At 44.7% G+C, this 72,089-nt stretch overlaps 1 pseudogene; it reads left to right on the forward strand.

Annotated features, from left to right (window-relative positions):
• Nucleotides 1-6,412: 6,412 nt before the first annotated feature.
• LOC144691323 (NACHT, LRR and PYD domains-containing protein 3-like) lies at nucleotides 6,413-38,387 on the forward strand (annotated as a pseudogene).
• The last annotated feature ends 33,702 nt before the right edge of the window (nucleotides 38,388-72,089 follow it).

Below are 72,089 nucleotides of genomic sequence, written 5' to 3' on the forward strand. Positions count from 1 at the left end.
CAGGAAGGAAGCACTGATTCATCAGCTGATGGAGGGCAGTACGTTGAATTCAGCAGGAGGTTTCCATGCCCATGTTTGACCAGGAGACCTCATGGTGTCTGGAGATGATGTTGAGGAATCCCAGGGCAACTCCCTGTTGACTGTGTATACCACCGTACTACCACCTCTGTTGGGCCTGTCCTTCCAATAGGGCTGGGCAAGGCACACCCAGGGATGTTGATGGTGTCTGGGACATTATCTGTAAGATGTGATTCCGTGAGGATGACTGTGTAAGGGCTGTTGCTTGACCAGCCTGTGAGACAGCTCTCCCAATTTTGTCACTAGCCGCAGTCTGCTGGTAAGGAGAACTTTGCAGGATTGTGAGGGCTGTGTTTGCCGTTTTCATTTCCGGTGCCTAGATCGATGCCAGGTGGACGGTCCAGTTTCGATCCTTTTTTTGGGATTTGGAGCAGTTTGGTTCGGCTAAATGGCTTGCTAGAGGGTATTTAACAGTCAACCACATTGCTGTGGGTCTGGAGTCACATGTAGGCCAGACCAGGTAAGGACGGCAGATTTCCTGCCCTAAAGGTTATTAGTGAACCAAATGGGCTTTCACAACATTCGTCAATGGTTCCGTGCTCAATAAACTTTTAACTCCAGATTTGGATTCAAACTACAGCATCTGCCACCTGGGTCTCTGCATTACAAGTGTAGCGGGAATCTCACTATGCCGTTGTGTTGGCATTGCAGGTGGAATATGCAAGAAACTGTTTTACTGGTGCTCGGTTATAGGCACCATGTCTTGTGGTTGTCACCCAGCTTTGTTGCACCATAGTTAAATGAATCTTCGAGCTTCGGGGTATGAATCTGTAGGACACTGCAGATAACATCTGCATAGATTAACTCTCAGAACCAGGTTGGAGGTAAAAACAGAAAATGCTGGAAAAACTCAGCAGGTCTGTCATTAACTTTGGAGAGAGAAACAGAGTTAACATTTCCAGTCCATATGACTTTTTCAGAGCTAAAGATAAGTGGAAATGTGATGGATTTTATACTATTTAAGAGGGGGCGGAGCAGTTCGAGCAAAATAGAAGGTTAGGGTTAGGTGGGAGCTCAGGAGAGGTGGACGAGGATGTCATGGACAGAAAACAAAGGGAGTGTCAATGGTGGTGGTAAGAGCTAAAGAAGGTGCTGATCATGGCAGAAAGGTAATAGAAGAACAAGGCATAGCGCTGTGTAAAAGCACAACATATACAGAAAACAGTGACAGATGGTCCCTCTGGGGGGGAGGGATGGTGGTGGAAAATGGATAAAAAAAGAATATAAAGATTAAAAATAAATAAAAGTAAAGAAGTATTTTTTTTAAATGAGTAAAAAGGGGGTAACGATGGGGGAGAGAGAGAGAGAGACAGAGTTACACAGAAACAGGCCCTTCATGTCCGTGCCAGCCTTCAAGCACCTATCTATTCTAATCCCATTTTCCAGCACTTGTCCTGGAGCCCTGTCTGCTATGGTGTTTCAAGTGCTTATCTAAACACTACTTAAATGGTGTGAGGGTTCCTGTCTCTACCACCCCCTCAGGCAGTGCGTTCCAGATTCCAACCACCCTCTGGGTGAAAAAAAATTCCTCAAATCCGCTCTAAACCTCCTGCACCTCACGTTAAATTGAAGTCCCCTCGTTATTGACAACTCTGCTAAGGGGAAAAGTTTCTTCCTATCTACTATATCTACGCCCCTCATAATTTTGTATACCTCTATCAGGACCCCCCTCAACCTTCTCTGCTCTAAGGAAAACAGCGCTAGCTTTTCCAGTCTCTCTCCAAAGCTGAAATGCTGCAGTCCAGGCAACACCCTGGTGAATCTTGTCTGCACCCTCTCCAGTGCAATCACATCCTTCCTATGGCAACCAGAAGTGCACACAGTAATCCAGCTGTGGTCTAACTAGCGTTTTATCACAGCTCCAACATTACCAACCTCTTCTTATATTCTATCGCTCGGCTAATAACGGCAAGTATCCCATATGCCTTCTAATCCCCCTTATCGACCTGTGCTGTTGCCTTCAGGGATCTTTGGACATGTACACCAAGGTCCCTCTGATCCTCTGTACTTCCTAGGCTCCTACCATTCATTGTGTATTCCTTTGCCATGTTAGTCCTCCCAAAATGCATCACCTCACACTTCTCATGATTAAATTCCATTTGCCACTGCTCTGGCCATCTTACCAGCCCATCTATATCTCATTATTACAGGGCATTCCTCCTCACTATGTACAACACCATCAATGTTCGTGTCATCTTCAAACTTACTGATCATACTTCCTATATTCACGTCTAAATCATTAATGTACAGAACAAACAGCAAAGGTCCCACAACTGATCCCTGCAGTACATCACTCGTTACAGGATTCCAACTGCAAAAACAACCTTTGACCCTGACACTCTGCCTCCTGGCACTAAGCCAATGTCGGATCCAATTTGCCAAATTGCCCTGGATCCAATGGACTCTTACTTTCTTGCCCATTCTCCCATCTGGAGCCTTGTCAAAAACCTTACTTAAGTCCACGTTGACTACATCAACTTCACTACCCTCATCTACACAACTAGTCACCTCCTCGAAAAATTCAAACAAATTTTTTAGACATGATCTCCCCCTGACAAAGCCATACTGACTATCCCAGATTAATCCCTGCCCCTGCGAGTGGAAATTAATCCTGTGCCTCATAATTTTTTCCCAATAGTTTCCCTACCACTGATGTTAGACTCACTGCCCTGTCATTACCTGGTTTATCCATACTATGCTTCTTGAATAATGGTGCCAAATTCGGTGTCCTCTAGTCCCCTGGAGCCTCTCTTGTAGCCAGAGAGGATTTGAAAATTAGTGCCAAAGCCCCTGCAATCTCCTGCCTTGCCTCACAAAGCAGCCTTGGGTACATCTCACCTGGGCCTGGGAATGTATCTATTTTTAAGCTCGCTAAAACCACTAATACCTTTTTCTTCAATGTTAATTTCTTCAAGCATATCACAGTGCCCTTCCCTGATTTCTACACCTACATTGTCCTTCTCCATAGTGAACAAGGCTGAAAAGTAATCGTTCAAAACCTCACTCTCTGGCTCCACGCAAATTGCCACTTTGGCCCCAAGTGGGCGCTATTCTTCCTCTGGTTATCCTCTTGCCCTTAATATATTTATAAAACGCCTTTGGATTTTCCTTTATCTTGCCCGCCCGTGTTTTATCATGTCCCTGCTTTGCTCTGCTAATTATTTAATTACTCCTGCGCCCCACCCCACACCCACCCACACTTTCTTTACTCCTCGAGGGCTTCTGTTGTTTTCAGCCCTCTGTATCTGACATAAGCCACCTTTATAACCTTATTCAATGTGCTATATCCCTTTGACATGCAGGTTTCTTGGACTTGTTGGTCCTACCCTTCACCTTCAGGGAACATGTTGGCCCTGAACTCTCACTATTGCCTTTTTGAATGAATCCCACTGCTCTGATGTAGACTTTCATACAAGTAGCTGCTCCCACTCCACTTTGGCCGGATCCTGACTTATTGTATTGAAATTGGCCTTCACCCAGTTCAGTAACTTTCTTTCCAGCCCAACTTTGTCCTTTTCCATAACTACCTCAAATTTTAGAGTTGTGGTCACTGTCGCTGAAATGCTCCCCCACTGACACTTCTCCCACTTGCCCGGCTTCATTCCCTAATATTAGAGCCAGGACTACCCCTTCTCTTGTAGGACTTTCTACATGCTGGCTCAAAAAATTCTCCTGGATGCACTGTAAGAATTCCACCATTCACATCATGACCAGCCCAGTTAATACTGGGGAATTTGAAATCCCCTACTATTATTACCCTATTACTTTTAAACTTCACTGAGATTTCCCTACATATCTGCTCCTCTCTCTCCCCCTGAATGTTTGGAGGCCGAAAGTACACTCCCAGCAAAGAGATTGCCCCCCTTTTTGTTTTTTAAGTTCTACCCATATGGCTTCATTTGAGGAATCTTCTATGATACCATTCCACTTTACTGCAGCAATTGACCCTTGATCAATAGGGTAATGGTACCTCCTCTTTTACACCCTGCCATCACACATGAAGATTCTATCCACTGTAATATTTAGCTGCCATCCCTGTCCTCCCCTCAACCATCTCTCTCTGATAGCACAAACATTACATTCCTATGTGTTAATCAATGTCCTCAATTAATCGGCCTTACTGGTAAAACTCCTTGGGTTAAAGTAAACGCAATCCAGCTTTGTGCCTTAACAGGTCTATATTTGTTCTCCCTTCCAGATTGATTCGTTTCCCTTCTATATTTGGCTGTGCATCACCCCCTACTGTACCTCCGCTCTGCATCCCATCCCCCTGCCAAATCAGTTTAAAGCTGCGCCCCCCAATCCCAACCAGCAGCACTAGCAAACCCCCCCCAGAAGGATGTTTGTCCTGTTCCAGTTCATGAACAACTCTCCGACTTGTACAGGCCCCAACTTCGCCAGAAACAGACCTAATAATTCCGGAAACTAAAGCTCTCCCTCCTCACCATCTCTTCAGCCACGCATTCATCCTTTCTATCTCCTATTCCTATACTCACTAGCACAAAGTTCATGGTCTGAAGTTGTTGTGCTTAATGTTCACTTCAAAAGACCGTAAATTACCCAATCAAAAGATGAGGTGCCGTTCCTCCGGTTTGCCTTGGGCTTCACTGGAGCATTGCAGGAGCCATGGACGGACATGTGGGCATGGGAGCAAGGTGGTGTGTTGAATTGGCAAGCAAGAGGAAGGTTTGGGTCATGCTTGCAGACTGAGTGAAGGTGTTCTGCAAATCGATCCCCCAGTCTGCGTTTAGTCTCCCCAATATAGAGGAGACTGCTTCGGGATCAGCGAATACAGTCGGCAAAATTGAAGGAGGTGCAAGTGAAGCGCCCTTTCTCCTGAAAGGAGTGTTTGGGGCCTTGGATCATGAGAACGGAAGCAGTAAATGACGAGGTGTTGCACCATCTGCAATTGCATGGGAAGGTGCCATTGAAAGGCGACGAGGATTTGGAGGGTTATGGAGGAGTGGATCAGAGTGTCACGGAGGGAATGCTCCCTACGGAATGCTGACAGGGGGTGAGGAAAATATGTGTGTTGTGGTGACCCCATTGTCTGCTTTCCCAGCCACAAATTCCATCTTCTCACCACTTGATTGGATTTCTCCCCCTGGTCAATGACTAAAGCTTAGCCAGGCTATCTGGGATTTCAGTGTCCAGCTTCAAACTGAACTCAGTTTGCTGCAAACCTGACAGCACAAAAATGTACTACTTCTCTCCACATAACACTGCAAGTCTCTACCCCTATCTCAACACTTCTCCTCAACCTTCACCCATGGATTTGGAACAGTTGAGTGTAGAGGGAACCAAGGTAACCTTGCAAACTCTGGAATGTTAAGCTACTCAGATTCTGCTGCCTTTACACTGAACCACTCCAGGTCCCAGATATTACTTGTGTGCTCACAAACCTATAATATCTCCCAGTACTCAGATGCCTTCAATTTAAAATTCCCATTCTTCTGTTTAAATAACTCAATGACCTTGACCCTTTCGATCCTTGTAAGCTGCTCGAGTCCTGAAACCTCCCATTGGAATTCTCCATTGCTCTGACTCTGGCCTTATGAGCAGCCTCTCCTTCACACCACCACAGTGTTCAGTTATCTTGGGTCCCACTCACTCTCAAAACCTATCCACTTCCCACTCCTTACCAAGTTTTCATACTCGTAGCAAAGTTGCAAAAATATCAAGCTTCTGAACTTTCAGTTACTGAGGGGGAAATTGATCGGATTGATTGGATTTTTCACCATTATTATTGGTCGATTCTCCTGACAGATAAATCAACAGTACTGGTTTGGTTCAGTCAATGGTGATTTCTCTGCCAGTTTTCATTTTAAGATTCCCATTCTTCTGTGAAAATAACTTAATGACCAGAATTGTCTCTTCCCCTCCACCAGAGATCTGATTTGCTGCTAATTTCTTGCTGAGTAAATGAGAAACTGTAACAGCAAGAAGTCAGTGTGAGGAAACAAGTGGATCATATTGTCAATCAATAATTTGACAAAGAAAACTCATCACACTGATCACATTAAAATACTGCAGATTGTCAATGATTCCTCACTACCCCCAAAATGTATTTCAGACTTCTGGCTTAGTTTATTCACATTTATTTGCTGTTAATGACTGAAATGAAATGAAGGTGATTTTTAGTGAATGTTCATTATGTATCAGTTCTCAGCCCATTGACTGTTTATTGGGCTCAAAACAATTGGAAATGCCATCACTGAGCAGATCCTTTCCATCTCATTCTCAGTGTTTATCTTTCACTCTGATCCTCAATATATTCATTATTATTCTTTGCAGAAAGTCACCGACCTCACGATAAGGGAAACCGGGTGGAGAGTTCCAAGCTTCTCCTAAGTCTGGTGATGGAGAAAGGCTCTCGGGCCCGAAGGGTGATGTGGGAATCCTTTGTGAAAGTGCATCATGGGGTCCCAAAGTTGGATAAAATAATAAAAGAAATACAGGAACTTGGTACGGTAAAATCACGCAGTGAGTTCAATTTCAGATTCAAACATTGCAGATTTTGCTATAACATTACACAGATCTGCTTCCATGACAGTTAATTGCTTTCAACTGGTTCTGATCCATTTGATTACATGAACATTGGAAGAGGCTTATCTGAAGTACCCAGTCACCTGAAAGGTAAGAGATGAAATGGACATTTAAAACCATTTCACTTTTTTTTATTCATTCACGGGATGTGGGCTTCGCTGGCAGGGCCAGCATTTATTGCCCATCCCTAGTTGCCGTTGAGATGGTGGTGGTGACCTGCCTTCTTGAGGCACTGCAGTCCATGTGGTGTAGGTACGCCCACAGTGCTGTTTGAAGGGAGTTCCAGGATTTTGACCCAGCGACAGTGAAGGTATGGCGATATATTTCCAAGTCAGGGTGGTGAGCGACTTGGAAGGCAACCTCCAGGTGCTGGTGTTCCCATCTATCTGCTGCCCTGGTCCTCATAGGTGGTAGTGGTCGTGGGTTTGGAAGATGCTGTCTAAGGAGACTTGGTGAGTTTCTGCAGTGCACCTTGTAGATGGTACACACTGCTGCTACTGTGCGTCAGTGGTGGAGGGAGTGAATGTTTGTGGATGTGGTACCAATCAAGCAGACTGCTTTGTCCTGGACGGTGTCCAGCTTCTGGACTGTTGTGGGAGCTGCACTCATCCAGGCAAGTGGGGAGTATTCCATCACACTCCTGACTTGTGCCTTGCAGATGGTGGACAGCTTTGGGGAGTCAGGAGGTGAGTTACTTATTGCACGATTCTTTGCCTCTGACCTGCTCTTGTAGCCACAGTATTTTTGTGGCTAGTCCAGTTCAGTTCCTGGTCAATGGTAACCCCCGAGGATGTTGGTAGTGGGGGGATTCAATGACGGTAACACCATTGAACATCAAGGGGCGATGGTTGGATTCTCTCTAGTAGGAGCTGGTCATTGCCTGACACTTGTATGGCGTGAATGTTACTTGCTACTTATTAGCCATGCCCTCCTGCACTCTTCATTGAACCCCTGGCTGTATGGTATTTGTAGAGTGGGGGATACGCTGGGCCATGAGGTTACAGATTGTGTTTGAGTACAATTCTGCTCGTATTCTTCTCTGATCTCCTCAGTTCATCGAATCCAATTCAGGAAATCGCGTTGTCCAGTTGTTAGCTATAAGCCAGTTACTTTCTACATCATGCGATCTCTGTCCAAGTCATGAACTGGTCCAGCTCCCTCTTCAGAGTCAGCACCCACCATAGCAACTGGAAACTCATTCCAAAGGTTCTCAGTTCTCCGGGCAGGGAAAAGAAACACTGAACATGCTGTTTATTCCTACACTTACATAGTTTAAACTACTTCTCCCCAATTTGATAAACTAGCATCATCTATCAATAGGGACTCTATCCAGGCATTCATGTATCCACTAGGACTCTGTAAATTAGCGTAAATCTTTGCTGCTTGAAATTAAACAAATTAATATCCTTCAGCATGTCTAAGTAGCTGAGCTTCTCTAAGCTGGGAATCATTCCTGCAGCTCTCCTTTGGAACTTTTCCAATGACACTATATTACCCAACACGTAGGGGTAACCAAAACTGTGCATACTATTGAGATGTGGTCTGACCAGGAACCTGTACAGGCAATGTGATAGCCCTTGTTTAACATTGATTGGTTCCATCAATATAAACTCAATACTTTGTTAGCTTTAACTACAGTTTTTCAGCACTGATCATGAACTTTCAGTGATCTGTACACAGTAGCACCAAGATCTTTTTTATCTCACCCTGTCTCAGTATTGTTCCCTGCAAGTGATGTTGTATTCAATATTGGCCAAATCAATATGTATGAGGTACAGTTATCTGAATGGAACACTGTTTGCCAATGTGTGTCCACAGTTGTAGCACATCTAAACGTTTTATTGGATTTGATCGCCCTCTACTATCTTAATCTTCAAATCGATGTTTTTGTCACCTGAAAATGTATATATTGTACTCCTAACACCCTACTACTTGTGCTCCTGATTCATATTTTCACCCTTGTCCAGCTCATGAATACAGATTGTCAAAGTCATGGGTGTAGGACCAACCCTCGGGAGAGATCACTTGTCTCATATCTTCCAATTAAATATGAGGTTCGGGATTGAAGAGATTTCCTAATCCAGAGCTTCAAATTTCAACTCACACTCCATCAAATGAAGTAACCTAGTGTGAGGATGCATATCGAAGGCTTTCTGAAAGTCTAGAGTGACAATGTCCACCAGATTTCTCTCATGCCCTATCCTAGTGACTTCCTCAATAAACTCCTCCAAATTTGTTGGACACAAGCTAATTTTTTTGAAGTTGTGTTGTGAATTTCTAATGGCCTCTTCCCTTTCCCAATGATCATAAAGAACATTCCTTATTATCCCTTCCACTATTTGTCCCTTTTTAAATGGTATGGATAATGTTAATGAAATTTGAAACATTACATTTTTATGATTTCACGGAACAGGATGAGAGGTCAGAAAGTCTTTGATGCGAAATGAGAATATCTACAGATATTCACACAACAGAACATTAATGTGGAGAAATGTGAGGAAAAGGGAATATTCAGGGTGACTGGGAATCTACTGACCCATTTCCTCATGGCGGTGAAAGAGAGCACACTATTCTACTCAAAGAATAATCCTACAATTCACGGGTTGTGTTTAAACCCAATGTAATAATTACAATAAATATATTTTCAATTTCACAAAACTACATTGTGGGAAACTAGAAACAAAACTAATTATTTGTAAACAGTTCAAATGAACTGTGAATGTTCCTGCTGTAATGTTACATGGAGTGAAGTTGGTAGTTGTCCTATTTCAAGTTCTGATCAGTAAGGTGACAGGACTATTATAAAAACACAATCAATGTATGCATGTGCAAAACTCCTGAAAAATTGTTAGCGATTTCTGAAACGCAGGACAACATGAAAAGGATTATTCTTTTTGAGTTCTCTGTCCGAAGGCAGGTCCGACTTACAACTAAACCATGGTAGGGCAAGGAGGCAGGTCCAAGATCTACCCCAGCTGGAATGGAATGGAACCCCATGCTGTTGGCACCAACCTGATCCACACTGGCCGCCCAGAAAACTGTGCCAATCGGCCCTAATATCTCAGATAACCTGCCCACAGCCTGATAGAATACCAGAAGGAATCTTGTTCTCCAAGTGTACAGTGATATCAAAGATAACTTGCTGAAGGCAGGTTACAATAACAGTGAGACTCCTGAACAATTACAGTCACTCCCTCTCCCACTCCTATCCAATTTCCTATGTACCATTGCTGCAGAAGTTTGGCTTCGCTGAGGATTTCATAAACTGATTGACAAGAACATCTACCACCATATAACCAGGGCCTTTGTGGATTTGTAATGAGGTGTCCAGAGTAAAGGCAGGTCAGAAAGTGTTAACCATCAGAGAGAAAATATCATCTTTATAAAATCTCCATGTTCAGTAAATATTCGAACCAAGTGACGACTTTAAATTTTTCTTGGTCATTGCTCACTTTCAAGCGAGGTTTCCAATAATTGAGCTTTAATTCCAGCAGAAACTTTGATTGAAACCGTAAAATGAATCTATCTATTCAGCAAAATCATATTGAGAAGCCTTTTATGTTATTACAACTAACATTTACTGTCTACTGTAATTGAAGGTGTTGAACAGAAACACAAGGAGATCCTCCGGGTGCAAACTGAAACATTGAGAGTGAACACTATCCTAATAAAGGAGAAGGTTAAGATTTTCCAACTGATTGATCGATACGCTGAGCTAACGATCATTTCCAATGTTCGAGATCGGTCACTTGTAGAACATGAACTGTTGGCAAGAGGCCGGGACCATGAAGAGTGGAGAAAGAAAGATCTCCGGAGAGAACTGGAAAAAATCCGAACTGATCAATTGTTCCAGAGCAGTTTTTCCCTGAGAAAATCCAAATCTGGGAGTTCAACAGCAGTGAGTGGAGTCCCAGGGATCGGAAAAACAACAATGGTACAAAAGATGGTTTATGACTGGGCCACTGGGAAAATATACCCAGACTTGCAATTTGTTTTCAGTTTTGAACTCCGGGATTTGAACACCATTAACTGCAGAATAAACCTGAGGAATCTGATACTGTTTTTCTATCCTTACTTTGGGAATGTTCTGGGAGAGCTCTGGAAGAACCCAGAGGGATTGATGTTTATATTCGATGGTTTGGATTAATTCAAGGACAGGATTGATTTTGCTGACAATCGGAGAAATACAGACCTCAGTTCATGTGCACAGATCCTGAATGCAGGTGTAAAGTGTCCGACTTTGTGTACAGTTTAATACAGCACAAGCTGCTCCCAGGATGTTCAGTGCTAGTGACCAGCCGCCCCAGTGCATTGCATTTATTGGAAAAGGCTGAGATCAGTGTCTGGGCTGAAATCCTGGGATTGTTCGTGATGAACGGAAGGAATGTTTCAACAAGTTTTTTGAAGATCAGGCAGTGGCAGCAGCTGTTTTCAAACACGTGGAGGTGAACGAGATCCTGTACACCATGTGCTACAACCCTTCCTACTGCTGGATCCTCGGTCTGTCACTTGGCTCCTTCTTTACACAAAGAGACAGGAAACAGCAGCAAGTTCCCAAGACCATCACCCAGCTATATTCCTACTATATTTACAACATTCTGAAAAACCATGGCAGAGAGATTGAAAGCCCCCGTGATGTGTTCCTGAAATTTGATGAGATGGCCTTCACAGTAGTCTCTGACATGAAGATTGTGTTTAGAAATGGTAATTTGATCAAGTACAATCTGCAACCTTCCCAGTTCCTGTCTGGGTTCCTGATGGAACATTTGGAGAGAGATGATTCTGTCCAGAGTGTGGTTTACACGTTCCCACACCTCACCATCCAAGCGTTTGTAGCTGCACTCGCACAATTCCTGACTCCCGATCCCAAGGACATCCAGAAACTCCTCAGTGAAGCGGACAGTGAAGAAGATGGGAGATTTGAGATATTTAGCCGTTTTGTTGCTGGTCTCTCCTCCCCACTGTCAGCTCGGCCCCTGGAGGAGTTTCTGAGTCCATTTCTTCATCAAACAACCTGTCGAGTGATTGACTAGGTGAAGGAGAAGGTTAAAGGTCAGATTGAAACCACAGCGACTGAAACTGGTAAAAGGAACCTCCTGAATACATTCCACTACCTGTTTGAGTCTCAGAATAAAGCACTGGCTCAGGCCACAGTGGGATCTGTGGAAACACTTGCATTTAGTGGAACGCGACTGACCCCAATTGACTGTGCGGTCCTGTCTCATGTCCTTGGACTCTGTGATACAATAAAACACCTCAATCTTCAGAGGTGCTACATTCAGTGTGAAGGACTCCAGCGGCTGGAAAACGTTCAGTACAAATATCAGAGTTTGAGGTAATTGCTTGTTTGGTCCTGGAGCTCGTATTTTGATTATTGAAGTAAAATTTACTATCTTATAAATGAAAAAATAAATAACTTCCAGTTCAAGAAAAAAGAGGCAGAGTCAGAAAAAACTATACAAAATAAGATGAGTGTAAAATTCCAAATTAGAAAATAGTAATAATACTTTTGAGAACAAATTGTTGGGATACTTAATGGTGAATCAAATAGTTTGAGCGTGGGATTTTGATGATAATAAATTAGGGCTAATTATTTACAAAGGCAAAATAATGTGATAGTCTAAGGATAATAAACACCAGTGGAGATAAAAATAACTTAAATAATAATAATTATAAACCATATCAACTGTAAGCTGTACTGATCACAAGGAAAATAAGTCCTATATATCATCATAATTAATCAAATTGTTTCTGGCGGGCGGGTGAAATATCTTAAATTCAGATAATTACGGAAAAAGACCTTTCAAATGCAAATTATTTAAATTTACTCTCAATTCTGTTCATTTAATGAGTAAACCTGCTGCTGACCTAACAGTTCGAATTCCCCCATTGCACGTTTATATCCAGAAGGCAGGCAGACACACTGGACAACTGGGAGCTATTTTCAGGAATCTGTACCACTGACTGGTTCTTACACACAGTGGACAGTCCCTGGTGGAACTGACAGTTGGACAGTTACAACAGGATTTTCTGATAATCCACCCCATATCTGTGAAACTGCTGCAAGCAGGCAACTCCCGGAAATTCCAGGAAATATCATAAAAGCTGCACCTGCAGTAAATGTAGAGGTTATTTAATGGGGAATAACGTGGGAAACACCCCTCCCATATCAACTACGGGAACCGGGACATGTCAACTTTGTAACAGGACAGAATAAACTTTCCTTGTTGCATAAAATCCAGCGGATAGATTTTACAGCAGCAGGTAGCACACTTTGACATTATCCAGTAATAGCTGGAAATCAAGTCGTGGAAGGGAGAGAGGAACCTGGTGAACTTAGAATCAGTAAGGAAGCAGTGCTGAGAGAACTGATGGAGCTGCAGGCTGACAAGACTCCGCGTCCTGATGGGCTTCATCTTAGGGTCATAAAAGAGATGACTAACGAGGTAATGGATGCGCTGGTGTTAATTTTCCAATATTCGCTAGATTCTGGAAAGGTTCCATCAGGTTGGAAAGTAGCAAATATAACCCCTCTATTCAAGAAGGGAGGGAGGCAGAAAGCAGGAAACTATAAACCAGTTAGCCTGACGTCTGAAGTGGGGAAGGTGTTAGAATTGATCATTAAGGGGGTTATAGTTGTGCACTTAGAGAAACTCAATGTAATCGGGAAGAGTAAACATGGTTTTGTGAAAGGGCAATCATGTATAACCAATTTAATGAAGTTCTTTGAAGGAGTGACATGTGCAGTGGATAGATGGAAGCCTGTAGGCATACTGTGCTTGGATTTCCAGAGGCATTTGTTAAAGTGCCACATCAAAGGCTATTGCGTAAAATCGATGGGATTAGGAAAACTCCGGAAATTTCTCTGAACTATAGCAATAGTCTCACCTGCGGTAAAGGTAGAGCCTGTTTAATGCTAAATAAAGTGGGGGACAGCTCTTCCCTGTCAACGAGGAGAACAGGGACACTTCACCTTTGTTAAGGGGAGAGAATAAAATTTCCTTGTTGTATAAAATCCAGGGGGATGGATTTTAAAGCAACAGTTAGTTTCACAATATAATTCACTCCAAGGTGTTATACAGAGTAATGTCATGCACAGAGTTATGAAGGACATGGAATCATTGCTTTAATTCTTGGAAAATTGGACCGTTCTTATAAAAGCCCCAGAATTAACGAAGAACAGAAATGAGACAAGTTTCCTCAAACTTGGCCGGCCAGTCACTGAGCTTCGGGAGAGTAATTCTGATCATCAGGGATTGAGGCCAAACAGGGGGACATTTAGATGCTGCACACAGACAACTCTCTGTCTAATAAATATTGAGAGGGGTGAAAGTGGTATTCACCAGTAGTTAAATTAGTGATAGTGAATTGTTCACCAGTTTACAATGCTCACTGTTTCCTTTTCACTTCAATTGAAAGGAAAGGGTGAGCTGTAGTATGGGCGGGTGATCCAATATCAACCATCATACACTATCAACAAAAGATCAAATTACCCCCAATAGATTTAATTTACAGTAACAATAAAATCTCTGCATTGATTTCTGATGTTGCTTCCATGTTTCCTGTGATATTGGGAAAAACAATTGAATCTGATCTGAGTTTTTATTCACTGTAATTACATTTCGGGGCTCCCCGAAGGAGGGAAACAGAGACAGCGGAGGGAGGAGGCGAAATTGCCAAGAATACTGGCACCGGCAGTGTGTCAATTTCAAGATGCTGATGCTCGTTTCATCGTGAATCACCAAGAGTAGGCGGGTTGGGACAGGAATCTCAAGTAAGACAGTTGAGAACTTTGTTCAGCAGATAATAAGGTTTGAGATTTAAAGTTCTAAAGGGGTGGACAGTTTACCTGTTCATCTGAAGGAAAGTGGGCACAGAGTGGGAGCCACACATGGCTGCCACAGCCCGATAAGAAGGTCAGTGGGGTAGGCACTTAGTAAGGAGGTGCCTTGGTGCTGTGGAGGTGGCAGGGAGAGTGGAAACTCAGGATTTGAATGGGGTTGACACTCCCAGCAATGCGGAGGGAAACTCAGGATTTGAATGGGGTTGACACCTCCAGCAGTGAGGAGGGAAACTCAGGATTTGAATGGGGTTGGCACTCCCAGCAGTGCGGAGGGAAACTCAGGATTTGAATGGGGTTGACACTCCCAGCAGTGCGGAGGGAAACTCAGGATTTGAATGGGGTTGGCACTCCCAGCAGTGAGGAGGGAAACTCAGGATTTGAATGGGGTTGGCACTCCCAGCAGTGCGGAGGGAAACTCAGGATTTGAGTGGGGTTGGCACTCCCAGCAGCACGGAGGTAAAAGAGGGAGAAAGGCTGCCAAGAACAATTGAGAGGCCACCTTCCCAGAAGGAAGGCTCCAGCTGTCAGATTTTGCATGAGGGGCAACACCCTCCGCAGGGAGGGCAGAACCCCAGGCATCAGAAGGGCACGGGAGAGGAAAGAGGAGCAGGAAGGCAACAGAGGCCAAACATTCAATACAGGAACTGTTGCTGAAGACGGAGCTATCAAGGCCCAGTGATGGTGGATATTGTGACCCTTCAGGCAGTGCCCACATACATCTGTGTCCTCAATGCTGAATACCTTGCAGTGCTGGTCACAGTTATTGTGGCATTGAACTGCTTCACTTCTAGCTCCTTCCAAGGATCAGGTGTGGACCTTAGAGACATGTCACATGTGCCTGCTCACCAGGCCATCTCACAGGTCATGGATTCACTTTTAGCCAGAGCTGGACAGCGCATTCATTTAATAACAGGGAGGCCTTGCAGGGACACAGGGATTCCCCCAGGAGCAGAGTATCACTGATTGTACCCAATGGCCATCAAGGCACTCAGTGACTGGTCAGGGAGATCCATACAGGAAGGGCTTCCACTCCCTCAATGACTCGTCTGTGACCACAACAAAAACTTCCTCCATGTGTGCACTCACTTTCCTGGCAGCTGCCATGATACTTCATCCTCCAAAGTCTGTGTCCTAGAGGATAACGGATATTCCTCGAAGTGATGTTACTGAGCTCTCTGTGGGAGTCCCAGAAAGAGGCACAATGGTTGGACAACCATTGAACAGGACATCAGGCTTCTGAAGATGTGATTCCAGTGCCTGGACCAGGCAGGTGGTGACCTCCAATCCCCTCTTGCAAGTGTCTCTGTCAGTGTGGAAATCTGCTGCATTCTCCATAATATGGCTATCCAGAGTGGTGTGGACCCTGAGGAGAATGAGGCACTGGGATGACACAGCGCATCGAGGGAACAGCAGGCTGTGAGAGAGGAGGTGAAGGGAGAGGACGCTGAACAAAGTGGAGCCCCTGCTGCATGATGAGGTGGCTTCCTCCTGCCCCCCTCGCGGAAGAGGAACTCGCCCCCGCCCCCTCCCTCATGGCCTCCAGTTTGGCAGCGATAAAGTGAGGGGATTCCCTGCCCCGGGTACCAAGCCTCGGGCTTCCCTGTGACATCTCACCTCCCTCTGGTGCTGTGGGAGGCTTTGGTACAAACTCCTGATCTCTCCCTCAGGACAACCAGCAGCCTCAGTGATGGCTGCCAAGTGAACAGGAAGTCTGTCTCCATGACAAAAAATGACGTCCCCATTTAAAAATCATAACTTTAATCACTTTCCCACCGGTTGTGGGTTTTGGACCCAAAATAATCCTGTTCCTTGCCTCCATTGTGAAAATTCAGCCTGTTCTCATGTGTTTCTCACTTCTCTGTTTTGACAAAGTCATAATAATCTGGAAGATTCAGGAGTAAAAGTACTGTCTGCGGTCCTGAGGAATCCAGGCTGTAAAATTCAGGAACTGGAGTAAGTACCAGACTGTGTAAGTTTGTATTTATAATAACCGGATGTCTGACAATGTATTTTATTATTGGTTGCAGGATTTTGGTTATTAATAGCACTATGTACGTTATTATGAGTATCAGTAACAGGATTAATATTAATCAGTGGGGTGAAAATGGACATGGAAATGGCAGGGATGTAAAACAGGTAAAATCACATTTTCTGGTGTCTATAGGAACACCTGATATTGAGGACTATTGAAGTAGATCCATATCGCAGATGACCGATGCAGTGCTGACTATTCTGCAGCTCCATTTATGTCCAATTTCACCCCCGCCTGTATTTTGTCCAGATTTCCACTGTTTTCTCTCCCTCTGATCTCCAGACTGTGTAAGAACAATCTCACAGTTTCTTGTGCTAAGGATCTTGCCTCCGCTCTTAGTACAAACCGGTCACTGACGAACCTAAGTAATAATAAACTGAAAGATTCTGGAGTGAAACTTCTGTCTGCAGCTCTGAGGAATCTAGGTAGTAAAATTCAGAAACTGAGTTTAGTACATAAGAACATAAGAAATAGGAGTAGGAGTTGGTCATTTGGACCCTCAATCCTGCTCTGCTATTCAAAAAGATCATGGCTGATCTGCTTGTGTTTTGAATTTCACATTCCTATCTACTGCTGATAATCTTTGATTCCCTTGCCTAACAAGAATCTATCCAGCTCCGCCTTAAAAATATTCAATAACCCCGCCTCCTCCACCTTCTGAGGCAGAGAGATCCACAGTCTCACAACTGTCTGAGAGAAAACAAATTCTCATATCTGTCCTTAAATGAAAAACCCTAAATTTGAAAACAGTGACCACAAGTTCTGGACTCACCCACAGGAGGAAAAATCTTTTCCATGTCCACCTCATCAAGACCATTCAGCATCTTATATACTTAAATCAAATCACCCCTCACGCTTTTAAACTCCAATTGAAGCAAGCACGGTCTGTCCAACCTCTCCTCACAAGACAACCCACTCATTCCAAGTATCAATCCAGGAAACCACCTATGAACTGCTTCCAACGCATTTACATCCTTCCTTAAATAAGGAGACCAAAACTACACACTTTTCAAGATACGGTCTTACCAATGCCCCGTATAACTGAAGCATAACATCCTAACTTCTCTGTTCAATTCCCCTTTAATAAAGGACAGCATTCCATTAGCCTTCAGAAATACTTGCTGTAGCTGCAAACTAACTTTTTATGACTCATGTACGAGAACACCCAGATCCATCTACACCTCGGAATTCTGCTGTTGTTCTCTGTTTAAATAATATTCTACTTTTTATTATTCCTGCCAATGTGAACAACTTCACATTTTCCCTCGTTATAATCCATGTGCCAGATTTTTGCTCACTCAACTTATCTATATCCATCTGCAACCTCCTTCTATCCTCTTGAAAACATACTTTCCAACCTATTCTTTGTATCATCTGAAAATTTAGTGACCATGCCATCACACCCTTCATGTAAATCATTGATGTAAATTGTAAAAAGCTGAGACCCCAGCACAGATCCCTGCGGGACTCCACTCGACACATACTGCTTTTCAGAAAAAAGAACCATTTATACATCCTCTGCTTTCTGCCAGCCAACCAATCTCCTATCCATGCTAATATGTTACCCCCTACACCACCAGCATTTATTATCCACAGTAACCTTTGGCATGGCACCTTATCAAACGCCTTCTGGACATTCAAGTACAGTCTGTCTACAAGCTCCCTTTATCCACAGTGCATATTATTCCTTCAGATAATTCCCAATAAACTGGTTAAATATGGGCAGAATTTTCGGGTTGGCGAGTGTGGGTGGGGCCTGCTCACCGACACATAAAATGACGCACGGTGACATCGGACGGGAGTCTCAGCGTCACCGCGCGCTATTTAGATTTTCAGTTTGGCGGGTGCGCAGCCAAACTGTCAGAGGCCTATTGAGGCCTTTAAGAAAGTAATGAAAGTAGTTCAGAATGCTGCCTGTCCAACCTTAAGGTTGGGGGACAGGCAAAGAGTCCAGGTGGCCTTCACATTTTTCGTAAAACCTCATCCATGGGTGGGATGAGGTTTCATGAAGGGTTTATTAATTAAATAAAACATTTTTAAACATTTGATAAACACTGTCACATGAGGGGACATGTCGAAATAATTTTTTGTGTCTTCAATAAAAACTTTCATTCCACAATTAATCTCGGCGAGGCCGCACCGTGCATCGGGGAGATTTCTGCCTCTCTCACCCGTGCATGTGTGAAAGAGTGCAGGCCCCGACTCAGGGAATCCCCCCTCCCCACTCCCACTGCCCCCACAGGGAGTGTTCAGCGCTTCGGGGGCTTGAGTCACGCTGGGTGGGCTTTAATTGTCCCGCCCACATAAAATGGCGGCACAGCCTCGATCTGGGGCGCCCATCGGGATCGCGCCCGACCCCACCCAACCCCCATCCCTTTCTGCCCATGATTTTCCTTTCACCAAACCGTGCTGACTCTACCTGATTACCCGAGTTTTTCTCAGTGTTTAGCTATCTCCCCCTTAATGATCAATTTTAACAACTTCCCCACCACAAATACCTATAGTTTCCTGTTTTGTGCCTCGCTCAAGGTTTTAAAGTTTCGGGTTATTTAATTTCAAAGTCTTAGTTATTTTTATTTAACTCCCAAACCAGTCTAAGCGCGCACACTGTCCCTTCCACTGGGCACTTACCGGCCAATCAACGCACTGGCTTCCTGTGACGTCAAAATCGTCTTTACCCCCCACTGCTGCCTGACAGCAGCTGAAACGATGCATTCCTCAGCTCCCGACTGCCCCCTGCAGCTCCGCTCCCACTCCCAGCAAGGTCGGCCGCTCTGCAATCCCTGGTCTTTATTTGTAGGCATTCCTCAGCTCCCGACTGCCCCCTGCAGCTCCGCTCCCACTCCCAGCAAGGTCGGCCGCTCTGCAATCCCTGGTCTTTATTTACAGGCGCTTCTCAGATCCTAACTGTCTCCCGCAGGTCTGCTCTGTCTCCCAGCAAGGTACCAGGCTGTGGAATTATGTTTATAATAACTGCATGTCTGATGCTGTAAAGTATTATGATTATCAGTAATAGTGTCAGTAATAAACACTGCACATTATCATTACTATAAGTATTAGTGTTATTAATAAACACCACGGATTTACTCTGATTCATGAAATGTTTCTCTCTCTGATCTCCAGCCGGATACTAACAGCCTCACATATTCATAGCTCCCCTCTCAGCACAAATTGGGCACTGATGAGCCTGGACCTGAGTTACAACAAACTGCAAGATTCAGGAATAATACCTTTAAAAATCATTTAAAGTCATTCTCAAAGACATGAATCAGAATTAAAAACTGGACAAAACGATTATTGCTTCTACAATTCCCATGGTGGAATTTTATGGCCCCTCTCGCCAGCGGGATTTTCCAGACCCCGCCGAAGTCAATGGATTGTGAAGGGCACATCCTATTTTACAGCCCTCCCGTGCAGTAAAATTCCCCCCCATATTGTATTCTTACATTTTTAGCTTAGCTTAATTAGACATTCACATTATAGATCTTTAAACTAGAAAGCTTCTCAGTTTGTAATAAAAGTGTAAAACATTCACAAATATATTGGTAAGGCAGATAATAAACTATCAAAATGAATCAGCTATCACAGTCTGTGGCTCCCAATAACCCAACAGTAAAATTCAGAAACTGTGTGAGATGTTGTTTCCGATAACAGGATGTCGAACACTGTACGGTATCATTAGTATCAGTCATGGTGTCATCAACAACAACATCAGCTTTCATTCATAAAGCCGCGTTAATATAGTTAATTGTCCCAAGACACTTCACATGAGTGTTATCGAACAGACTTGGGCAGCGTGGAAAATGAGATATTAGGACAGGCAACTAAAAGCCAAGTCAGGGAGGAAGGTTTTAACGAGAGTGTTAAAGGAGAAGAGAGGGGTAGAGAGGTAGAAAGAATTAGGAAGGGAAATCCAAAGCTTGGGGCTGAAGAGCTCAAGGCGCAGCTGCCAATGACAATAATTTCCATATTTAATAATCTGAAACATAAACACGTTGTTATTATTAGTATTGGGAATAGTGTTATTTAAAATAAAACTTATTAATAGGCACATAATTAGCTTGGCAGCGAAGTTAAAGCCAAAGTAATAAAAGGGACTGTGACAGCATGGATATAAAGTTGTCTGAGTGACAGGAAACAGAAAATAGTTGTTAATGGTTGTTTTTCAGTTCGAGGAAGCAGACAGTGGAGCTCTCCACCGGTTTCTTCAGGACGAGCAGTTTTACATTTCTTGATATATGCTAATGACTTAGACTTGGGTGCACCTAAAAATGAGGCACCAAACTGGTGAAACAACAACCCAGGACAACTTGCAGGCCAACTAATGGGAGAAGAACATGTTCCCACAACCAACCAATAAGATCAAAGTTTTGTACACCTGTCACATCCAGTTGTGAATGGTGACGTGCGATTAAACAGCTCACTGGAGGAAAAGGCTCCACCAATATTCCCAACCTCAATGGGGGAGGCCAGACACGTCTGACGATTATTGGCTCAAACAGTCCATTTTAACTGGGTCAGACCCATTCTTAGACCATTAAAGTTGGCTTTCCCCATATTAATTATTCTAACTCTGAACTGTTCTTTGTTTTATCCAATAGTTAGCTTAAACCTTATGATACAGTGATCACTCCTTTAGACTTGATACACTTGGCCCATCTCATTCCAAAGAATCATGTCAAGCTGTGCATCCTTTCTCACACTGGAAACACGCTGCTGTAGAACAATTTCCTGGTCACTCTAGGAATTCTGGCCCCACTCTGCCTGTCACATTAATACTATCCCAGTCTATATTTGGAAAATTAAAGTTCCCCATTATAACTACTCTATAATTCTTGCACCTCTCTGGAATTTCCTTGCAAATTTGTTCTTCTCCATCTTTCCCCTAGTTGGTAGCCTAGAGACTAGCAATGTAATTGCACCTTTTTTGTTCCATAGATCGAGCCATATAAATTCTGCCCTTGTCCTCTTTGGATCATCCCCTTTCTCCAGCACTGAAATATTCTGCTTAATCATTCCGACCAACCCATTCCATTTTCTCCCTTTCCTATCTTTCCTGAATACCCTATATTCAGACCAATCATATTTACCACATCCACGCATTCACAAACATGCTCTGTAATGCTGATTTAGACTTTAGTGTCTTCTCCCCTACTCTGTACAGACTTAATAACTTTTTATTTCCTACTCTAGTGCTATATATTTCTCGCAGTATTCCTTGGTATTCCTCTCTGTTATTACCTGCTGGTTCCCACACTCCTGCCAAGTTAGGTTAAACCCTCCCCAATACCAGGAGCAAATCACCAGGAACTCAGCTCCAGCTCTATTTCGGTGCAATCCATCTGAAATGTAGAGGTCCCACCTCCCTCAGAGCTGCTTACAAAGTCCCAGCAATTCTAAATCCCTTTCCCCTGCACCATCGTTCCAGCCACTAATTCATCTGTTTACCCTCCTATTTCTGTGTTCACTTGTGCGGGATACAAGGAGTTATCCAGAGATAACTGCTTTTCAGGCTGCGCTTGCTAATTTCTTACCTAGCTCCCTAACTTCTGTCTGCAGGGAAACAGTCTCAGTATAGGCTACTGAACTTTAAAGACTGATGCTTCTCTTAAGGGGTTATGATTCTTTCGAATTCTCTATCCCAGAGGGTTGTGGATGCCCATCGTTGAATAAATAATTCTAAGGCTGAGATGGACAGGTTTTTGGTCCCTCATGGGATTGAGCAACATGGGGAGTGGGTGGGAAAGTGGAGTTGAAACCCTCGGTCATCCATGATCATATTGTCTGAGCAGGCTGTTCCGGCTCCTATTTCTTTGTTCTTGTGCAGCAAGACTTAGAGAATTTGTAGGCTTGGCCTGATAAGTGGCAAATAACAAAAGCACCACACAAGAGCCAGGCAATTACCATCTCCAACAACAGAGAATCTAACCTCACCACCGCTCCACCACCACCTCCACCCACCTCCCAGTCCATAGAGGCTGGGAATTCTGCAGTGAGTAACTCACCTCCTGACACCCCAAAATCTCTTAACTATCTAGAAGGCCACAAGTCAGGAATATGAAGGAATGCTCTCCACTTGCCTGGATCAGTGCAGCTCTAACAACAATCAAGAAGCTGGACACCATCCAGGGTAAATGAGCATGCTTGTACAGAATCCCATTGACCAACTTAACATCCATTCCCTCCACCACCTACCCACATTGGGGGCAGCATCACACCAAGACTCCTTCAACAGCAAATTCCAAAACAGTGGCCTCTACCACCTGGAAGGACAAGGTCAGTCGATGCATCAGAAACTGCAAGTGCCCCTCGAAGTCACACACCATCCTGACTTGGAACTATATCCCCGTCCCTGAACTGTCACCTGGTCAAAACGTGCAAGTGAAGCTTGAGATTCAACATACAGACGTGTTCCATATGAGTCTTTACTTAGACACCCATTTAATATAATTAATCTTCCACCTTGTGCAGCTCTGTTGCTGTTTCTTTGAATGTCTTTAACATTTCCCTTGAACCGTTAGCACATGAGGCAAAAATGCTGGAAATGAATTGAACTTATTCTGTGTTGTCCTTCCATTGTCACCCTTTGCAGGAGGCAGTGAACTGTTAAAGGCCCAGTAATGTCCTTAAAATAATGGTGAAAGATTAATTTTGTGATGCACCATTTTAAAATTCATTGAAGACACATACACAACAAGTTGACATGTCACAACAAAATATAACCCTGTGAAACCCAAGGGCAATGAGATGAACCTTTTAAAGTGATGATGGGGGCTCTTACATTGCACTCCCCCTGCGCTGTCAGCTGAGGTGGAGGCAGGGTGCTGACCTTTCTCCTCCGAGGATTTCAATGATCATGGTGGTTGTCCTCTGGGTCCCTGAGGTCTGGAGGGCCCCAGCATACTGAGGGCCTCCTGCACAGATACTGGAATAGGCTCTGTTATCGTGGGTTTGTGAGGTGCTGGTGTTCCGGTCAGAGCAGTGGAGGACCCGCTGTCAAATCCAGGAGCACTCTGAGAGGAGCCCCCCAGATGCTGCAGGCAGTCTCTCCTATAGACTTTCAGGGCACACTGGACCCTCCCTGCTCACCTGAGAAGTCCGAGGACTTGGTGGAGACTCCAGTCACCTCACCCCCTCTCACCCAGCCATTGCTCATGTAGGTGGTGATGACATGCAGGTCAGTGTGTATCTCCAATCGTTGGTCTGCTGGATTGACTGTCCATCAAGGTCACCAATCTCTCAGTACAGGATGCCTAGGGCACTCATGCCTGGGACAAAGCAATACTCATCACTTGGATTAACTCCTACAGCCTTTGTGTCTGGTTACATACAGCTTCTTTATGTTAACATACCTCATGCTGCAGTTCCAACATCTGCTACCTTGTTGAAGACGCTGGTGACATGTCATCAGCCTGAAGCTTGACATTGCCTTTCCCTCCCAGAGCCCTCCTAGTGTGAGTGGCCTTGGCTATTACTGTCTCCATCAGCTGCTCGGGCGTGTCTGTACTGTTCACCAGATTGTGACTCCTTTACTAATGGAATGTGACTATCTCCCGACGTGATAGTACCTGCACTGGTGGAGGTTGCGAGGGGAATAATGTGACGGTGCACCCTCTGAGGTCCACTTCTCGTCCTCAGAGGTGGATGGCTGTCACCCGGTCACAGCCCTCGATCTGTGAAAGAAAAAATAGTGTTTCTAGGGAAATGTTTGTTTTATGCTCGCCAGAGCGTCTCCTGTGTCCATCCATTAGGGCACTCATTCTCTCAGCTCCACAACACACCTCAACATCAGTGATTGCCCACCCTGCCTCCAGATCTCCCAGTTCATGTGTCTGAATTTCCATGGGTGGAAGGATGAGGAGATCTGGGGTACAGTGACCCATCTTGGCTCAGTCCCTCTCGTCAGCTGTTTTCATCTGCAAGCATAGAAATCTTCATGTAACTCGCCCATCAAAGAGACACACTAGCCTATACTGGTGGCAGCCTGGCTGTACCGCATGCCACCACATGCATGTCTCCTGCATGCAGCACTCATCAGCGTGCAACCCTTGATCTGTCTTCTGCCATTTCAGCTCTTCATTCAGTAACCAGGGCTCCCTCGCTGGTCCCTCCAGAGTTGCTCTGTTTGAAAGTACTGCTGGCTGCCTTTACAGATGGCGCCAGCATTGTCTGAACTGGGACGTCCCCTGTCTTCACCCACGAAGTGGACGGCTCCTCCCACGTGTCAGCTCTGATTAAATCACATTCGTAACTCTGACTACCCTGACCCTCCGTCAAAACACCCAAATACAATTTGCTCTGGGCTTCACCGCCTCCGGTAAAATTCCAGTCATTATCTTCAGCTCCAACACAAACTCCATTCCCAAGCCATTGACCATCCCAAGCCCCTCCCTAGCAACCCGGATAAGGACATGGGAATCCTGTGCTTTTGTTTTGTATCATCATCCTTTTTCATATTGTCCTTTCCTTGCCACCCTCCCATCCCCATTTCCCTGTTGTTTAAAACCTGCTGATTCGCTGATTTTTTTGTTCAATTCTAATGAAAGTGCATTGACAGAAACATTAAACCCTTTTTCTCTCTGAACAGATATTGCCTGACCTGCTGAGTATTTCCAGCATATTCTATTTAGATTTCAGATTTACACCAACGATAGTATTTTACCTTCTAGATTAATGGAAGTTGTTTCTTGAATTTCTCACACTATATATTATAATTGTCATTAATGGTCTTTAAAACACTGACTTTACACTGATCCCTGATATCTTTCTCCCTCTGATTTTCAGCCTGCGTTATAACAATCTCACAGCTTCTTGTGCCGAGGATCTCGCCTCTGCTCTCAGTACAAACCGATCACTGACGGATCTGAAACTTGATAATAATAAACTGGGAGATTCAGGGGTGAAACTATTGTCTGAGGCTCTGAGGGATCCGGACTGTAAAATACAGAAACTGTGGTACTTACAGACGGTGTGATATTTTGTTTTTAATAGCAGAATTGTAAACAAAGCAATGTCAGTACTGTTACTGGTATAATAAATAAATGCTGTCCAATTTTATTAGTGCCAGTGATAAAGTTATTAATTTTTGAGTAAATCGACATTTACTCAGATTCATGTTATTTCTGTCTCTAATCCAGTCCATGGGATGTCATTCCCACAGATAAATGTGCTGAGAGTGCGGGGGAATAAAGTGATGGTTCACCCTCTGAGGACCCTTCCTCCTCCCCAGAGGTGGACGGCTGGCCCCAGGTCACAGAAGGTCCTTGATTTGCGAGAGCGAGAATCGTGAATGGAAAGAAATGCATATTAAAACACATCCTTCAGATTATTGTTTGTGACCAGTGATGGACAAATGAACAAGATGTATTGTGGTCAGCAGAGGATCTCCTGTGTCCATCCATTAGGGCACTTATTCTCTCAACTCCACAACCCACCTCAACATCAGTGATTGACCGCCCTGCCTCGAGATCTCCCAGTTCATGTGTCTGAATTTCCATGGGTGTAAGGTTGAGGAGATCTGGGACACAGCGACCCATCTTGGCTCAGGCCCTCTCGTCAGCTGTTTCATCTGCAAGCATAGAAATATTCATGTAACTCGCCCATCAAAGAGACAAACTAGCCTATACTGGTGGCAGCCTGACTGCCCCGCATGCCACCACATGCATGTCTCCTGCATGCAGCACTCATCAGCGTGCAACCCTTGATCTGTCTTCTGTCATTTCAGCTCTTCATTCAGTAACCAGGGCTCCCTTTCTATTCCCTCCAGAGTTGCTGTGTTTGAAAGTACTGCTGGCTGCCTTTACAGATGGCGCCAGCATTGTCTGAACCAGGACGTCCCCCGTCTGCACCACCGAAGTGGACGGCTCCTCCCACCTGTCAGCTCTGATAAAATCGCATTCGTAACTCTGACTACCCTGACCCTCCGTCCAAATACCCACTTACAATCTGATCAGGCCTTCACCGCCTCCGGTAAAATTCCAGTCATTATCTTCAGCCCCATCACAAACTCGGTTACCGAGCCATTGACCATCCCAAGCCCCTCCCTAGCAACCCGGATAAGGACATGGGAATCCTGTGCTTTTGTTTTGTATCATCATCCTTTTTCATATTGTCCTTTCCTTGCCACCCTCCCATCCCCATTTCCCTGTTGCTTAAAACCTGTTGATTCGCTGATTTTTTTTAAAATTCTAATGAAAGTGCATTGACAGAAACATTAAACTCTTTTTCTCTCTGAACAGATATTGCCTGACCTGCTGAGTATTTCCAGCATATTCTATTTAGATTTCAGATTTACACCAACGTTTTACCTACTAGATCAATGGAAGTTGTTTCTTGAATTTCTCACACTATATATTATTATTGCCATTCATTATTTTTAAAAAACTGACTTTACACTGATCCCTGTTATCTTTCTCCCTCTGATCTTCAGCCTGTGTTGTAACGATCTCGCAAGTTCTGCTGTCGAGGATCTCGCCTCTGCTCTCAGTACAAACCAGTCACTGACGGATCTGAACCTTGATCTTAATAAACTGGGAGATTCAGGGGTGAAACTATTGTCTGAGGCTCTGAGGGATCCGGACTGTAAAATACAGAAACTGGGGTAAGTACAAACTGTGTGATATTGTGTTTATAATTGGATAGAAAACAAAACAATGTCAGCCCTGTTACTGGTATAATAAATAAACGCTGTCCAATTTAACTAGTGCCGGTGATAAAGTTATTAATTTTAAAAATCTCCATTTACTCTGATTCATGTAATTTCTGTTTCTATTCCCATCTATGGGATGTCAGTCCCACAGATGTTTGTGATGAGGGTGCAGGGGAATAAAGTGATGGTTCACCCTCTGAGGACCCCTCCTCCTCCTCAGAGGTGGGCTGTCCCCCGGTCACAGGAGTCCTTGATTTGTGAGAGCGAGAAGAGTGATTCGAGGGCAATGCACATTACAACACACCCTTCAGATTATTGTGTGTTAACAGTGATGCACACATAAACACAATGTTTTGTGGTCACCAGAGGCTCTCCTCTCTCCATCTATTTAAACACTCTCTCTCCCAGCTCCACAACCTATCTCACCATCAGTAATTGCCGCCCAGCCTCTAGGCTTCCCAACTCCAGCGCTTCACCTTCCATCAAAGTCCGGAATGAGCCTAAACTGGTGCAGCCTGACTGTCCATCATGACACCACAGGGATGGGTCCTGCATGGAGCCATTTGGTCATCACAAATCAACTCTGACTGGGCCCTCCAGAGAGGCTGACATGTCTCTAACAGCCAATGCTGCTGCCTGGGCATTGCCAGTGGCTGGGAGGGAATGACCTTTCTATCAATTTCACTTTCATCATAAGCCATAAGTGAAGTTGTAAGCTTCACCCTGTGTGCAGCACTCACGGCCATTATCCTCATCCCCACCACAAACTCCATCCCCTGATCACTGATGTCCCATGTCCTCTAGCGACCCCGGGCAAGGACTTGGGGATACTGTGGATGTGTCTTGCAAGCATGGAAATTATCCCTTTGATGTCGTGACCATAGAATTACAGCGAGTATGACGTGGTTCAACACCCAATAGAACAATTGGGACGTTAATGGGTTTAATTTCCCGCTTCATTATCCGCGGAAGCTCTTCAACATTTGTGCGTGCCCGCCAAGCGAAATATCGCACGAGTGCGCGATGACGTCAGGACGCTCGTCCGACATCATCTCGCCCAATTCCCCGCCTGCTTGGGTCAGGCACGCGCCCGCCTGCGGGACTCTGGGCTCTGTTTCTCCCTTCACAGATACTGTCTCCCAGGCTGACTATTTACAGAACATTCCTTTATATTTCATATCCACAGCATCAATTATAGATTGCTTTTATGGTTTGAAGTTGTGTTTCTTGAATGTTTCACACTGTATATTATTATATTAATTAGTTACATTCTTTGAAAAAAACTGGAAATTTATTCTGATTCCTGTTATTTTTTCTCTCTCGAACCCTCCCCCCACCCCCTAGTCTATGGGGCAACAATCTGACAGATTCTTGTGCTGAGGATCTTGCCTCTGTTTTTAATCGCTCACTGACAGATCTGGACCTGACTGCTAACGAACTGGGAGATTCAGGAATGAAACGACTGTCTTTAGCTCTGAGGAGACCGGACTGTAAAATACAGAAACCGGAGTAAGTACTAGACAGTGTGAGATTGTGTTTAGAATAACTGAATATTTAACAATATATTTGTGCACTGTTACTAGTATTAAAAAACACGGTCCATTATTATTAGTGTTAGCTATGAATAAAAGGAAACATTTAGTTTGATTCATGTTATTTCTCTCTCTGAACCCTAGGCTATGGGATGCCAGTCCCAAAGATCTTTGTGTCTCGGGTGTAGGGGAATATTGCGAGGTCTGCCTACCTCCTCAGAGTTGGGTGTCTGTCCCCGGTCACTGTGGCCAATAATTTGCGAAAAAGAAAAAAAGTGATGAGATGGCAAAAGTGAGGAAAAGGTCCTGGTGTCGCTCTGTTAATAACTGATGACATTAGCACAATAGTCAGAGATGACCTTAGTTCAGAAGATCAAGATGTAGAATTAGTTTGAGTAGAAATAAGAATTAGCAAAGGTAACATATCACTTTTTTATTCAATCATGGGATCTAGGCATCACTGGCTAGGCCAACATTAATTGCCCATCCTTAATTGTCCTTGGAAAAGTTGTAGTGAGCTGCCTTCTTGAACCACAGCAGTCCATGTGGGAGTAGCTTATAGGCCCCTAATACCTTCACACTTTCGGACAGAATATACAGAAAAAAACATGTGCGCCTGTAAGAATGGTGCTGCAATAACCGCGGGTTATTTTAATCTTCATATATGTTGGATGAAGCAGAATGGCAAGATTTCCTGGAAGATGAGCTCGTAGAGTGTATTCAAGACAACTTCTTAGTCAGTACATCCTTGTACCCACCACAGAACGGCTATTTTAGACCTGGGAATGTTCAATGAGACTGGATTAATTAATGACATCTTAGTAAAGATGCCTATAATTAGCATAGTATGAGAGCAAGTTAGAAGTATAAAACCTGATAAAGGTTCTCCAAATATTTATATAGGAAATGAGAACTAAAGTGTGCACAGGTTTCTTCGAGAATGAGGCTGGGAAATTAATATTGGGAAAGAAGGAAATGGCAGAAGTGTTGAACAGGCAATTTGTGTCCCTCTTCACTGTAGAATACACAAGAAACAACCCAAGAATACTTGGAAATCAAGAGGTAAAAAGAAAGGAGGAACTTAAAACAATCAGGGTTCCGAGGGAAAAGCTATTAAGGAAACTATTAGAGCCAAAGGTTGACAAGTCCCTTCACTTGATGGCTTTCATCATAGGGTCTTAAAGGAAGTGGCTGCAGACAGAGTAGATGCATTGATTGTGATCTTCCAAAATTCCCTAGATTCATGGAAGGTCCAGCAGATTGGAAATCACATGGGGAGAATGTATTATATTTCTTTGAGGGAGTAACATGAAAATTGATAAAGGAGAATCTGTAGATTTGGTGCACTTGGATTTCCAAAAGCAATTTGATAAGGTGTGACACTAAAGATATAAAAGATAACAAGATAAGATTTTGTAATATAGGTAGTAGCATATTAGTATGTATAGATGATTGATTAGCTAACAACAAACAGAGAGTTGGGGTAAAGGGTCATTTTCGGTTTGGCAAACTGCTACTAGTGGAGTGACACAAAGGTCAGTGCTGGGGCCTCAAATACCTGTGTAAATTACTTGGGTGAAGGAACTGAATGCATGGTAGCTAACTTTGCTGATGGCGAAAAGGTAGGAAAGTAAATTGTCAAGTGGACATAAATAGTCTATTAAGGGATTTAGAGGTGAAGTGAATGGGCATAAAATTGGCAGATGGAGTTTAATGTGGGACAATGTGAATTTGACCTCTTTGGCTGTAAGAATAAAAAAGCAGTGTCTTACCTGAATGGAGAAAGACTGCAGACTATACGTCACTGAGGGATCTGGGAGCCCCAGTCCATGAATCGCTAGGCATGCAGTGGAGCAAGTGATTAGGGAGACAATTGGTCTGCTGGCGTTTCTGTGGATGCTGTGGCTGAAGCAGTTCCTACGACTGTCTAGTAAACCGAAGATCCTGAGTGTGAATCTCAGTGGTGCTTTTACCCCAATTTCCATTCAAGGCTTTGAAATGTGATATGTTTACAACAAAAATACTTTGATGCACAAAAACCCAGCAACCAAAGTGTCCCAACGGAAGAAATCAAGAATTGTATTAGATCAAGGGAAGAGATGTATAACGTTGCCAGAAAAAGGAAAGCCTGAGAATTGGGAACATTTTAGAAATCTGCCGAGGAGGACATATAAATGGAATAAGAAAGTAAAGATAGAATATGAGAGTAAACTAGCAAGAAACACAAGAACTGATTGTAAATGCTTATGTAGGTATGTAAAAAGGAAAATATTAGTAAAAATAAATGTGATTCCAATTCAAGCAAAGTCAGGAAAATATACAATGCGGAATAAGGAAATGGCATAGAAATTAAACAAATAATTTGTGTCTGTCTTCACAGAGAAAAATACTAAAAAATCGCTCAGAAATAAAGGAGAATCAAGGGACTAGTGTAAACGAGGAACTGAAAGATATTAATATTTGTTAAAAAAAAAGTATTCGAAAAATTACTGGGACCTAAAGTAGATAAACCCCCTGAACCTGATGTTCTACATCCCAGAGTGTTGAAGGAAGTGGCTGCAGAGATAGTAGATGCGTTGTTGATCATATTTCAAAATTCTGTAGCCTCTGGAATGGTTTCTGCAGATTGGAAGGTGGGAAATATAACCCCGTTGTTTAAGATAGGAGGTAGAGAGTAAACTGGGAACTAGAGATATGTTAGCCTGACATAAGTAGTAGGGAAAATGCTAGATTCTGCAATAAAGGATGTGATAATAGAACAGTTAGAAAATAATGGTAGCATTGGGCAGATTCAACATGGATTTATGAAAGGGAAATCATGTTTAACATACTTGTTGGGGTTTTTGAGGATGCAGTCAGCAGAATAGATAAGGGGAGACCCGTGGATGTGGTACAGTGAGGTAGCACAAGGATCACAGCCGCAGCTATACGCAATCTATATCAATGATTTGGACGTGGGGATTAAATTTAATATTTAGTTGTTTGCGGGTGACTGGAAATTAAGTGGAAGTGTGAGTTGTGAGGAGGATGCAAAGATGTTTCGATGGGATCTGGAGAGGATAAGAGATTGGCCAAAATTTGGCAGATGGAATACAATATGGAGTAATGTGAGGTTATCCACATTGGCAGGAAATAACAAATACAGACATCTGTTAAATGGTGAGAGACTGGGAAGCGTTGATCTTCCAAGATATTTCAATGTCCTTGTTCATGGCTCACTTAAAGCTAACATGCAGGTACAGCAAACAGTTAAAAAGGTAAATGTTAGGTTGGCTTTTATTACAAGTGTATTTGAGTTTAGGAGTAAAGATGTCTCACTGCCTTGGTGAGACGGCAACAGGAGCATTCTATGCAGTTTTGGTCTTCTTACCTAAGGAAAGATATAATTGTCTTAGACTGAGTGCAATGAAGGTTCCACTAAAATAATTCCTGCAGCAATGCGTGCTGAGGAAAAATTAAATAGACTGGACCTCTATTCTCTTGAGTTTAGAAGAATGAGAGGTGATCTCATTCAGGCATACAAAATTCTTACAGGGATTGACAGTGTAGATGCAGGTAGGAGGTTGCCCCAGGCTGGGGGTGTCTAGAACCAGGGGACGCAGTCTCAGAATAAGGGGCAGGCCATTTAGGACTGAGATGTGCAGGAATCTCTTCACTCAGTGGGTGGTGAATATTTGGAATTCTCTGCCCCAGAGGATGCTCAGTCATTTAGTATGTTCAAGGCTGGGATTTATAGATTTCTACACATTGAAAGCATCAGGAACATGGGGTTAATAAAAGGAAATGTTGTTGAAGTGGAAGATGAACCATGATCTCAGTGAATGGCGGAGTAGGCTATAAGGGCTGAATAGTTGGCTCCTGCCCCTATTTCATATGGTTTTATTGCAAGGGGAATGCATTGTAAAAGAAGTTTTGCTGCAGCTAAACAGGGCCTTAGTCAGACAGCATCTGGAGTAAACTATACAGTTTTGGTCTATTTAGTTAAGAAAGGGTATAATTGCATTAGAACCAGTTCAGAGAAGGTTCACTCAACTGATTGCTGGGATGAAGGGGTTTATTTTATGATGAAAAGTTAAGCAGATTGGGCCTATACCCGTTGGTGTTCAGGAGGCTGAGAGGTGATCTTATTGAACACAGAAGATCCTGAGGGGACTTGATAGGGTTTGTGCTGAGAGGATTTTTCCTCTTGTGGGAGGAGAACTTAGGGACACTGTTTTAAAAAATAGCGGCCTCCATTTAAGACTCAGATGAGACGAAATTTAGTTAGTCTGTGGAATTCTCTTCCCAAGAGGCGAGTGGAGGCTGGGTCATTAAATATATTCAAGGCTGAGTTAAGGTAGATTTTTGATTGACAAGAGAATTGAGGGTTACGCAGACCAACAGGAAAGCTGAGTTCTGGCCAGAATCAGATCAGCCAGAATCAGATCAGCCATCATCTTATCAAATGACGGAGAAGGCTTGAGGGGCTGAATGGCCAACTCCTGCTCCTAGTTATTCTGTTCTTATTCCAAAACGTTCTTCAGTCTACAATCTGTGGCCAGTGATGGATAGAGAAGCATTATGTTTTGTGGACCCCAGAGGCTCTCCTGTTCACTAGGCCACTCGATCTCTCAGCTCCACCAACCATCCGCCCTGCCTTCAGGACTCCCAGCTGCAGCACTTCATCTTCCATTGGTGTAAGGATGGCAAGATCTGGACGTCAGCACTCTTAGTGGCTCCTTCCCTGACATCATGTTCTCTCTTCTACAAGCACATACATTTCTATGGTTACTCAGCCATCAAAGGTACACATTAGTCTATGCTGATGTCAGCCTGGCTGTCTATAATGTCACCACAGAGATGCCTCCTGCATGTGGACACTCAGTCTCGGCAGTGCAGGGTCAACTCTCACTGGCCAGGGCCTTCCACAGAGAGGCTGACATGTCTCTGACAGTCAATGCTGATACCTGGGCATCCTTAGTCAGGTATAAGGCTGTACATTTAACATGGGTGCTGCACTCACCTTGCCAGAACACATCAGGATTTTAATCCTTTTGTGTCACTGCAACCACGTGCCCCACACCTGCTCACCCCCTCGGCAATCTCCACCCAGGCTTGCTTGGATTGACTGGGCCGATCTCCTCCTCCTGTCCTGAGCGAACAAGACCTCCCACCGAGCCCTAGCAGTCTGGGGAAGCGCCTCCAGGGAGACATCAGTAAACCAGGGATGTTGCCTTCATAGCTTCCAGCAAGATCACAGCCATTATCCACAAACCGACCACAAACTTCATTCCTGAGTCACGGACCATCCCATGTCCCCCCCACCCCTGAGTGACATGGAGATACTGTGCTGCTGTCTTGCACCATCATCCCTTCTGTCAGTTAATCACACCGTAGATCCCATTTGAATCTCTCCTTGCCCGCAGATCCTCCAAACGCCGTAGCTTATAACCTGTCAATTCACTGCTATTTCCCAGTTCTAATAACAGCTCAGACTTTAATATGATAGAATTCTTCATCAAGATGGAGAGTGGTGAAGTCGATTCTGAGTCTAGGGTCCTGAATCTTAATAAAGGAATCTGCAATGGTATGAGGCGCAAGTTGGCTGTGATGTATTGGGAAAAGGTTATTTAAAGGGGTGACGGTGGATAGGCAATGGCAAACATTCAAAGAGCACGTGGGTCAACTGCAACAATTGTTTATTCCTGGCATGCGCAGAAGTAAAACAGGAAGGGTAGACAAACCATGGCTTACAAGGGAATTTAGAGACAACATTAAATAAAAGGAAAAGACATACAAATTGGCCAGAGAAAACAACAGACCTGAGGATTGGGAGCAGTTTAGAATCCAGTAAAGAAGGGCCAAATAATTGTTTAAGAAGAGGAAAATAGAGCATGAGAGTAAGTTTGCAGGGAACGTAAAAACTGACTGTAAAAGGTTCTATAGGTATGTGAAGAGAAAAAAATTGGTGAAGACAAATGTAGGTCCCTTACAGTCAAAAACAGGGCAATTTATAATGGGGAACAAAGAAGTGGCCGCCAATTAAATACATACTTTGGTTATGTCTTCACAAAGGAGGACACAAATAACATACCAGAAATGTTGAGGAACTCAGGGTTTAGTGAGAGGGAGGAACTGAAAGAAATCGGTATTGGTAGGGAAATGGGTTGGGGAAATTGATGGGATTGAAGGCCGATAAATCCCTAGGGCCTGATGATCTACATCCTAGAGTACTTAAGGATGTGGCCCCAGAATAGTGGATACATTGGTGGTCATCTTCCGAGATTCTATAGACTCTGGCACAGTTCCTACAGATTGGAGGGTAGCTAATGTTACCCCACTATTTAAAAAGGGAGGTAGAGAGAAAACAGGGAATTATAGACCAGTCAGCCTGAGGTCGGTAGTGGGGAAAATTCTAGAGTCCATTATAAAAGATTTAATAGCTGAGCACTTGGAAAACAGTGGCAGAATCGGACAGAGTGAGCATGGATATACGAAAGGGAAATCATGTTTGACAAATGTACTGGAATTTTTTGAGGATGTAACTGGTAGAGTTGATGAGGGGGAGCCAGTGGATGTGGTTTATTTGGATGTTCAGAAGACTTTCGATAAAGTCCAGCCTAAGAGATTAGCATGTGAAATGAAAGCACATGGGATTTGGGGTAGTGTATTGAGATGGATAGAAAACATGTTGACAGACAGGAAACAAAGAGTAGGAATAAACAGGTCTTTTTCCGAATGGCAGGCAGTGACTAGTGGGGTACCGCAGGGATCGGTGCTGGGACCACAACTATTCGCAATGTATATTAATGATTTAGATGAGGGAACTAAATGTAATATCTCCAAATTTGCAGATGACACAAAGCTGGATGGGAGGGTGAGATGTGAGGAGGATGTGGAGATGCTTCAGTGTGATTTGGACAAGCTGAGTGAGTGGGCAAATGTATGGCAGATGCAGTTTAATGTGGATAAATGTGAGGTTACCCACTTTGGTAGCAAAAACAGGAAGGCAGATTATATTCGGAATGGCTATAAATTGAGAGAGGGGAATGTGCAGCGATACCTGGGTGTCCTCGTACACCAGTCGCTGAAGGTAAACATGCAGGTGCAGCAGGCGGCAAATAAACCAAATGGTTTGTTGGCCTTCATAGTCAGAGGATTCGAGTACAGGAGCAGGGATTTCTTCCTGCAATTATACAGGGCCTTGGTGAAACCACGCCTGGAGTATTGTGTGCAGTTTTGGACTTCTTATCAGAGGAAGGATGTTCTTGCTATAGAGGTAGTGCAGCAAAGGATTACCAGGCTGATTCCTGCGATGGCGGGACTGACATATGAGGAGGAATTTGGTCAGTTAGGATTATATTCGCTAGAGCTCAGAAGAATCAGGGGGGACCTCAAAGAAAGCTATCAAATTCCAACAGGACTTGACAGGGTAGATTCAGGAAGGATGTTCCGGATGGTAGGGGATCCAGAACCAGGGGTCACACTCTGAGGATACGGGATAGACTATTTAGGACTGAGATGAGAAATTTCTTCACCCAGAAATTGGTGAGCACTACCACAGAAAGTAGTAGAGGCCAAAGCATTGCATGTGTTGAAGAAGGAGTTAGATATAGCTCTTGGGGCGAAAGGGATCAAAGGATATGGGGAGAAAGCGTGAGCAGGATATTGAGTTGGATGATCAACCGTGATCATAATGCATGGTGGAGCTGGCTGGAAGGGCCGAATGGCCTACTCCTGCTCCTAGTTTCTATGGTTCGATGTTTAACTCTGTTTCTCTCTTCACAAATACTTGCCTGATCTGCTGAGTATTTCCAGTATATTATATTTATATTTAATTTGCAGAATTAATAGTGTTTTCTTTTTCCTTTATAAATGGATGTTGTGCTTTTGGAATGTCTCTTACCGTATATTATTATTATTAATAGTATTCGTTAAAACACTGTGGATTTACCCTGATTCCTGTTATTTTTCTCCCCCTGTTCCTTACTCTATGGGGTAACCGTGTCACTGATTCTTGTGCCGAGTATCTCGCCTCCGCTCTCAGTACAAACCGGTCACTGACGGATCTGAACCTGGTATACAACCGCTTCACAGGCCAATCTGTCCCCGCTTTCAGCCGACTCATCCTGACCTGTAGGACTCCAAATCTGATCAAGTGATTGTTTGTGTTAATTTTTAGTCTAATAATTAAAATATAAATGGGATTTAAAATATAAATGGTCCTGAATCTATCAAACAGCAGCAATGAAAAGCGGATTGCCGCTTCTCGACAATATTCTCCCAAACTGAAACTGCTTCATTTCCTCCCGGGACCTTCAGCCGTGACCCCCCCTCCCCGGGGAGCTCCACCCGAGCAGAATCTAGTCGGGTCAGGGGAGAGTGGTGGGGTCGGGGGGTTAAAGCGGTCAGGTTGATGGCCAATGGGGCTGGGTCAGCGGCGTTGTTGGGTCGGGCTGTAGAGCCGGTGGTTTAGTCAGATTTGGTCAAGGAAAGAGTTGGGAGGGTCAGGAGACAGTCGGGTTGGCAGGGGTGTTTAGAGGGGTTAATCGGGTAGTGTGGGTGTAGTATGATGGTCAGTGGGGGGGTGGGGGTGGTTGGAGGGGTTAATCGGGTAGTGTGGGTGTAGTATGATGGTCAGTGGGGGGGTGGGGGTGGTTGGAGGGGTTAATCGGGTAGTGTGGGTGTAGTATGATGGTCAGTGGGTGGGTGGGGGTGGTTGGAGGGGTTAATCGGGTAGTGTGGGTGTAGCATGATGGTCAGTGGGGGTTGGGGGTGGTTGGAGGCGTTAATCGGGTAGTGTGGGTGTAGTATGATGTTCAGTGAGGGGTGGAGGTTGGAGGGGTTAATCGGGTAGTGTGGGTGTAGTATGATGGTCAGTGGGGGGGTGGGGGTGGTTGGAGGGGTTAATCGGGTAGTGTGGGTGTAGTATGATGGTCAGTGGGGAGTGGGGGTGGTTGGAGGGGTTAATCGGGTAGTGTGGGTGTAGTATGTTGGTCAGTGGGGGGTGGAGGTTGTTGGAGGGGTTAATCGGGTACTGTGGGTGTAGTATGATGGTCAGTGGGGGGGTGGGGGGTGGGTCATTGGGGGACTCAGTTGTGGAGTTACCCGGGTATTAGACCAGGTTTTACGGTCTATCATTTCCTGGGTAACTACCCGGGTAAGTCCTGTGGATTTGTCCCAAGTCTCCGATTCTTACCCAGAGTCAGAGACATTCACACAGGGTCCCGGGCAGCAGGGGTATTGCCCAGTGGAAATTTAAACCTCTGGGGAAATTCCCACGTAGGCCCGCAGGTCAGGACATCCCAGGGACCCGCTGCCCATCTTCAGCCATATGTCTGGTCTCTGATGACCCAGTGAGCAGGAGATTTGGACCATTAACTCCAGCCTCCCTGTTATTGACACTGTTGTTCAATCTGTTTATTCCTGTTTAATCTTTAATCTCTTTCAGGCTGGAGTCCAATCAGTTCAGTCAAAATGGAGAAAATCAGCTGAAGTTGCTGCGGGGAACCAGATCTGGACTGAGAGTGAGATGCGAACCTTAGGATTGATAAACATTCCTGTTCTCATTATAGGAACATTTTTAACCGAGTTTCTCTCCCTCCCCTTTAACCGGCCGCGCTCCAGGTTTAAATCCAATTGGCCCTTTCCCAGTTTCCAGCTCGAGCTGAGTGAGCGTCATCTCCCATTGTGACGTCAGAGGCCCAGCCACAGGGTCACGAGACTCATCCGCCCTACTCCACAGGCGCTGCTTCTGCAGGATATCCGGGGCTGAATGTTCCTCAATGGATCACTGGAGAAATGTACAGACAGGGAGGGCCCAGGGTGGGGATCAGTCTGGGCTGCAGTGGGACATTGACAATTACACTCAATATTCCTGGGATTGGGGGTAAAGCCCCTAGGGCTCCCGCTCAGTATCACTGCCCAGTGACCCTGCTGGGAAGTGAACCTGTGTGAGTTCAGGGTGGGTACAGGGTCTGTTCAGCTGGGTTAGATCCCACTGTCCAATAGAGACAAACACCCACTGCATGGGGTGTCCCAGAGAGAGTATCCTATTGGGGAGGTTCCAGCGGATTCTGTAACCGAGGGATTGGACTGAAAGTATCAATGCTTTTCTGTCGTCCCTAAGAATGAAATCATCAGTTGTTGAAACAATGTGATGAATTTAGATTCTGCCCTATTGATATTGCTGTAATTTACACACTGAAGGGTGAGTTTCTAAACAGCTGGAATGACAAAGAGGACTGGAGTGTGTCAAATAAAGATGGTGACCTGGTAAATTCACCCACCCGCTCAAAGAGTAACAAGTTGTGGAAGTTAAGTGACCCAGTGGAAAATACACTGCAGTAAATGGATAGGATCCATGTCGGGACCCACAGCCTGAAACTCTGCGGGCCTAATGCTTGGGTTGTGGTCCGAACACAGAGCAGGATCACCAGCATTTAAACAGAGAGAAGATAGTTTGATGTTCTGGGTCAGGTTCCTTAAGATGTAACTTTGTTGGATTGATATTATTTTCCAGATACTGATGGGCCTGTTGTACATTACATTATTTCCTGATTTATTTTACATTCCCCATCGTATACAGTTTGTTTATTCTCCCCTCACTCTGGTACAATAAATTGTGAAGTTTTACTGTGTTCATCAGGCTTCAAAAAATCAAGGAAGGGAACCAATAATTTGAAATCAGTAATAACCAGATTCGAACAACAGGCTCACACAAGAAAGATGATCTGGTATTAGATATCTCCTGGGGCCAGAGACTGACAGATCAAGGGACAGAGAGATAAGACTCTATGGTTTAATGTAAGGAATCAACTCAGAAATGTCAACATAATCACCATACAGTAATGAGAGATTAATACTGATACAGTGGAAAGAACAGGTAACAGGGACAAAAAAACACACTTTGTAAAGGCTTTTACACGCTTTTATGGTGTTGTCACTGACACCCAATTAACGCTCATAGCCCACAAATTGCAATGAGATAAGTGACCCATTTAATGGAGTCGATTTCAACTATCAGGGGAGGATTGTGTATTGGGTTATGTTGCTGGACTAACATTCCTGTGGTTTTGCTGATAACCCAGAGAACATGAGTTCAGATGAAAGTTTGAGAATTTTAATTCAGTTTAACAGAAGCTGGATTTTAAATAGAAACTGTTGTCATTGATCATTAATCTGCCCGAGTGTTTGTAAAGGAAACGTACTATCCTTATCTGGCCTGTTCTGTCTCTGACTCCAGACTCTCCAATGTGATTGACTGTCATGTTCGCGGCCTCTGAAGTGCCCGAGTATTCCGCTTAGTTGTATCAAACAGTCACATCGATCATTCTAGGAGATGCCCCAACAGCGACATCTCAGGGTAATTTGAGTCGGCAATTACAGTGACTTCACCAGCAACAGCCACAGCTGGGAAGTGGGTGGAACTTGTCACTCGGGTGTAAAACTGGTGTTTCAGATCCTTGAAATGGAAATTGAAAGGTTTCTGTGAGGCCGCTGATTTCTAATGCCAGTTTCTCACCAGAGGAGCAAGTTGGGGGATAAATGTTCATGCAGATACCGGGGTGCTCCCCATATCTTCTTGTACTAGAGCGGCTGGGATGTGTTGTATCACTGGAAAAGACAGAGAGCGCCAGGGATTAACACCTCAGCGGGGAAAGCAAACAAATAATGGAAAAGAGAATAGGGCCGAGTCCAAAAAACCCGGCCGGTTTACTATATACACTGTTATGGGCAAAATCCCAAGACAAACCTCTTCTCCAATCAACAGCATTAGATCGACAGACCACGGAATGGATGAATTAGATTCCTGAATGGTTCATAAATGAATCTCCCCAATCTGATCTAAACTATAATTTTATAATCAGTGATCTAGTGAATACTTTTTGATGGTGATAGACTGAGTTAGCAGCCTCTCATTCATTGTGCTACTTACCTGCATATTAATTGTGTAATTATGTTCCTGGGTGACCCTGTCTGCAACTATACAGAATAGGTCCTCCCGATCCACTCCAGCTCTACCCTCATAATTTTAAACACCTCAAATAAATGGTCACTTAGTCTCCTCTGTTCCAAAGAAAACAATCCCAGCCGATCCAGTCTTTCCTCATAGGAAATGGGTGTCAAGGAGGACAAGGCCAGTAGTGCACTAATCCCCTCAGTGCATCTCGCTCTACAACATTTATTCAGCCCTGAATACTGGTGAGAATGACGGGTCAACTGGGGAGTGCAGCCAGAACCAAACCCATGGTGCCACGGATTGTTCAGCTGACCGGGGGTGAGGAGGTGCAATAATTGGGGATTCTGTAGTTCAGGGAGACCGCTGGCCTTTCTACGGCTGCAGACATGAGTCTTGGATGAGTTGTTGCCAGACCAACCACATCCCCCCAACCCCCATGGTGGGTCAAGGCCACGCCGAAATCGGCAAAGGAAAAGAAAGCAATGCTCAAAAAGATGCAAATAAAAATATATAAGTTGTTGAATTCTGAGCTTGGAGGTTCTTCTCAGCATCTGCACATCTCTCTTAAAAGAGCTGAAACCACAAGAAAATGGCACTTGCGGCCCAGCTCCTTCTCAATAGAGATCAGTAAGAAACATGTGCTACACCCGCGCTTTCTCTTTGTCAGATTTGAACAATTATTGTGTGTTGCGTCTCCTGTGTAATGGACCTAGAGCTAATCTTCTTCCCTATTATTCCGAAATTTCCCCTGTCCAATACAATGTGAACAATTATTGTGTTGTGTTCTTCTCTAATCTGTAAACTTCATTGTTCCGGAGTGTGGGAACATCTACTGGCCGGAACTGAGAACTATAACATAGCGGCTCAGATTCACATTCTCAGTCAGTGTTACAAAAACAGCCACACTGTGCAATGTAAGCAAATAGTTTCTGTCTGTTAATTATGTTGTATTGTTCCACATTTTATAGTGAGAAATGAATAGAATCGAGAAATAATAACGATAGTGCTTCACTCCTTGGATTATTGTGAATTTACCATTTTATTCTTTACTAGACATCAAGCACCATTTCTGTCTGACTTCTCAGGTTTACATGACTGAAAAAAACAAGCACAAATAGAATAAAAACTAAGCTGATTGCTTCACAGGAAATAAAAGCAAAAGAATTGGGGGTGAAATACAAACAGAATAAAATGAAATAAATCTGAAAATGCTGGACAGGCTGATCCTGAAACATCTGTGGAGAAGTTCGGGTTAACAGTTCAGGGCCCTGAACCTTCTCTAGACCTGAAAAGATAATCCAGCTTCTCCACAGAGAGATTTGAACATTCGCCTCCTTTATTTTAATAATGTTTTATTTTGATTTCAGAGTTGCTTATTTGGTATTGAAATATTCTTTTGTAAATTCCATGGGCCCAAATCTTCCTGTCTCCGGATGGTCAGAAATGGCGTGTTTGTGAGAAGATGTGTGTTAGGATCTTGCGGAAGTCCTGACTCGGGGACTTTCCTTATTCAATGGGCCAAGTGAGCTGGACAGGCTTTTCCTGATTCCACGTCCTGGGTTGTTCTTCCCCGGTGTCTTGGGGATGACACTAGGCAGTAAATAGGAACTCTCTGCTTCTTTCTTGCCTGTGAGCTGTCTGATTGGGACTCTTCCTGTTAATCCTGTTTTATTGTCACACTCACAAGGTCTGAAGTGCTGCTCTCTTTCCCATGGTCTCTAAGATTATTAACCAGGTTAGGAAGGAATCAGTGACCCTGACCGGTAACAGCCGTTTCCTAATGATTATCCACAAGGGCGGTTCAGACACTCTCCTCACTTCATCATTAACGACCATAAATAAAACATAAAAGATACAGAACTACAGCAACAACAATAACTTCCATTTATAGGGCGCCTTTAACAAAGTAAAATGTCACAAGTTGCAGGAGGGTTACAGACAAATTTGACACAAGAACAGAGTAAATAGGAGCAGGAGTATACCACACAGCCCGTCCAGCCCGCTCCGCTATTTCATATGGTCAGGGCCAGGATTCCCTTCCCGCCATCCGAAGAGTTGGTGGTGAACACATTCCCGCCAACTCCCACTGCCCCCCAGCCATTTCACTCTGGGATGAGCGTCAATTGGCTGCAGGTGGAATTTCCGCCCTTCACTGGGAGGAAGTCCCGCCTCAGAGAGCTGCTGGCTATTCTGATTGGTCGAGAGCTCTCTGGTCCCTGAGGCTAGAGTAGTGGAAAGGACCGGGACTGGAAGTAGCTCCCAGAGCCTCAATCCCAAAATTCCAGCAACAGGTAATTTCTGGGGGCCTCAGGCCCGGTGGGGGGCGGCCTTGCAGCTACCGGGCTTAAGGGGTGAGGGCAAAGTTTTTCTTTATTGGTTCATGGGGTGTGGGTGTCCCAGGAAAGAAAGAATTTATTGCCCATCTGTAATTGCCCCTGAACAGAGTAACTGACTACGCCACTTCCGAAGGCATTTAAGAGCCAACCACATTACTCTGGAGTAATGTAGGAGTTTGGATCCACATGTAGACAAGACCAGGTAAGGATGACGTATGAGAGATTTCCTTCCCTAAAGGACATTCGTGCACAAGATGGGTCTTTACAACAATTGACATTGGTTTCATAGTCACCATCACTGAGACTAGTTTCTATTCCAGAATTTGTGTAAGTAAATTCAAACTCCACCAGCTGCTGTGGTGGACTTGAACCCGAATCCCCAGAGCAGTAGCCTAGGAATAAGGATTACTAGTCCAGCGACAATACCACTACAGCACCATACCCACTCCTGATGGAGGAACCTTCACTCCGCCCCCATCCCTCGCCCAAGGCCTGAACTGGATCATTGTCGGGCTTCCTCCAGACTCGAGAAGTCCTCCCGCCAGATTAAAAATTGAGGCTGGGCAGGAAAGGGCCGTTAAGGGAATATATTTAAAAGGAAATTGATAGATCTCTGGACTCTAAAGATGCCAAGTGTTCTGGGGAGAGAGCGGGAGGATGGCGTTGAGAGAGAGTATCAGCCATGATCATACTGAATGGCGGAGCAGGCTCGAAGGGCCGAATGACCCAGTCCTGCTCCTATTTCCTATGTTTCTCAATTGGGGCAGGTGTGGGCAGCCCATCTGAGACCTCGTCCACACCAGCATTAAATTGCTGAGAGATCGGGCAGGCGTGAATGCAGTGGGAAGCCTATCTGTTATACTGGCCGCTCAACCAGCCACCCCCTTCGGCCCCCTTCCCCCGCCCGGCCAACCACCGACAAACCAGCCAGACACAGAGCATCAAATTCAGGCCTCTTTTATTGCAGCTCACAAGCTCTGTGAAGCTTCACCCGCTTTTACTCTTATTGGTCTAACAAGGTTGAAGGTTTTCTCTACCAGTGCAAACTAACTGTTTTAGTTTTATTTTCAGTAATATTACAGGCATTTAGAAATGTGCCTGATGAAAGAGCAAAAAAAAACTTTTGAGCAAAGCTGAGAAAAGTACCTATAGGATTGGAAAAAAACAAAGATTAAAATCGTTTTTGGTTTGTCTTTTACCTGATTGCAAAAAGTTGACACAGTTGTGCACATTTGGCAATCTTTGCTCCACCCTTTTGAAAAGAAGCAGAGAAGTTCACCCTTTCCACTGACAGCACAGTGATTATTGAACTAAAAACTTTCCCTTTTAAACATTTGGCTTCATCCCATTTGTTATCTTACAGGACAAACTTTGTGAACAGGAGATATGGGAGTTATCCCTAAACTGATTGCAAACACTTCTGTCTCTGAAATAAAACACCGCATTATGTGAATATTATTGGACGATAACTTCCTCCAGGTCTCATGCATGAGAGAGAAGAGTAATTAATGGGATGTCCCACTTAGAATATAGGAGCGAAATAACACCAACAAATAGAAATGAACAACTCTTCCTGGCTATAGTTGAATGGAATATATCAATCCGTTTTGATCTCTGTACATTTTAATAAAAGTCAGGAAAGGGGAGATGAAACTAGTAAGTTGAAGTTGATGAAACTAGCTTTATCTTGAGGTCTTTGTGTCTTTGCCTCTGAATGATTTAAGGAAACTCCTTTTGATAGTCTGCCCGCTCCCTCGGGCATTGCAGCACACGAGGGAGATAAGCAAATATCTACAGGCAGATGCCACCCCCTCCTCCCAACACCCCCTTGCCCCTGAACAACTTCCGGTAAGATTACCTAAGAGTGAAGAGTGGCTTGTATTACATGGCATGATATTGGCATTTCGGTATGCGTGTGCAGATATGATATGTTAATGTGCAGTTACTAACATGTGGAAATGTATGATGCTCCTGCACTGAAGAATGGGCCCCAGACTTGCTCAGATACTTGGCAACAGAACCACATGAATGGATTAATGTGATCAGTAGCGTGATAAAACATTATAAATCACCAAGGCATAAAATAGATATTCCACAGAAAAAATGACTTTAGAAGAATCAGGGTACAATTAAACACACCGGTATCTACCAGGAGGAGGAAAATTTAAATGAAAAGGGATTTTGATTTAGAAAATATCCACAAGGTGGATGCAGCTGAAGACAGCTGGAGAACATTTAAAGTCCATGCATAAACTTCTGTTTGAACTTTAAGTACTTAGGACATTCCAATAATTTAGAATTGTGTGAGGTGATGTGCAGGTGGAGAGGATGAATCAAAGTCAATAGTTACCACATTTTACTGGAAAAGGTTTTAAATGTATTCTTGGGGGCAGCTCAAAGGTTTGTGTTGTTGATTTTGATAATTTTAATACCTTTAGTATGTTATCTACAGTTTGTAATCAAGTAATTAGGAAAAGAAGGTTATAGGTTAGAAATAGATGGATTAACCAGAAATCTGTTTGTGAGAGGGCTAATTGTTGGGAGGGCTAATTTTTCGAAGAGGTGACCAGGTGTGCAGATGAGAGCAATGCAATTGACGTAGTCTATCTGGACTTCAACAAAGCTTTCAGATTTCTTCCAGTTGTTCTATTTAGGCCTCTCTCTCTCTCTCTGTCTGTCTGAATTTAGTTCCTGAAATGTTCACTGGCTATTGTTCTTATGATCAAAAAATTGCCGTCAGTGTTCCAGCTCAGAATGGGATTATTAAGGAGCGGAATAGGGTCAGTTTATGAGCTCGGTGCAGGGATCAGTTCCCCTCTGACAGCGCTGACCCACTGACTGTGCGGCGATCCCTCATTCCCAAAACTCTGACAGTGAAGCGATCCCTCATTCCTGACCCACTGACTGTGCAGCGCTCCTGTTTTCCTGACGCTTTGAAAGTGCAGCGGTCCCTCATTTCTGGCCTACTGTGAGTGCAGCTCTCTCTCTGTTTTGACCATATGACAAAATAGCGCTGCCTTATTCCTGACCCTCTGACAGTGCAGCGTTCCCTCATGCCTAACCATCTGACACTGCAATGCTTGATCAGTCCTGACCCTCCGACAGTGCAGCACTCCTCCAGTCGTTTCTCTAAGATTGCAGCACTCCCTCCATCCTGACTCATTAACTGTGCGGTGCTCCCTCATTCTAGAGCCTCGGACAATGAAACGCTCGCTCATTCCTGACCCTCCGACTGTGCAGCGCTCACTCAATCCTGAGCCTCTGACAGTGCAGCAGTGCTGCAGCCGTGACTCTCTGACATTGCAGCGCTCTCATTTTCCTGATCCCCTGACAATTCAGCACAACCTCATTCCTGAGCCTCTGAGAGTGCAGCGTTCCCTCATGCCTAACCCTCTGACAGTGCAGCACTCGATCAGTCCTTACCCACTCTCAGTGTCGTGCTCTCTGAGTCCTCACCCACTGACAGCACAGCATTCCATCGGTTTTGACCCTCTGAAAGCATACTGCTCCCTTATTCCTGACCCTCTGAAACTGCAGAGTTCCCTCATGCGTAACCCTCTGACAGTGCAGCGCTCGTTCAGTCCTGACCCTCTGACAGTGCTGCGCTCCCCGAGTCCTCACCCACTGACAGGACAGGGCTCCTTCAGTCGTGAGAATCTCACAGTGCAACACTGCCTCAGCCCTGACCTTCCGACAGTGCAGCGCTCCCTCAGTCCTGACAGTCTGACAGTGCAGCACTCTCTCAATACTGACCATCTATCTGTGCAGTGCTCCCTCAGTCCAAACTCTCTGACAGTGCAGCACTCACTCAGCCTGAAGCTTTGACAGTGAAACGCTGCTGCATTCCTGACGCTCGACAGTGCAGCGTTCCTTAGCCCTGTCACTCTTACATTGCAGAGCTACGCCAATCCCTGCCATCTGACAGTTTAGCGCTGCCACAATCCACATCCTCTGGCAATGAAGTGCTCCTTCAGTCCTGACGCTCCGACAGTGCAGTGCTCCGCCAGCCTTGACCCGTGTCAGTGCAGAGCTCCTTCAACACTGATCTTTTGACAGTACAGTGTTGTCTCAGTCATTCCCTCCTGACAATACAGCACCCCCTGTTTCCTGTCCGTCTGACAAAGCAGAGCTCCCTCATGCCCTAACCTGTCACAGTGCAGCGCTCGATCAGTCCACCCTCTGACAGTTCAGCATTCCCCCATTCATGACCCCCTGACAGTGCATCGCTCCAACAGACCTGACCATATGATGCTGTAGTGTCACCTCAGGCTTAGCCTCTGACCGTGCGGCGCCCCTCATTGCTAACCCCCTGAAAATGTAGCGCTCCCTCAGCCCTTAACATCTGACAGTGCAGTGCTCTTTCGGTCCTAACCATCTGACATTGAACGACTCTCTTACGCCTCACCCACTGACAGTGCAGCTCACTATCAATGCTGAACATATGGCAACACAGCGCTCCCTCAATCCTCATGCACTGACAGTGTAGCGCTCCCTCAGTCCAAACCCTCTGACAGTGAAGCACTCCCTGATTCATGGTCCTCAGACAATGTAACGCTCCATCAGCCCTGTCCCTCTGGCAGTGCAGCGTTCCTTCAGTCCTGAACATCTGACAGTGCAGCGCTCTCTCAGTCCTGAACATCTAGCAACGCAGTTCTCCCTCCATTCTCACACACAGTGCAGGGCTCCCTCAGTCAAAATCCTCTGACAGTGCAGCAATCCCTCAGTCCTGGTCCTCAGACAAGGTACCGCTCCCTCAGCCTGTCCCTCTGAAAATGCAGTGCTCCTTCAGGCCTGACCCGCTGACAATGCAGCCCTCCCTCAGAGCTGACCCACCGACAGTGCAGCGCTCCACCAGTCATTACCCAATGAGTATGCAGCAGGCCCTCCGTCCCCACCCATTGACTTTGCAGAACTCTCTCAGTTCTGACCCACTGACTGTGCGGCGCTCCCTCATTCCTGACCCACTGACTGTGCGGCGCTCCCACGTTCCTGAACCTCTGACAGTGAGGCGCTCCCTCATTCCTGAGCCTCTGACAGTGCGGCGCTCCCTCATTCCTGACCCACTGACTGTGCGGAGCTCCCTCATTCCTGACCCACTGACTGTGCGGCGCTCCCTCGTTCCCAAACCTCTGACAGTGAGGCGCTCCCTCATTCCTGACCCACTGACTATGCAATGCTCCCTCAAACCTGACTCTCTGACAGTGCAGCAGTATTGCCGTCCTGATTCTCTGACATTGCAGCGCTGCCTCAATCCTGATCCTTTGACAATGCAGCTGAACTGCAGTCCTCATCTCTGACAGAGCAGCGCCCCCGTATTCCTGACCCCTCACAATTCGGCACTACCTCAGTCCTGACCATCAGACAGTGTCCGACAGGCCTCCTCCTGGAACACCAGGGTTTTATGATTCACGAGTCTCATTTCTACACGGACTGGGAGATTAGAAAACGGCTCAAGACGCGAAGGTCATGAGTGATTCCGGGCAGTTCCCCCATGCTTTGTACCGACTATTGTGCCTGATGTTTTGTACTGGCATGTAACAAGGTTACACGTGTCCAGCTGTGGTGACCGAGGGTCTAAGTTGTTGTACATGAGAGTTGTCCATGGGGTTCGGTGTGAATGCTCAAACACTGCCCGCCGCCTCCATGATTGAAATGATTATCTTCTTCTACCAGCTTCTTAACTAGAGAATGCATTTCATTTAATCCATTGGCACAAAGCTTGGAAATACAAATAAGTTATCCAGATCAGTTGAATAATGTTGATTTGTTAGATACTGAAGAAACTTCTAAAGCCGGTGAACAACATGGTCAGAAATAGGATGAAATGTATTTTAATAGAGAACCAGGTTGGGAGGAAAAGCAGCGCCTTCAGCTCATGTACGTTAATGGGATTTGATTTCATTCAGTTTTATCTGTGTAAAGCGACCGCAATAGGGCTCGAATCTACATTCTCCTCATAACGTTGCATGATAAACGGAGCTTAAAAGCCGAATCTATTCGGCCTTGAGACAAGCCAAACCTCCAGCAAACAATTGTGAATAAATGTTATCGATACATTCAAGATCCTGACTCACAATGTAAGTAGCGCACTTTGACCCCGAGTCCTCATCCACTCCTGAAGCTGAATTCTGACTGTTTTCTATGAATCTTGTTTCTTATTGTGTTGTTTTAACAGGAAAACACGATGTTCACATTGGGAAAGCAGCAGACACCGCAAGGCAGGAAGTTGAGGAAATGTTTTCAATTTCACAAGAACAATTTATTTTCGCCGTAGTAGAAATACAGTCAATATAAATTAGAACAGGGGCGTTAATTGAACTCGAGTTAGGACAGGAAACATGGGTTCGGTTTTTTACTTTTCTAGCCAATAACCGAATAACGGCCCAAACAGATAGAACCGCCTTCTTCAGTTCTTCCCTGAATTCAGTTTGTGTAGCTGCATGAAGACACGTGTTTGTACAGGGACACAAAAACATCAGCATCTAACCTGATTGAGGAGCGATGTATATGAAACATATATAATCGGGTCGGTAATGCACGGCTAGGTTGTGAGTTACAGAACAGACAGCGGATGTCAACCGCAACACTATAAAACTGCCTGATATAATGAACAGGTAAATAATGGATTTTCTTCCGTTTTCCACCTCTAGATCATTGTGATTCTTAGTGTTGCGAGCCCGGAGTTCCCTGCGGGCTCTGGGAGCTGTTGAATTGCATCTGATTGTCAATTGAATAACAATATGAAAACAAAAGGAAGTAAAATAGAGAAAATACTTGCGATCCCATAGTCCGCTACCCGGCAGGTGATAAAAAATAAATCCCAGCTTGGGCGGAAACCCCCGTGAACATTGTTAATGATCAGTTTGTGTTCATAGGCAAACCAGAATTGGATATTCTCCAAATAGTTCAGCACAAAGGCCGTTATTAAGGTCACTGTAGCAATTTTGACAACGCAACACTTTACTTTAACCTTCTGAAAGCACATAGATACACAACGGTCAAAGCTGAAGGAGACTATAAACCACACAGACGTTTATATGTCATTATTATTCATGTACATGTTTAACTTGCCGACGGCAGTGAAGGAGAGGAATGAGTGTGGGAAGAATTCTCTGCATTGAATCACTTGACTCCTCAACTTCCACAGCCGAACCTGGATGTCTCTGCATCCCTTTACATCACCCCAACGAGTTTCAGTTTGCACAGAAGGTTTGGTTTCCAAATTTCAGTTTTAATTTTTGTTTCCTTAGGATATGGGAGGATCAGATTTCTTTCTCTGTTTCCTTTTTCAGATTGGGCCTGGCTCAATAAAATAAAACAAGCTTTGAAAGGAGAGATCCCAACACAGGAACTAATCGAGAGAATACCTTCTGCCGCATTTGTGGTGTGTTCTATTATCGAGAGTAGCAAGTTCCTTGCAGCAAAGTCTAGTTTCTCAATACACGTTTTTACAGAGCACTTCCGCTACCGGGTCAACGTGCCATGTTTTCCTTTCACTGATCCACTCTCCGCGAGCCTCTCTCTTGGTGGGATGCTGTGTTGTTGTTCATCCTGTTAAGTTGCATGTCGATCAGAGCTATCTTGCATCTGTTATCGACCAACTTCAAATTGTCAGTCTGATTCATGCGTATAGTCCTGACATTCCCGCTTGCAAATCGACGAGTTCACATCTCCTATATTTTAGTTTGTTTCATTTATTTGCCTGGTGCAATGGATTCTATCAACTTGATGTGGAGAGACTCTAATCTAGAAGAACCCATTGAAGCAGCTGGGCTGTGGTGGGTGGGTCAGCACCTTAGTAGTCGGGGGCTGCCCAATGTGAGGTGGTTGGCGAATGACCAGAGAGATACGATTGTCCATCCCACCGCCAGAGGCTGCCTGTAGCACTCGTTCATTATGGCAATCAAATTGGAGTTATCACTCATAGCTACTGTTTCCCGTGTTGTGTTAACATTCTGCAATGAAAATGGGGTGCCTCTCTCCAGGGATCCAGGTTTGGCAAAATGTATGTAGATCTGGGCTGCGCAAACGGCAGGGTGCGACTCTTGACCTCCCCGGTTGAATCTGCATCAGTGCAGAAGACTACGATTGGCACCAGCTTGGTTGCAAAGGTAGCCAGGAATGTGCCATATTCAGACATCAATCTGCCTTTGGGCTCCAGTCCAGATATTTTGACAGGGGTTATTCGCATATTCTTTAGCTCTTCCGAGGCATCCATATCGCAGTGGAGCTATTGTCCCACAGCTGCGAGTTCGGTTCCTGAGTCCACATGGCAGTGGGCCTGGACACGGCATGTCTGGGGCTAACCCGCTCTGTGTTTTTCTGAAACTTCAGCCTGGGGCTGTGAGGAACCCGTTTCCATGGTCACTGGGAAGATGCACAGTTGAGAACTTGCTCATGGAGAGGCCCTGCACCGACAGAGGGAGATTTACACATTTCTCATTGTTGTAAGCCAGCAGTGTGGGCTGAAAATGAGATGACATTCAGCGCACAAAAGCAGAAAGCATGCTCACTCTCTTCAACCACACATTGGACACATCCCATCAATCTGTTGGATACATTTATTTCAATTAAACCGGAAAAAGGAACAGGAGTACCATGCATCTACGTCAAAGGCATTAGAGTTATGGGGTACAAAGTAATTAATGGAAATTGCCCATGTCTACATATATAGAACCAGAATATGTCATCGCACTGTGTGAAGCTTCATTTGCTCTGGATATCATAGAGGGGGTATAAGTGAAGGCAAAGCATTTCTGAAGATGATCAACAAAGACAGGTGAGAGTTTCTGCCCTTGACATCTACACTGCATTTGACCGAGTGTGGAATCAAGAAGCCCTAGCAGAACTGGAGCCAATGGGAATCAGGAGGAAAATGCTTCACTGTTTGGGGTCATACCTGGCAGAAGCTGAGCTGGGCGAACCATTGTGGCTACAAGAGTAGGTCAGAAGCTATGAATCCTGCAGCGAGTCACTCACCTCCTGACTCCCGAAAGCCTGTCCACCATCCACAAGGCACAAGTCAGGAGTGTGATGGAATACTCTCCTCTGGCTTGGGTGAGTGCAGCTCCCACAACATTCAAGAAGCTTGACACCATCCGTGGCAAAGCAGCCCGATTGCTTGGCACCCCTTTCACAAACATTCGCTCGCTGTGCCACCGACAAACAGCAGCAGCAGTGTGTACCATCTGCAAGATGCACTGCAGAAACTTACGAAGGCAGTTTTGGCAGCACCTTCCAAACCCACGACCACTCCCATCTAGGTGGACAGGGCAGTAGACAGATGGAACACCACCACCTGGAAGTCCCTCCCAAGCCACTCGCATTCCTGACTTGTAAATACAACTCCGTTCCTCCACTGTCGCTGGGTCAAAATCCTGGAACTTCGTCCCTAACAATACTATGGATGTGCCAAAACTACAGTGAATGCAGCAGTTCAAGAAGGCAGTTCACCACTGCCTCCTCATGGGAAAATGGGGATTGGCATTAAATGATCGCCTTGGCAACGATGACGGCATCCCTTAAAATGAATAAAAATGTGATAAATATTATTTGCATCTTATAATTATTTTTTGTTGATAGAAAATTAAAAATCCAAAATCCTTAGGCATCGACTCCAATTTGTTCCAACCCCTGAATATTCCAACCAGCTGTGCGAGGTTTTGTGCACCCCTGTCCGGTTGTTGTTCCTGTGTATCCCTGTCCAACTGTGGTAGCCGTAGGAACCCCTACTTCCACTGTGGTAGCCCTAGGTTCCTGTGTGCATCCGTGGTCCCCCTGTGTATATCTGCTCAGAGGTGCTAGTGCCTGGGTATACCTGTCAGCGGTGTAACCTGGTCAATTTGTCCATGAATGTCGTCCTCTAGTGTCGTGTTCATAAGATTTATGTGGTTATGGGAACTCGTAATACACCGTCCAAACAAAGTTTACCCCATTCACAGAATTAGAACGGAGCTTTCCGGAGCCGGAGGGCGGTCGCTTTCCATCTAAATGTATCCGAAAGAGAGTGATCTCCTGCCGAAAATTCCGGGAAGGAAATTCGGAAGTTGAGTCAGGAATTTAAAAAAATGTAAAGTATATTTTTTCCCTCTGTCACTTGTATGGCTTTGAACGTTGTGACACTTGCTGAAGTGAGTGCAGTGGATTCAACATTTCACTGCCTCTCTTAACATTTTCTTCGAGCTGAGACCAAAGACATGGGTGTTTACATCGTGTCGAAGTTATCAGCTTCGCCTGACACGTGAAAGGCCCCTTATTACTTAATAGAAATCTGCTTCCGCATGCGGCGGATATTAATAGGCTGAATGCAATTATCCTTCATCCACAAATGTGATCTGACATGTTAACTGTTTTGTGAAATGCACTTTTCTGAATCGAAATCGAACCAGAACCGCGGAAATCCTAACCATTAGGCGGGCAGGTAAGGATACCTAAATGTCGTTGAAATGACAAAAGGATCATATGGATGTGCTTTTGATTTTGTGCATTAAATGAAAATTAATTTCATGAATCTGCTATTTAAAGATCTCCTTACGTGTTACTCTACTCTTGTTCATTTATCCGGCTGCATCTGACTTCAATCTGGAAGGGCTTTTTTCTGCCTATTTAATTCTCCTTTACAGTTCAAATACATTGAAAAATAACCCACAGGTACACATGCAGTTTTCGAGAATAATGAACTATAAAAATCTTCCCAGATCAGACCACATTCAGCCGAAATGAGGAAAAATACAGATCCATGCAAGCAGCAGAGTGTTGAAACGCATTTAGATCCAGCAGATCAAGTCAAAATCACATCGCGAGTCTCGCGCTGAGAATTGTTTTGAGCCGATATCAGGGTAATTTGCGCTCCCCCATAGCGTAGTCATGGCCGAGTGGTTAAGGCGATGGACTACAAAGTCCATCAGAGTTTCCCTGCGCAGGTTCAAATCCGGCTGGTTACGTGGTTTCATTTGCTCCATCAGTTTCAATATTTGATAGAGATAATTTATGATGTATTATACCTGACATGGAATGCTACCGCACCGAGGAACAACAGGAGATATTCCCTCCCATTATTGTTCATCTGCGTATAATTACGAAATTTCTGCCATAAATTCAGCAAATTAGTGATATGTTTCCTCTGGTCCCCTCTCCCTTTGTCTTAATTACTCCACGTCTAATTATACATAACAAAAACAGAAAATGCTGGAAAAACTTAGCTGGTCTAACAGCATCTGTGGAGAGGAAAAAAAAAGTTTCCACTTCTCATTAGTTCTGAAGAAGAGTCAAACGGACTCGAATCGTTAACTCTGTCTTTCTCTCCACAGATGCTGTCAGACCTGCTGAGATTTTCCAGTAATTGTTGTTTTTGTTTCAGATTTCCAGCATCCACAGTATTTAGGTTTTAACTTAGTGTTTAATTGACTGCCGCTCACGTCCAGGAATGCCTACCTTGCAGAAGCACTGTTCTTCACTCCGACAGGATTTCCGCGTGTCTCTTTTCCCCTTTTCACCTTCATTGCTTTCCATTTCCATTCTGGTGTTTGACAAGGTGTTCAGTAAAACTCGCTTTCACAGCCATTCTTCCTTCCTCAGTGACTGTCCCCGCCTCCAATTTACCCCTCGTGGTTCCAACTGAAGCTCTGTCCCTCATGTTTTGAAACCGCCCAGGGTTACAGGTATCCCCGAGACATACAACCCTCCTTGGGCTGCTGTTCTCGCTGCATCCTGAGATCCACACTCAGTGCCGTGCACTGTTATATGATCACACCCGACCTTTCCATCCACCACCACCGACTTACCCTATCTCAAAGCTGTCCTTGTCCCCAGTTTCATTACATTCTTCCCCTCATCCGAGGCCTTAAAAATAAACCTTGTCTCTCTATTTCAGGGGCTAAAGGGCGCAAGCTCCAACAAATCATTGATATGAAAGCCCAGCCAGGACCCTCCAACCCTCCCCACCCCTTTGGCCCCATCCAGTCTTCCAATCCCAGCCCCGGCCGTGTATTCACCATGCCCTCTGACCTTCCCCTCTCTGATGCTGAACGTTCAGTGCTCAGTATAGGACTCAGGTTCATACCCTTACACCCTTGCCTCAATGAATTCTGGGCTCGGCACGATGCTGAACTCTTCTTCCGGCGCCTTTGTCTACGTGCTCACTTCTTTGGGCAGGAGTCCACCGCCCCCACACCAACCCCCGCACCGCCCCCCCCCCCCCCCCCCCGCCCCGCTCTCCCCCACAACCTTCAAAGGACCTTTTCACCCGCCTTGAGTATTCTCCCTCCACCTGGACCCCTCCCTCCTGCCTCTTACCTGCTCTTGATCTTTTCATTGAGAGCTGTCAGAGTGACATCGGCCGTCTCAATTTCTCTGCTCCTCTCTCTCACTCTAACCTGTCTTCTTCTGAAGTTGCCGCATTCCATTCTCTCAGTCCCAACTCTAACTATGTTATTAAATCTGCTGACAAAGGTAGCGCTGTTGTTGTCTGGTGCACTGATTTCTACCTCGCAGAGGCTGAGTGCCAACTCAAAGGCACTTCCTCCTACCTCCACATGGACCATGACCCCACCACCAAACGTCAGGACATTGTTTCCAAGGCGGTGCCTGGCCTGAACACCTCTGGGGATCTTCTCGACACAGCTTCCAACCTCATGGTCTTCCGACCTCACAATCTCCCAACCTCGGAAAGCACGCTACTACCTCCTCCCCAAAATCCACAAACAGGCCTGGCCCAGTAGACCGATCGTGTCAGTCTGTTCCTGCCTCATGGAAATTATTTCTTCGTATCTTGACCCCATTCTCTCTCACTTTCTCCAGTCTTGTCCCACGGACATCCACGATTCCCCTGATCCCGACATCATATCAACAATTTCCAGTTCCCTGGCCCCAACCGCCTCCTCTTCTCCATGGACGTCCAATCGCTCTACACATCCATCCCCCACCGGGATGGTCTGAGTGCTCTCCGCATCTTCTTGAACAGAGACCCGAACAATCCCCATCCACCACCTCTCTCCTCCGTCTGGCTGAACTTGTTCTCTCACTGAACAATTTCTCCTTAAACTCACCTCACTTCCGCAAATAAAAGGTGTGGCTATGAGTATCCACATGGGCCCGAGTTATGCCTGTCTCTTTATGGGATATGTGGAGCATTCCTTGTTCCAGTCTTACTCAGGACCCATCCCACAACTCTTTCTCCAGTACATCGATGACTGTTTCAGTGCCACTTCATGCTCTCGTCTGGGCCTGGAAAAATGTATCAATTTTGCTTCCAATTTCCACCCTCCATCACTTTCACATGGTCCATCTCCGACATTTCTCTTCCCTCCCTTCACCTCTCTGTCTCAAGTTCTGGTTATAGACTGTCCACCAATATTCATTACAATCCAACCAACTCGCACAGCTACCTCAATTACAGCTCCTCACACCCTGCTTCATATAAGGACTCCATCACATTCTCCCAGTTACTTCAAGTCCGTCGCATCTGTTCCAATGATGCCACTTTCCTAAACAATTCTTCTGACATTTCTTCCTTCTTCCTGAACCGCGGTTTCCCACCCACGTAGGTTGACAGGTCCCTCAAGTGCGTCCCACCCATCTCCCACGCCTCTGCCCTAACACTTTCCTCCCCCTCCCAGAACCTTGATAGGTCATGTACTCACTTTTCAACCCACCAGCCTCCGCATTCAAAGGATCATCCTCCACAAATTCCGCCAACTCCAGCATGACGCCACCATCAAACACATCATCCCTTCACCCACCCTGTTGGCATTTGGTATGGACTGTTCCCACTGGGGCACCCTGGTCCACTCCTCCATCACCCCCTACACCTCAAACCCCTCCCACGGCACCTTCCCATGCAATCGCAGCAGGTGCAACACCTGCCCTTTTACTTCCCCCCTCCTCAACGTCCAAAGGCCCAAACACTCCTTCCCAGTGAAGCAGCGCTTCAGTTTCTTCAACTTAGTCTACTGCATTCGTTGCTCCTAATGCGGTCTTCTCTACATTGGAGAGACCAAACGCAGACCGGGTGGCTGCTTCGTGGAACAAATACGGCCTGGACACGAGCATGACCCAGACCTTCCTGCCGCTTGCCACTTCAACACTCCACCCTTCTCTCATGCCCACGTGTCCGTCCGTGGCCTGCTGCATTGTTCCAGTGAAGCTCAACGCAAACTGGAGGAACAGCACCTCATCTTCTGACTAGGCACTTTACAGCCTTCTGGGTTGAATATTGAGTTCAACAACTTCATATGATGAACTCTCTCCTGCAACCTCGCGCCTTTTTGATCCTTTTTTTCAAAAATGTGTTTATTAATATATATATATATAATTTCTCCCCACCTATTTCAATTACTTTTTAAAAAATGTATTCGTCGTTTTATTCTGCTTTCTACTCTTAATGTCACCTTTAGCACCACATTTAGCACCACCTTTAGCCAGTATCACCACTTCGGATTTATTCTTATTACATCTTTTGCAATCTCTCCTTTGCCGCTACCTACCACTGGCCTTCTACCCAGCTTCAACTATCCCACCGCCTTAAACAGTTTACACTTCACCACATTTTCACCTCTTTAGTTCGAAAGAAGACGGGCTCGAAACTTTAACTCTGTCTTTCTCTCCACATATGCTGTCAGGCCTGCTGAGTTTTTCCAGCAATTTTTGTTTTTGCTTCAGATTTCCAGCATCCGCAGTATTTTGCTTTTATCTTAAAGGAAAATGTCGTTATTGCGCAGAAATAAAAGAAGATCATCAACAGTTCCCCAAATCAGGCTGCCTGTGGGATTGGCAGAGACTGGCCGCCACGTGATCCGCCAACAATCTAGACTTTGGCTTTCGGAGAGCCTCACGATTATGTGGAACATTAAAGTGTGACGGGTAAAGTGTTAGGTCACCGAACTCAACAAATGTAGCTCTTTCACAATTGAAGTTCAAAATCCATTGTACATGTAAGGTTTACAATAACATTCTTGAACATTGAGGTGATCTGCCATAGGTTTATTAAGGATGCAGTAATACACAAGGGGGGATTTGAAATTGCAGTCACTCCGAGCTACTGTTGGTGGGCGACCCAAACAAAGCAGAGCGCTGAGTTCAGTATCTGAAGCCGAATAGACAGTAATTCTTTGAGTCAGTGGACGTTTGTTTCCGCGTACTAGACAATGCCCCTAACATGCATTGTTTGATTGCAATGAAGCTGAAATATTTATTTATTGATAATTTCACTCGTGATAAATATCCAAGAATAAAACATTTTAAAAGCAAGTCTGTCCTTATTTTTGTGTCTATCATGTTACATAAAACGGTGCCCGTTCAGGTGTTTCCTCAGGAGAACCACACAAGACGGTTCTCAAATCTGACTTTTTTATTCGTTCATGCGGTGTGGGGGTCTCGGTCAGCGTTTATTGCCCATTTATTGTTCAGGGAGCGTTTAAGTGTCAACCACAATGCTGTGGGTCTGGAGTCACACGTAGGCCACACCAGCTAATGTCTGGAAGATTCCTTCCCTGAAGCACATCAGTGAAGCAGGTGGGTTGTTATGACGATCGGCAATGGTTTCATGGTCATCATCAAACTTTTGCTTACAGATTATTTTGAGGAATTTATTTTTCACCATTTGCCTTAGCGAGATTCGAACCCCGGTCACCAGAACATTGCCCCAGGTCTCTGAATACTAATTTAGTGAAAATATCGCGATGTCATTCCGTCCTCTTAAAATGTTGACATCATAGGCAATGGGTGGATCAAATTAAATACCTTATTACTTCATCCTAGAACTGACTATTGTTGCAGGGTCGGCTCAGGCCATTCCAAAAGTACTTTCTTTAGACTGTTACTTCCCCGTGTAACCGGCAAAGATTAAGGTTAATATAGCTGAAAAATAAAGGAAAACTACTATAGCTTGAACGCACCAGAGGATAGTCTGATCAACCTTTTTGTTTAAGTGCCTGTTATTGAGGTTAAAGTATTTAAATTCAACACTAAATTAGATCTCCTCAAGATCATATACTTACTATGACCTATATTATGTCTGTGCCCTCCATCCGCTCGTTTGGTGAATTCCGCTCTTCAGAACCAGGTTAAGCATTTTATTTAGTAGTTATGGTCTTACATTGGAACTGCTCTTTTGAACATTTCAATCATCCTTGGCTCTTCGTGATCATAGTTTCACTTTTGCGTGTCCATAGATAGCCTCCAGATTATGGACATCATTATATTCAATACAGAAAATGCTCTCCTTTCTGGTTGTCTAGGAGAATAAAGCGGTGGGGGTGGGGTTGGGGGTGTGGGTGGGGTGTTGGGGGTGGCCTGGAGTCATTTGTTTGGAATCTTGCCCTCCATTCCCCAGATGTTTAGGGTACTGTTGAAGTTATGAAAGCTAATATTCACATTAATCAGTATAACCAATATCACAACCAACTGCAAGACAGAGCTATGAATGAATTCTCTTAACTCCACTTCCCAGACACTCACTGGTTTGGTTATTGATATCAGGTTGATTTTATTTGTCGAGTCGTGACCATCTGGATTATATTCAGGAGGACTGGATAAATAGATGCAGATAGCGCCCGTCAGTTGAGGGATCAAGAACTAAACGCCAGATATAAAATATTAAATGACAGAACGATTTAGAAATTATGGTGAAGAAAGGTCTTTACTGGAGAACTGGGAGATGGTGGAATTCGCAGATTCAGAAGTTATTCCAAAATAAAGAGGAAAATAAATATGCTGGTGACTAAAAAGAAGCAGGTGATGTTCTTACAAGGCGGCTAAAATTTATTGGGAATATTTTCTTGTCTGGAGGGTAAAGGCCCAAAAGGTTTGGCTGGATGGAATGATCTGTTTCTTTGTTACAAAATACCGACATGTTCACGAACAATTGAGAGTTGAAGTTAATACGATAAGCCAAGTTCATGCTACCGTTATAATTAGATACTGATCAGGAGACAGGACGCTTGTCTATTACTCCTGGAAAAAATGGAGAGTGAAACCTGACTGAGGTCCAGGGTTTGTAACATTCACATCAATATTACAGGTAAACTATAAACAACCACGATTTCAACACCCACTTCGTTGCTTCTATTCTAAAGGAATCTATCACTTAATATAACAGAGAGTATTATTCCTGTAGCTGGAGTGGAAGGCACTAAGCTCAAACTCCCACGTGTTCGACTCCATATCTGAACCTCAAGTATGACTGTTCCCTTTGGATGTGAGGTAAAAGGTCGAAGGTTTCAGCAGCAAATTGAGCTGCACAGTTTCGGAGAGTAGACATGAAACACACGGCTCTAAGGTCAGGAAATGTTTTCTGATGCCTGTCCATTTTCAATGACAACAAATCCCTTTGATCCAAACGGAAGGTGGCCATTCTGTACGGAATCACGGGCTGTAATTCTGCTCTAACTTGGGCAGGTCGTTTGGCTTTGTTTTTTTATATTTTTAACTACGGACAAAATAAATATCCAAGGAGATTTCACTACATTAATGAGCTCTTCCACGAACTTTGCTTGTGTCGCTGCATAAATGCACGTGTTTATAGAAGACTTCAACTGGATGAGCATATATCCGGTCTCATTGGCAATATATTCAGGATCTGTATATACTGGTTGGATACGTAGGACCAGGGCACCAGTCCACTGACTCAGCACTGATATCAGACTCAACAATATAATATATATATTCAGTATACCAACATATTCAGTTCTGTTGAAGGGTCGTGTGGACCCGAAACGTCGACTCTTTTCTTCTCCACCGATGCTGCCAGACCTGCTGAGTTTTTCCAGGTAATTCTGTTTTTGTTTTGTCAACAATATAAAATTGGCCGACACGTCGAACTGAAAAATAATGGATTTCCTTCGGTTCTCCATCTCTGGATCGCGCTGATTCCCAGTCCTGGGAGTCCGGAGTCTCCTGCGGGCAATATTGGTTACTACAATGCGTCTGACCATTAAACAATTACACAGCAATATCAATACAAAAGGAACCAATGAAAATAGAAAACATTGTAATCTGAAGTAGGCTCCGCCTGCAGGCGATCTGAAAAAGGCCACATTGGGGCTGAAACCCCACTGAATATTGTTCATTATTATTTTATGTTCAAATGCAAACCAGAAAGGGATGTTCTCTAAACACATTATCACAGAAACAATTATTATGACGATGGACGCAGTTCTCACTGTACAATACCTGGTTTTCAGTTTCTCACAACATATAGCTACAAACTGGTCAAATGTGAAGCAGCCAGTAAACCACACGGACAAGCCGACGTTGGTACAAGTCATGTACACCATAAGTTTGCAAATGACAGTGTTGAAGAGGAATGAATATGGAAAACGTTCCCTGAGAATTTGATGAGCAACTCTATAGACGAGCGTGGCCAGTAGGTGCACAGCTGCCATGGCCACCATGTGAATGGAGATACTTATTGGAAGGTGGCACTTTCCTCTGCAGACGGTCACTATTGTCAAAAGATTCACTGTAAGAGGAAGAAGAGTTAAATAAGGTTGGGGAGTGGGGGTGGCACTCAGAAACCTCCGGTCACAATTTGTGGGGCAACGTGCAGATTTGTTGCTACTTTCAGTTGGGAACACGGTTTCCTTTTAGAATATTCGGCCAGCATTGATGACATTTCTTTTGAATCAAATAAATCATTGAAGACTCAATTACCTTCAAACACATTTCATTTAGGAGGTAACAGGTTCGTTCGGATTCAGGAAGGGGAATGGTCAAAGAGAACGGTCCACACCATCGAGACCCAGACGCTGATAACACATGGCAGGGGTCGGGGGGCTGGGGCCGTGGTGTGCAGCGGGGGGAGGGGGATGGTTCACTGTGGGGTGGTGGCTGAGGTTTACCGACTTGGGACGATATAGTAAAACATGAGGGATCAGTCAATTATCTGTCATTTTTCTACAATGATTTGTTTTCCATGCTTAACTCAATTAAACTGCAAAAAAGTCCACATATCTTCCATTGCTGTGCGATTAAGGAGAGGTGGGGTGTGAACAGCAACAGCTAAACAATAAATATTTATCTAGCGCTTTCAAGGAAGTGCCGTAAAAGCAAACTAGACAGAGAACACGTGGGGAGCTTTTAGGACGTTGGCGAAAAGCTTGGTGAAAGAGTGAAACTGTAACAAGTATCTTGAAAGGCCGACGAGACGTGGAGAGGCGGGGGAAGGGGCGATTTGGCGGGAAATTCAGAGAGTTGAACCTAAGCACCAAAGATACGGGAACGAATCGTGGAACAACTAAAACAGGGGATGTCCAAGATGCCAAATTTAGAAGATTGCAAATTTCACCGCAGTCTGTGGGGTTGCAGGGGATTTCAGGTTTACAATGGGCAAGACCAGGGAGTAATGGGTGTTGGGGTGTGGGGAGCGGCGGGAGTGGGGGGCCGGGGTGTGGATAGGTGGTTGGGGGGGGGCGGAGGGGGAGCCGGTGGGGTGGTGGGGGTGGGTGACAAACAAGGATGAGGATTTTAAAATCGAGGCATTGTTTGACCGGGAGATGATTTACACCAGCGAGCTCAGGCATGATATGTCAACACGACTCGTTGTGGATAAGGGTTCGGGAGCAGAGATTTTATGACCACAAGCTAATGGAAGGCAGAATGTAGGAGGCCGGGCGGGTGTGCATTGGAATAGCAAAGTCTGCAGGTGACAAAGGCTGGAATGAGGATTTCAACAGCAGATCAACTGAGACAAGGCAAAGTCGGACAATGTTACGGAGATGATCAAAGACTGGTCACGAAATACGTTGGAACTGTGGTCAGAAAGCCACCTCATGGTGAAAACAAACTTCCTTAGTCCAATACAATTTCTCAGCAGGGGAAAGGTGTCAAAGTTAGGCAATGGAGTTTTGAAGAGACCAGTAACAATGGCTTCCGTCTTCCTGATATTTAATGGGTGTAGATTTAGGATCATTCGCTGCTGGATCTGTGATAAGCAGCCTGATGAATCGGTCGAGGTGGAGCAATCTACAGGTTTGATTGCGAGGCAGATCTGGGTGTCAACAGCGGACGTTTGTTTTATCCATTCCCGAGCTAGGCCAGCATTTGTTGCCCATCCCTTGTTGTGCTTGTGAAGGTGGTGGGGAGCCGCCTTCTTGCACGGCTGCAGTCCATGTGGTGCAGGTGTACCCGCAGTGCTGTTACAGAGGGCGTTCCAGGATTTTGACCGAGCTGCAATGAGGGAATGACGATAGATCTCCAAGTCAGAATGATCAGTGGCTTGGAGGGGAACTTCAACGTCGTGTTGTTCCCTCGATTCTGTTGTCCATGTCCTTCCAAACGGTCGTGGATTTTGAAGCTGCGGCCGAAGGAGTCTGGGTGAGTTCCTGATTGAGTCCCTGTTCATGTGAAAACAATTGCTCTGTTTGTGCGTAATGTCGACGAGTGGCAGCATGTTGATGGGAAATAGGAAGCGGACAGGAATAGGTCCTCGCGGCGGTTTCGATATCAGAGGTAATGGCGCAGAAGTGGGAAGAGAAGCCCTTGCAATCGATGCTCTGGCTGTGATTAAATGAACAGGAATCGCACGGAATCACAGAATTGTTATGGTGCAGAAGGGGACCATTCGGCCCCTCGTGTCTGCACCAGCTCTCCGAATGAGCAACCCATCTAACATTATTCCCCGCATCCCACCTTCCCCCCGTCCACCCCTCCACCGCCACCCCTACTTCCTGTAACCCTGCACATTCTTCCTTTTCAGATAACAGTCTAATTAACTGTGAGTGTTTCAATTGCATCGGTCTCCTCTACAGCCTCGGGCAGTGCACTCCAATCCCGAACACTCACTGCACCAAAATATTTCTCCTCATATCACTTCTCCTTTTAGTAATTACTCCAAACATTTTCCCTCTCCTTCTCGATCCTTTCACGAATGGGACAATTATCTACTCTGTCCAAACGCCACATGATTTCGAACAACTCCATCAAACCTGCTCTCAATTTCCTTTCTCTAAGGAAAACAGTCCTAACTTATCCAATCTATCTTCATAACCAAATTTCCTCATCCCTGGAACCATTCCAGTCAATCTGTTCTGCAACCTCTCTAATGCCTTCTCATTATTCCTGAAGCGTGGCGCCCAGAACTGGACACAATACTGTAGCTGAGGTCGAACTGAGGCCTTGTACAAATGCAACTTTAACTTCTTGCTATTGTACTCTATTGATAAACCCCAGGATACGACAGAGCACTGTCAACATGCCCAGTTCCCTTCAATATTCATGAACAATCGGTCGCTTAGTAATACAGAACTTGAGTACTGTTGAAAAAAGACATTTTGTCGATGCTTTTCGTCTTGCCCTCATGTGGACAATCACATGAATAACAATGTCATGGCAATTTTTAGCAAATGCTGACCGATGACAGAATCACATCTAATGTCGGACACTGTATTTTGAGTTCTGCAACCACGGTCTGTACCTTGCCCGTTCCGACAGCAGAAGTGACGTGCTGTTTGATACGATTTGATAGGTCTCCTATCAAACAGCATCTCCCTTCTCCTGTTCACAACGGGCAAGGTACATACCGTACCCAACCAGCCCGTGCTCGCAAAACTCAACACACAGTGTCCAAATTTGATGTCATTCTGCGATTGGACAACATTTGCTAAATATTCCTCAGTGAGAAAAAAATTATGCTGAAAACCAATTGAAGACTGTGAGTTGGGCTCTGTGTGTACAAAGAGCTACATATATCAATACCCAGAGCAGTGATCTTTGCAGCCAGAAAGAACATGTACACACAATGCGCCTGTTTCAGCGAAACAAAATAAGTGATAGCCATTCGTTCCTTCTTTCATCGGTGCAATGCCTTGGTGAATTCCAAGCCACGTGGTTTAAAATTTGAAACAATTCAGTAGCCATCGACCAGTGCTTTCTCCACAGCAACACCTCTACCAATCAGAGTCCACTTGCCAGTCACTCAGCACTCTCTTATTAGACATTATAAAGTTGTTACTTCCCTGACTTTGCTGGTCTTGCGATTGTCATTATCACTCTCATTGCAAGGCAACAATCTTTGACAAAATGCCTTTTTTCAGCATTAACCAATTTATGAACATATACAACCAAGTCTGTCTGTCCCTCCACACCCTTCAGAGTTGTACGCTTTATTTTATAATGACCTTCCATTTTTTTCTTACCAAAATTAATCACTTCACATCACTTTGCATTAAACTTCATCTGCCTCTTGTCCGGCCATTCCACCAAATTGTCGACGTCCCTTTGATGTTCTATACTATCCTCGACACATTTCGGAATACCTCAAGGGTTTCTATATCTGCAAGGATTAACATTTTGTCCTATACACGAGGGTCTAGGTCATTAATGCATATCAGGGAAAGCACGTGTCCCAACACTGACCCCTGGGGAACTGCAGTTCAAACCTTCATCCAACGCACAAAGAAATCTATTCACCAAAACTTCCCGTTTCCTTTCGCTCAGCGAGTTCCATCTCCACCTTGTTACTGTCCCTTTTATTGCACGAGCTGCAAACTTGCTCACAAGTCTGTTGCGTTATATTGTGTCAAATGGTGTTTGGAAGACCATGAACACCATATCAAAAGTGGTGCCCTTATCAACCGTCTCTGTTAGCTCTTTAAAAAAATCTACAGCAATTTCGTGAACAAGATTTTCCATTAAAGAATCGGTGCATGCTAATTGAACCAAGAGAGTGCGGTCCCAGTTCACTACAAGGCAATGTAAAACAATGGAGGGGGATGTCTTGGTCAACGCCATCTGCAGACAGACCCACCGGCGCCCACATCCCAGGAGTGAATAAATAAAGTCACTGGATTTTATGCTCTGATAAAATAATGGAGTAGCGAAAATCATAGAGAGCAAATCGATTCTCCCAATTTGCCGACCTGCAGAGCCCCTCGCCGGCGAGGTGGACACCTGAATTTCCCGCTTATGTTCATCAAATGATCCCGCTGGACAAGTGTCAAAGCAAGGAGGGAATTCTCTTTCTGTTACATAATCATTAACAGTGAGATATTCAACAGCTATCAGACAGCAGGAAATACTGACTTACCAGGAGTACCAATGGCTACCAGCACGGGATAGTAAATATCCTTGATCTGTAGAATTATTGGCCGTTCCAGTCTTTAGAAGAATCTTCGCCTCCTGCCCTGTTTTGCAGTTCCCATTGGAATGTATCTGAGATCCTTAAGTGATCCCCTTTATAGTACAGTCCGTTCCCAGCTGAGAAAAGCAGCTTGCATAACATCTGGCGTTAGCTCCAGTCACTTAACAAACAAACAGCGCTTCCGCTTCAGTGACTTCAGAACGGCAATGGCAAAGTTGAGCAGGTCAGTCCACAAAACGCCTGCCATTGAAATTCATCATCAGAATGAAATCCCAGGGGAGATGTGCCTCAACATATACATGATAATTTTGTGGATCAGCATTTCAACGACCCAAAAAAGGTTGTGGATCTAGTTTAGATCCCTTTTAGATCTAGTAGTGTGCAATGAAGACGGTTTAATTAATAATCTTATAGAACGCGATTTCTAAGGGAGACTGAAAATAATAAGGTAGGAGATTAGATTTTGTTTTTGTAAATGATTTGGTTTACGCTGAATCTCGGATGATGAGTCTCAAAATAGCAAACAAATAGCTTTTGAATTCGAGCTGTCAAATGTAAGTTAGGTCACCACATTTAAAGATATGATTTTGGACAAACAATGGTTCTCATTAAAATACTTACTGTACAATTTTAAACACGTATACATCCATTTAAGTTGTATCAGCCCCAAGACAAAGAAGAACAGCGCAACCGTTACGAACAAGAGTGCTTAAAGATACCATAGTAATGAACCGCGGAAATCGAAAGCTTTTAGGTTTCAGCCAAAGAGGATCTACAATTTACAAGGATAGAGTAAAGAGAATATGATATTACACCAACTGCTAACTTTAAAAAAAGTTTGTAAACATTTCTATAAATTATGCAGATGAAAGAAAATAATTGTGAGAGTAAACATTGACCCTTTGGACTCAGAGAAAGGTGGAATTATAATGGGGAATCGGGATTTGGCTCAAAAACGATTCAGAATAAACCTGAAACCAAATATCAAGTGAATATATTGAACTTGTGTAACTCTGTACCAGGAAAGAAAGATTTCTGGAGACATTCATGGAGGTAAGTTTCAAGCAATCTCCTAGACCTTTCCACTTGCAACATGGAGTTTGACAGAAGAGGTAGCTGCAAAGATAGCAGATGTATTGGATTCGATCTTTCAGAATTACTTAGAATCCAGAACAGTTCCCAAGGATTGGAAAGTAACAAACCCCGATATGTAGGAAGAGGACAAGAAAGAAAACGGGGAACTATTAGCTTCACATCACTGCCAGGCAAAATGATATTTTCCTTTCTTTTCGGGATGTGCTAATAGAACACTTGGAAAATCATAATGTTATTCAATAAACTCCACACAAGATTGTGAAGGGGAAATTGAGTACGGCGATCTTATCAGCGTTTCTGAGGATGTAATTATGAGGGGGATAAAGGGAACACAAGTGAATGCACTAAATTTGGATTTTCAGAAAGCATCCATTAAAGAATCCTTAAAGGTTCTTATACAAACTTAGGAATTATGGGATTTGGCGTCAATTCTAGCATGGAAAATGAATTGGCTAATGGACAGACAACAGAGAGTAGGAAGAAAAGTGACATTTTCACCTTGGCAGGTTGTAATTAGTGGGGTGCTGGATGGATGAATACTTCGGTCTCAGCTATGTACATTCGATATTAATGGCTGAGATGATGGAACTGAGTTCGAAGTGTAGGATAAAGTTGTTTCCCACAGCAAGAGTTCATGTGAGTCTGGAAAACAGCACCGCCACAGTGTGATGTAAAGAGTCACATGACAGTAAACCTGGGATAGACAGGTTCGGACATCGGAAAGACGTGAACTAGAGACGCTCGTGTAGAAAACTGCATGGAGATAGCTCTTAGTCTGGGCTATACTGGTGGTTATGTATACAGCTGTGTGTTACCAATAAACAGTGACTGTTCAACAGTTGAACTTTCTTCGTAAGACAAATGGACAGAACTCTTACAACTTGGTAGCAACTAATGACCGAACCCAGAACTCAAGACAAGCTGGGGAAAGACCCCAAAATCTGAAAAACTAAAGGAACCACATCCTGACCTGACGAATTCACCAAAACTGAAGAGAACAGATGTAGGTCGCCTAAGAAGAAACCCCATTGCAGAACTGGAGGCTCAAGGGCAGAAGAGAAATCCACTGTGTAGCTGAAGGACTCCAGCAAAGCCCGCCCCGGGCATTGTGAATCCTCATCCAATACAGAGTCAAATAACCGAGCCAGATCGCAAGGGCGAGTTAGCTAAATAATATTTAAAAATAGGTACAAAGGCTGAACGGGTCTTTAAAAGTATTGAGGGAATTAATCAGGCAGAACAGTCCATTTCTTCAATCACCGCCCCCAGCCCGAGTCCAGAGTCGGCGGCCTAGAACCGTTGAAATAAAAACATTTGTCGCCTCAGTAAAATTCGGAAATCCCCTTTGATCAATTGAAGACTCTACTCTGGGAAATTCGCGAGAATATCCAAACGTTCGATTCAAAGACTTGCTGCAAAGAAAATAGATCACTTTGAGGTCGGGTCCGACATCGCCGCTGGAGACCGCCAAACCCCAAAAAGCGCGGGGTGAAGTGAACTAAACGGTTTCTGCAGATCCACCTTTAAAAGTGCAACAGCAATTAAATCTGAACTCCCCTCTGCTGAAAGAAAAACAGCCTTGGATAATAAATCAGAGCTAACAGGTCGATCTTTGCTGATCCAAGGGGCAATTCAGGCACAGAATTGGTTGCGTTGGCGGGCATTTTTAAAAGATATACCATAGCTTTAGGGTTAGATAAGGAGACACAGGTTGAAGAACTGAAAACACTTTTGGAAACAGAAGGTCCGATAACCGATGACATCATTGTGAGCCAAGGAATAAATGAGTCTCCGGGTAAATTTGAAGCTGTTCTGAAATCTTTCGATACCTATTTTGATTTAAGAAGGAATACAATTTTAGTGCGAGGAAAGTTCAACAACAAGTCCAACAACCTGGAGAGCCCATTGGCATCCTGGACCTGGTGGTGTCCGATAACGGCCCGCAATTCACTAGCGAAGGCTTCACTCAATTCTCCATCCATTACGGATTTCAGCAACTTAACTGCTCCCCAAATTTTCCACAATCAAATGGTGAGGCGGAAAGAGGCGGCCCACCATTAAACCCTCTTCTGAGATATAGGAAATACGTCCCATAGACGCTTTGAACATTGAGATCCAACTTGCCTCAGTGCAACAGGCAGGAGCTGTGCAATGTCCCGCATTATCTTAGTATAACTTATTTCTCCTAGTTTCTGTTACCAAGCTGAAACTGTTTACATTTCGGCATATTGTATTCCACCTGCCCTGTTCTTTCCCACACACTCAGCCCATCCATCTCCCTCTGCAAATTTTCTGCGTTATCTCCAACACACACTTTCCCGTTACTTTTCATCCTCAGTAAACTTGGATACTTTGTGTTGTAAGAGTTCTTTTCAGTAGGTGTTCAGAGGCTTGTAATGTTGAACAATAACCGTTTGTTGGCAACACATAACAGTATGTGTATGGGTGTGTGTGTGTATGTGTGTGTGCGCGCGCGTATGTGTGCTTACGTGTGTGTGTGTGTTTTTGTGTGGTTGTGTACAAACTATAGGCCAGACTAAGAGCTATCTCCATGCTGACATCTACTCAAGTCTCCTGATCATGCCTGTCCCATGCGCTAACCTGTCTAACTTAGGTATACTGTCATGTCACTCTTTCTATCACGCTGTGGGCAGTGCTGTTCTCCAGTCTCACATTAACTCTTGCTATGCCGAACGTACTCGCAGTACCGTTCCCTCCACTCTTAATCCAACATAATTGCATTACAATATTTTTTACAGCTACCCTTTCTCCTTCTTCAAGCCTATGACTTTATAAATTCAGACAGTCTGGAGGCCTGACAATTCTACCAGATCTCGTTCTGGTCACATCTGGAGGGTTGTAGGCCTAGTTGTTTTGGGCCATCTTTATTGGTTTGGAGTTGAAAAATCAGAGTATCCTTTCTTTCTGGCACATTTTTTTAATCATTCATGGGATTTGGCAGGCGGCTGGCTAGGCCGGTGTTTATTACCCATCACCAATTGCCCTTGATAAGGTGGTGCTGAGCTGCTTTACTGAACCGCTGCAATGGATGTGATGTAGGTACACCCACTTGACTGTGTCTACCTGATTAACTTAAAAGTATGATAGGAGGTTCTTCTCAACAGATGAGGAGGAGAATCATGTTCCGGCGGATTGTACCTTCTGGAGTATATAACAGGTATGATCTTGCTTGATCATCACCTTCCCAGTCTATGATGCCCGCTCTTTCAAGGTGCCTGGTCCAAACCTTGTCACTTCTGTTTAACTGGAGCAGGTTCTTGGTGCAGTATCTCCTACTGTAAGCAGAACAGTGCATTCTCGGTCCTGAACTTCCTTCTGATCCCTGACTGGCAGAATAACATAGAGATCCAACCTGCCAGGGTTTCGGTCTAGTTACCAAAGGAAGGGCAGCTTTCCCTCCCAGAAAGGACAATGTATCTTCATTGGACTGGTTCATGGGAGGAGATGATTGTGTGTGAGGAGGGACTGCTTAAGCTAGGCCTGTACTCAGGTGACCGGCCTGCTTTGAAAACTTTATTTTCAGTAAGATTTGAATCTCATAACACTCCAGCTTAGAGAATCACGGGAAACACCAGAGTCAGGAGCTGCGACAAGAACTCCATCATCTCAGTGCTGACCAGTAGCTCCATCCAAGATCCATCTGCCAACTATATAACTGCAGCAGCTTTAACAAAGACTATTCCAGCTTCCACTTCCTCAACTGCTGGTAACATACTTAGCATCAGATCGCTCCTGATTAAGAATTTACTGGCAGATCACAGAGTCACAGTAGCATAAGGTGTCGACAGGGGTGCTTCAGAGTCGCCTGAGTTCTGGATCGATGTGATATCGTCCTGTGATAACGCTGTAAATGTAAATTATTCAGCACCGGGCAGAGATGACAATAACCTCACACACTATCCTTATTACAGCTCTGGTGTGGAAGGTGGGGGCACGATTTAAGTTTCTAACTTTTCACAAAGATACGGCGACACTTCATCTCCGGCCGCCATCTTATTCTTGCTCCACCAGCTCTATGTTTATTCATCTGCCAAAGTGATTTTTACTGACGTGACCCCAGAATTTTATCTGCTTTCATTTTATGAAGGAGCACAGTTTGATGTTGAACTGAATGAGTCACAGGCATCAACCAATATTCTCTGGGTTATCCGCTTCCCACTCCACAGGGCGCAGCCACTTCCAGTGTCACGGGGCGAATGGATAAAATGAAAAGCAAACATCTCTGCATCAACCCCTCTGTCTCTTCTCCAGCTCTCTCTCCCTCGATATCCCTCTATCTCTCTCTTTCCATTTTTCTCCCTCTGGCTCTCTATATATCTCTCCCTCTCAACCCCCAACATCCCCGCCCCCCTTCAACCCGTCTCCCTCTCTCTCTCTTACACATGCACACGCACAGACACGTACACGCGCACACACGTACACACACGCAAACACAAACGCACACTGATGCTAACACACTTTCTTCCTATTCTGGCCCAAACGAATTGAAACCAAATATTTTCAGGAAAGCCACAGGGACAGCCTTTAAAGAGATTGTTTGGGTGAAGTCGTGGTTCCTTGCCACGATTAGGAAACGATGGCCAGACAAAACCAAAGGTTTTCGATGAGGAAATATGTATCGAGCAAAAGGAAAGAAGTAAAGGCTGTCAGATTGTTTTCTTTTATTCCTTCACCTGATGAGGGCTTGCTGGCTGGGCCAGCCTATATTGCCCATCCTAATTGTCCTTGCGAAGTTGATGGTGAGCTGCCTTCTTGAACCGCCGCACTTCCTGTGGTGTAGGTACACCCACAGTTCTGTTAGGGAGGGGGTTCCAGGGTTTTGACCATGTGACAGTCAAGGAACGGCGATATATTTCCAAGTCAGGATGGTGAGTGACTTGGACGGGAACGTCCAAGTGGTGGTGTTCCCATTTATCTGCTGCCCTTGTCCTTCTAGATGGTAG

Source organism: Cetorhinus maximus, chromosome 16 (assembly GCF_964194155.1).
Source record: "Cetorhinus maximus chromosome 16, sCetMax3.hap1.1, whole genome shotgun sequence".
Classification (NCBI taxonomy): Eukaryota; Metazoa; Chordata; class Chondrichthyes; order Lamniformes; family Cetorhinidae; genus Cetorhinus; species Cetorhinus maximus.